This window comes from Astatotilapia calliptera, chromosome 2, assembly GCF_964374335.1.
Source record: "Astatotilapia calliptera chromosome 2, fAstCal68.1, whole genome shotgun sequence".
In the NCBI taxonomy this organism is placed as follows: domain Eukaryota; kingdom Metazoa; phylum Chordata; class Actinopteri; order Cichliformes; family Cichlidae; genus Astatotilapia; species Astatotilapia calliptera.
The window spans coordinates 9,786,042-9,855,547 of NC_137423.1; the positions used below are offsets into that span (position 1 = coordinate 9,786,042).

A 69,506-nucleotide genomic window follows, 5' to 3' on the forward strand; every position below is an offset into this window, starting at 1 on the left:
AACCAGCGCGTTCTGCCGTCGAGGGCGATCATTGGTTAAATGTGATCATGTGACTGATGCAAGCCAGATCCTTTTATTTAGCAAAACTATGATTAATAGTTAAATATTATTGTTGAGGGGCACAGACAGGACTCCGCACGCACACACACATAAAATAAATAAATAAATAAATAAAAAAAATTTAAAAGTTGCCTCAACAAAAGGGCACTTTGGGCACTCATCAGGAAAGGGGCGGGTGCTCAAGCCCCTCTAGCCCCCCCCTCTGCACGTCCCTGGTCTCTATCCATCTAGTATTAAATCTTTCTGGGAAACAAGTATGTATATTATGCACACACACAAACACACATGCAGCTATTACCTATTTCTTGTTTTTATACCTAAGATGAATTATTGTTGAATGAAGACATTTTTCAAACAAATGTAAAATGTGGGCAATTGTGTTTATTGTGTAAAGGAAAAGGCAGAAGGGGGGGAAAGGATAGAAAGAATGAAAGAGAGAGATGAGAGAAAACCCCAACAATCCCCTCTGAGCAAGCAGCAGGCGACAGTGGATAGGAAAAACTCCTTTTAAAGTGAAAGACACCTAAAGGAGAAACCTATGGCAGAACCAGGCTCAGGAGGGGGCAGTCAACTGCCGGGACTGGTCGGGGGGTGAGGGTGAAAAAAGAAAAAGGAGGGAGGGGAAGGGGGGAAATGAAGATGGAATAGAGGTGGAGGAAGACGAGGTTACATCAGGTGAGAAGCAGCAGTGCCCCTCCTCCAGAACCAGTGGAAGCGTTTTTTCTTCTTTTTCAGATACTCTTCCACCAGCACTTTTTTCTCAATGATGAGGGTTTTCAGCTCATCGATTGTTTCTGCGTTTTCTTTCTCAAGTTTGTTGCATCTTTTCACCATGTCTTCTAATTGTTCTTGTTTTTCTTTAAGCTTGTCTTTCAGTTCTTTAACTGTTGCCTCCTCTATTCGCTTTGCCTTGTGCACATCTGTGTGCATGTCTTCCAGCTGCTGGTTTCTCTTCTGGATTTCTTGAAGTCTACACTGCAGGTCTTTATGTGTTTTCTGTTGTTCTTGCTTTTGCGCCTGGATTTCAGTGTTTTTGTACTTCAAGGTCTTAGAAAGTTCCTCAAGTTCGGTATTTTTTCTCAGCATCTCATTGATGCTACTCTGCATCGCTGAGCATTGTTTTTCCAGCTTTTTCTTTTCTTCTTCCAGTACAGTTGATTTGTACTTTGTTTCGTTATACAATTCTTGGAGTGCTTGATTTTTCCTCTGGAGATGAAGTTTTTCTTCTTCCTGTTGTATTTTCTGTTGGTCTTTTTCTTGAAGAAGCTCTTTATTTCCGTGCACTTTTTTATCAAGCCTGATTTGGAGCGATCTGTGTTTTTCCTCCATCTCGTCAAGCTTGGAGTCCATTTCCTTCTGTTTCATTTCCATTTGCTTCTTGTCTTGAAGCAACTGTTGACTTTTGTGCAGAGTTTTGTCATGTTTCACCTGCAGCGCTTTGTATTTTTCCTCCATGGCTTGGAGTTTGCTCTGCAGGTCTCTCTGCTCTACGGGCTCTTGTTTCTTTTCTTGGAGGTTCTCCTTATTTCTCTCCAGAGCTTCATCAAGCATTACTCGCAAGCCTTCATTTTGTTTCTCAATGTTCCTCAGCTTGCAATCCATTTCTTCCTTTTTTATTTTCTGTTGGTCTATCTTGTGAAGAAACTCTTTATTTCTCTCCAGAGCTTCATCAAGCATCACTTGCAAGCCTTCATTCTGTTTCTTGATGTGCCTCAGCTTGCAATCCATTTCTTCCTTTTTTATTTTCTGTTGGTCTTTCTCGTGCAGAAACTCTTTATTTCTCTCCAGAGCTTCATCAAGCATCACTTGCAAGCCTTCATTTTGTTTCTCGATGTTCCTCAGCTTGCAATCCATTTCTTCCTGATGTATTTTCTGTTGGTCTTTTTCTTGAAGCAGCTCTTTATTTTTGAGCAGTGTTTCCTCAAGAGTTAGTTGCAGCATTTTCAGTTTTTCCTCCAAGACTTCAAGCTGGGAGTCTGTTTCTTTCTCCAGCATTTCTTGTTGCTCTCTCTCTTGAATGAACTCTTTATTTCTGTGCACTGTTTTCTCAAGCTTGATTTGGAGCGATCTGTGTTTTTCCTCCATCTCGTCAAGCTTGGAGTCAATTTCCTTCTGTTTCATTTCCATTTGCTTCTTGTCTTGAAGCAACTGTTGACTTTTGTGCAGAGTTTTGTCATGTTTCACCTGCAGCGCTTTGTATTTTTCCTCCATGGCTTGGAGTTTGCTCTGCATGTCTCTCTGCTGTGTGGACTGTTGCTTCTCTTCTTGGTGGATTTCCTTCAGTTTTTCCAGAGCTTCGTCAAGCTTCTCTTGGAGCTCCTGATTCTTCTTGACCATGTTTTCCTGTTTTATGCTCTCTTTTTTCTCCTTTTGGAGCAGATCTTTATTTTTTTCCAGAGCTCCATCAAGCTTTTCTTGGAGCTCGTGATTCTTCTTGAGCATTTTATCCCCTTTAATGCTCTCTTTTTTCTCATTTTGGAGCAGATCTTTAATTTTTTCTAGAGCTTCATCAAGCTTTTCTTGGAGCTCGTGATTCTTCTTATCTTGGAGAGCCCATTGTTTCTCCTCAATAATACCTTCCCTTTCCTGAAGCTGGTAGGATAATTTTTCTAATTCAGCGCTCTTTCTCTCATTTTCTTCTGTCAGGATCTTAATCTTTTCTCTGTTCATGAGATTTTCCTTCTCCATTTCTTCCAATCGCTTTTCCTCTAATTCCACCTGTTCATCCCAAGGAAGAGAGCTGATGTAAGGGTCTAGGGACTCATACCATGGAATAGAGCTGGGGTCAGCTTCTTGTCTTTCTTGCTCTTTCTGAGACATGTTGGAGTCTGTATACCGTGAGTACGAAAAGTATCCAGATGTTTGAAAATGCTTTACTGGTGAACGTTTGAATGCTGCTAACATAAGTGCTGCAAATAACGGACTGAAAGTTGTACCTCCTCACCCCTATTTATGGATTCAGAAGCCTGTGACATCACAATTCCATAAGCCAATGAGGTTGTCACATGACATTCTAGAATGAGGTCATGTTTTTGTATGAATTTTTTAAATAACATCAACATTCCGTAAGCCAATGAGGTTCTTACATGACTTTTGAATGAGGATAATTATTTTGTGTTAATCGACATAGCCTGCTGCAGCTCAGAGCTCGTGAGCTCCAACGATCCTCCAACCTCAGCCTCCCGGTAGCTTGGATTACAGGCACGCGCCACCGCACCCGGCGAGAAGCAGCTACGTTAACAGGGCTTTTAACTATGTCTGAGGTGACATCATGACACTAACCTGCTGCCCATCATTAGCAAAGTTGTAATGATGGGCAGCAAAGATGAGGAATGAATGGTGCACAATTGTTATATGCAAGTTTTTAGAAAGCTCGTGGTTAACCCAAGAGTATTTTGTCACAATATCAAGAAGAGTAAAGCTTCAGTGTCAAGAATAGATAGGAATATAGGGAATTATATATTTTTATTTAAAGACAGAACTCACATGTTTTCATTTCTAGTCTTTAAAACCTGTCTCTATCAGGGACGTGCAGAGAGGTTTAAAGGGGCGGGTGCTCAAAGTTAAAAAGGGGCACATTGAACCATGCTGAATAACAACAACACACATTCATCAAGAATCTAATATGGGAAGGGCAGGGCTGTGTTGATCTGAGACTGTAGACATTAAAAAGTCCACAGGAGAGATGGTAGCTGATTAAACAAGTTTCATGAGATAATAACAAAATGCAAAGATTGGTGACAGCGCTTGGAACCATAAGGCAACGAAAAACTGTGACATAAACTCGGCTCTGCCTGTGAATCACTCTTTGCTTCTCTTCTTCCTTCCTTCCCATCATTTCATATATCACTCTCCACTTGCTGTCTATCTGAGAACAAGGCACAACTTGCTATTGCAATAAACTATAATCTAATTATCCACACCTAACAACTCTTGCACTTAATCTATAATAAAATGATGACAGCAAAATGTTATAGCCCTGCCTTTAGTAGCCTCATACAGCTCCTACTGTTTCCTCCTCATGTCCTTACCAGCCATGTCTGCACAATGTTATATCATGAGTAATATTTTTTTAAATCCAGCTAAATAAAACACACACATGCACACACAGTGACATTTTAGACCTTCTTCAGAATACTGTATATACTATGGGCATCCTTAAATTATTATTTATTACTAGAGCTACAATAATAAAGCAATGAGGAGGGGGAAGTAATAAATATGAAATAATGTATTTATGATGATTCCATTTGTTTCACTATCCACTCTGTGCAGGGCAAAGCTTATTACATTTTTAAACTGTAGAGATACAATCATTTTACTGCTGTAAAATCCAACTTTTGTCTTATTTAAAATATAAATCTAATATAATCTGCTTCTTAATGTATGTTCTTTAAAATACAGCGTGTGTTTTTTAATATATTATAATTATAATAATTATTATGTGGACATGCATATTAGATCGTTTTTTAGTGAAATATAATCCCTCCAGAAAGGCAGGAAATGCCCAGAAACTTACTTTAAAACTAAATATGTTCCCTAAAACGGTGACAGAGCTACAGACCCATGACAGCCTTACACAGGTAGCCAGCAGCTATGACCAGCACTACTTCTGCAGTTAATAAAAGGACAGGTAATGTTTGTCACGCTGTTGCACACACAGCACGCTCGTTTGTTTCAGTTCGTCAGTTGCAACAAGACAGCTTACCAACGTGTATGTAATAAGCTAATACTCCTGTGTGCTACACACTACAGTGTGCGCTGTACACCTACTTACTGGGTTTGTCGCATCAGTCTGTGTCTCTGAGTTAACTTGTGTTTCTCCTACAGCTCCGGACCGCAACAAATGCGCGTGCTCTTTGTGAGCTCGTTCCCGGCTCGTAACCAGCGCGTTCTGCCGTCGAGGGCGATCATTGGTTAAATGTGATCATGTGACTGATGCAAGCCAGATCCTTTTATTTAGCAAAACTATGATTAATAGTTAAATATTATTGTTGAGGGGCACAGACAGGACTCCGCACGCACACACACATAAAATAAATAAATAAATAAAAAAAATTTAAAAGTTGCCTCAACAAAAGGGCACTTTGGGCACTCATCAGGAAAGGGGCGGGTGCTCAAGCCCCTCTAGCCCCCCCCTGATCTCCTGCTATGCACCACAGACCAACTGCCCCGACGAGGAGAAGACAGAATTCTGGCGCGCCCTCGACGACCACCTGCAAACGATTAGCCCTGAGGAACACGTGGCGGTAGGCGGCGACCTAAATGGACATGTAGGCAAGGGGAGAGACGGATATCACCGATTCCATGGCGGCCAAGGATTTGGGACCAGAAACGACGACGGTTGCCGGGTACTGGACTACGCAGAGGCCCACGATCTTGCCGTGACCAACACCTTCTTCAAAAAGAAGGCGGCACACCTCATCACGTACTCCAGCGGCAGCAGAGACACCCAAATCGACTACTGGCTAGTCCGAAGACCCCATCTCAGCCTAGTCACGAACGTAAAAGTCATACCATCAACCAATATTGGCCCTCAACATCGGCTACTTGTGATGGATCTCCGACTCAACCTTGGCCAACGACGATGAAGAACACCAACCACGACGGTGGAGAAGATCAAGTGGTGGCGCCTCCCTGAGGGATCCAATTTTTATCCATTCATGTACCAGCTACTGGCTTTTTGCTGTTATGTTCTCATATCGCGTGAGAGTTTATTTGCCAGGTGTCAGAAGTCTAATAATGAATAAAGTTCAGGATATGCTTAAAAACTCACCTCAGTATAGCCGTCATCAGAAGGAAGTGCGCTTCACTGACTCATCAACTTGTCACAGGCTTTCCACAAAGTTTCACAGTTGACCTTAAAGTAAGATGCTGCAAGCTTACCTTGCAGTGTATTACTTTTTAAGGTCTAAAGACCTTAAAGTGCGCTATAGATTGAAGTGATTTGAACTGACAACAGGGCTAATTCAGCACTTCAAGTTAACATCAATAAAAGTTTTTAAATTTATTCTGATTTCCGTTTGTTTTCATTGCCTGTGCTATCTGTTATTTAGTTCAAATTGTGGGTAGATAATGCTGTGCTGTCATGTGACCTGTTCTCTCATGTGTGCCTTTCTCTTGTTTTGTATGTATTTCTCGTTTGTTATTTATTCCTATTTTATTCCTGCAATTGGTATGGAATTCATTTTTAAAAAAAATTGATCAGTGTTTTGAAATTAGATGTGATGAAGATGTGACCTTAATTTACAAAATCAACATCATGTTGGATTCAATGAGACATGAAACTAGTGCATGAAACAGGTCTCAGTAAATGTTCTCATAGACTGCAATACACTGCCCCCTGCTGGTCATTATAAAGTCTGCAGATGTCATTTGACATGAATGTCATATTTGTGAAACAAAATAAAGGACTCTGTAAAATAAATGAAAATCAAATATTTATATACAGAATATTTATGTACAAATGCTGAAAAAGACATTTGAACAAGATGCACACCCAGTAAAATTAAAAAAAAGAAAAGAAAAGTCAGTTTTATCATGTGACTATCATGCTGTCATTTCTGCACAATGCACTTTACACCAGATCAAAATAAAACACTGTGAGGTCGTTCTAACCGGAAGCCCAGAGAGCTTCGACAATGCAGCACAATGCCCTGAAGCATCAGCATCAAAATATACTTCAAGTACCAAAAAGTACTCATTGTGCAGAATGCCCTATTTTTGAATAGCTGGACATTTAATTACTTTATCACCAGCTGTGACTACAGCTGATAATCAACCATGTTTCATAGGGATGTGACTACATTTAGAAATGTCACGCATTTTTAGGTATAAAGCAAAAGATGCAATGAAATAAATAAGCTATCACATATTAATCCAAATGAATTCACTGAAATACATCTGCACATTTCTGCAGCCTGACTTATTACACACGTGAACACAGTACACATTTGTTTACTGCAAGCTTGTTTCAGAGATGTGATGCAGTTAAATCTGTATGCGTCTGTTTCCTTGTAGTGTTAGTAGAGATGGTGAACCTGACACAATCCTGTGTTTGGTGTGAAGGAAACCAGTTAACAGCCGGTTTAGTAAAATTCTCTTGAACTCATGGAAAACTCATCGTCGTCTCGAAGTGAGCAGCTGAAGCGTCCCGTGTGATCAGAGGTCCTCGTCATCCTCGCTCACCATGACGTCGAGCTCTTTGTCTTTCCGTACGACGCTCTCGGTGATGAACTCCTTGTGCTGCTCCTCCAGCTCACGCAGCTCTGCCTGCAGGCGCTCCAGGTGGAGCACTCGCCGGTTCCTCAGCAGCCGGCTGGGGAATGGGTTCATGTCGTTGAAGGCGATGCTGGTCAGCTTCCTGCATGGACACACGCAGGTGGAAAGGACTCGATCACCAACACAGAGGAACTGGAAACTGATCAGCTTGAGTGTTTCTGTTTTATGCTGCTTGATACTTCAGGTACTGCAGTTTGAGCAGGAAATACTGGACTGACTGGACCACATGTATCCGAGAGCTGCAGATACTTAAAAATCTTTAAATCGTTGTTACTGTGATCAGGGAAATTTAAACTTCTCACAAAATTTCAGTAAAAAGGGTTTGAAGCTCAAAGATTCAACAGCTACATCCGCTACACTTCTGAGAGTGTAACAGCTCGTAGATTAAGGCGGGTGGAGGCGAGTGCGTACCTGGCATTGGAGACGGTCTTTGTGAAGAAGCGTAGGTACTGGTAGATCTCCACGCTGTCGTGAATCTTCAAGATGTCGTCCTCTTTGTATTTGAACAGAGCCAGAGTGTATCTGAAGATCACCTGCAGCACAGACACGCATTTCATAACAGGACACTCACGCCACACAATTAATTGGAAACTTTGAGGAGGTGAGTCATAAAATTACTCTTTCAGTTGTGGTGCAGTTGGGCCCTTTACTCATTACAGCTCTGATCGATTTCCAATAAGCCACTTGGTTCCTCAGTTGCCAGATAATATTAACTTACTTGGTAGTTGAGCTTTAAGTTTAAATTAAACTTTTGGGTTGGATCTACGTGGCTGAAGCTGTTGTCAGCATTTATCCCTGTGTGGTATATATTTCTGTGTCTGAACTGTGATTTTATTTCCTGAGACAAACGATGTAAAAGCTGCGCTGCATTTGTCACATTGCAGAAACAAGCCCAAAGCCATTGTCCCGCTCATCGTCTGGATTTACGCTGCTTGTGGTAGACTGTGAGGTCGTTACTAGAATGATCTGCTTTCCCACTCCTATTTCATGTCACATGACAGTTCCCCATGCTTAGTAAACAATGTCTTATTACTCCTAAAATGTAAATAAAGACATCTAAAGGTGAAAACAAAATCATTTTTGTTTCCATGGACACTACTGTGGTGCATTCAAGTGTTGTCTGCATTTCTGTCATGGTGTGTTCGGGTGTATGGTACCTTGGTACCCTCATACAGGAAGGCGTCCCACAGAGGCATCAGGATGTCGCTGGGCAGACTCTCCACAAAAACCACCAGGAACCAGTTGAAGGTGACCAGAGAGACGTCAATGTTGTGATCCTCAAAGTGAGATGCCAGGCGAGGAAGCTTCTCCGCCATGAAGTCCTTCAGCACGCGCTGGTCCGCCTGAGCACAAAGACTCACAGAGATCAGCCTCACTGATCACTAAAACAGATCACAGCAGGCAAGCAGGTGAGTGTGTCTGCTGACCTGAGAGGCCACCAGATTCTTGGTGTAGTAGTCCTGAGGCATGATGGCTTCCACCACTGCCACCAGACACCAGAAGGCGTCTTCGTCACTTTGGAGGACCAGCAGAGCGAGGGCCGCTAACCTGTGGACATTGATGGAAGGTGAGGTTCTGCCTGGAAGGCGGGTCCACATACGAACTCAGATATAAAATTTATACTTTTGTTCTGACCTGTTGAGTACCTGGCAGTAGCCAATGGCAGGGTTATGCCCGGAGAAGGCCAGAAGGATGCGGCGGAGCTGCTGGAGGGCGGGGCTGGAGGGCGGGGCTGGACGGCGAGGAGAAGTGCTGATTGGTCGTCAGGGTTCGGTGAAGGTCCAGCTGGACCTGCCTGGAGGCAGGATTAGGAGCTGTCCGACTCTTCTCACACAGCTGGAAACAGAACAGGATTACTGAGTGCTCGCCAGCATTCCCAACAGGAAGAAGGAGGAGCCACCTGTGCTCAGGTGCGGATAAAGCACTCTCTCTCTCTACAGCTGTACCTGCTGATAGCGTTGCGTGTGGCACTCTTGGCTTGTCAAAGTTCTGGCTCGGACCAAACAGCGCCACACTCTCTGCCGATACTCCCGAGGGACGCCTTCACGCACCAGAATTTTGAGCTCAGGTGAGATGATGAAGTCATCGTCGGACCTGCCTGCAAGGTACTGAACCCAGCGGCTCAGCAGGGAGTGCTCCAGACCCTCCTACAGAGACAATGATGTATGATATAAAAAGAGGATAACCATTATCTGTTAAGCATTATGTTACAATGTAACATAATGTAAAATTGTAACATTGTAAACATAATGTTACAATTTTACATTATGTTACAGTTTAACATAAAGTAAAATTGTAACATTATGTTTACAATGTTACAATTTACAAATTGTAACATTGTAAACATAATGTTACAATTTTACATTATGTAACAATTTAACATAATGTAAAATTGTAACATCGTAAACATAATGTTACAATTTTACTTTATGTTACAGTTTAACATCATATAAAATTGTAACATTATGTTTACAATGTTACAATTTACAAATTGTAACATGATGTTACAATTTTACATGATGTTAAATTGTAGCTGTTAAGGGTGGTGAGTTAGCGAACCTAGACGCGGACCTCTCGTTTAAGTTGAACAGTGTCTTTATTTACAGTGAAGCCAAAATCAATCCACAGTTATCCACAGTGCAAGTCCCTTCAGTGCTCCTCTCCCCGTCTCCCCTCGTGTGTCCACAAAACTCCCTAGAATCAGTGAAGTGTCCCCTTCCGTCTCTCCGTCTCGATCGCGTCCAGGCTTAGTAGGCAGCTCAGAGCGGCAGCACTTACGGGTCGGAGGTCTCCCGTTGCTACGCGACCGCGTAACAATCGCAGCGGAGAAAAAGCGGAGCGAGAGAGGAGAACAAAAAAACACACACACACACAGGTCGACCGGTCGGGGCACCGTCCGACTCTGACAGTAACATAATGTAAAATTGTATTATGTTTACAATGTTACAATCCCTACCCTCACCTATGGCCACGAGCTGTGGGTAGTGACCGAAAGAACGAGATCGCGTATACAAGCGGCAGAAATGAGCTTCCTCCGAAGGGTGGCTGGCCTCTCCCTTAGAGATAGGGTGAGAAGTTCGGCCGTCCGGGAGGGGCTCAGAGTAGAGCAGCTGCTGCTCCACATCGAAAGGAGCCAGCTGAGGTGGTTCGGGCATCTGACAAGGATGCCCCCTGGGCGCCTCCTGGGTGAGGTGTTCCAGGCATGTCCCACCGGGAGGAGGCCCCGGGGCAGACCCAGGACACGCTGGAGAGATTATATCTCTCGGCTGGCCTGGGAACGCCTCGGTGTTCCCCCGGATAAGCTGGAGGAGGTGGCTGGGGAGAGGGAGGTCTGGGCCTCTTTGCTTAGGCTGCTGCCCCCGCGACCTCGGATAAAGCGGATGAAGATGGATGGATGGATGGATGTTACAATTGTAAAATTGTAACATTATGTTTACAATGTTACAATTTCACATTATGTTAAATTGCAACATAATGTAAAATCGTAACATTAAGTTTACAATGTTACAATTGTAAATATAATTTACCCAATTAATTCTGTCATAACAGAAGTATGACTTCTCTGTGTTATTAATCCGTATTAATATCATAGGGAGATTAATATCCCTACAATATTAAGCATCAGACTTTATCAAATTTTCTAAAAACTTTTTTTGTTGGATAGTGTAGCGCAGCTGGATAGTGTAGTGGTAATACTACACATCTTTGGAGTCGCACGTTCGATTCCCACCCAGTATCCAGTAAGGGTCCTGGCTAGACCCCTCATGCTAACCAAAAATCCCTGGAATGGTGCGGCTATGTCTGCAGTCTCTCCGCTTAAATTTAGAGCTTGCTTGTTTGTTAAATGTATTATTTACTGTTTTTAGTTTACTCCATGATGGGGCTGGATATGGGGCGTCCTGCACCACCCATCCGGTCTGGAGCATAGCGAAACCATTTCTGCACTGTTTGAACGAAGGTAAACTCAGAAACTGCCCCCACCTGCTGAGTCAGGCCATCTAAGACAACAAAAAAACCCAAAAACAAACAAACAAAAAAACAGTAAAAAAAAGAGGGGTTCAATTAGAGTTCAAATATGAATAACCTCTCGCCAAAAGTCTTTAACAGCTAGAAAGCTGGCAAACTACTAAGCTGATCAACATGAAAGGCACAAGGTGGAAATCAGCAAACTGCTGCCTCACTTTGTTCACCTGTGCTCTATATTTCATGGTCCGGTTGGCTGCAGGACCAAACATTTGGCCTTACACCTTATTTCTTTATGTTTTGCTTCCAAGGTGCCAGACTTGTAGGTAACTTTTTACACTGACATGACCTCAGCAATAGTTTCCAGTCTTTCAACTTCCTTGGGCTTTGGCTGCTTTTTTACTCATTTTCAGTCCAGTCCTTCTACCTGACCATTTTCAGAGAACTCTAAGGAGCTTGGGGGAAAAAAGCAACCGGACTTCTTTAACTTTTTTGAAGACGTTTCGCCTCTCATCCCAGAAGCTTTTTCAGTTCACTGAAGCCTCATAAGAAAGTGACACAATGACATTTAGATAATAAAACTCGCCAAAAATGCACCTTAAGAGCACTGTCTCTTTAAATACCCTCTTTTGCTTGGTCTGCTCCTTATTTTTTCCTCATTTTTTCTTACTTTGGAGGACCAGCAGAGCGAGGGCCGCTAACCTGTGGACATTCATGGAAGGTGAGGTTCTGCCTGGAAGGCGGGTCCACATAAGAACTCAGATATAATATTTATATTTTTGTTCTAACCTGTTGAGTCCCTGGCAGCAGCCAATGGCAAGGTTGTGCCAGCCAGCAGGATGCTGCTGAAGGGCGGGGCTGGAGTCTGAAAGTAAGAGCTCGTTTAGACTCTATTCTGTGAACAGGCTTGCTCCCACGAATATGTGAATTCATCTGTAAAAGAGTTTAACTCTAATGCACCTGTTCCTCCTGCTCCCTGCTGCAGGGCGGCCTGTTGGACTACGAATGCCAGTGCGGAGCTAAGAAGATCAAAGAGGAGCTGTTGTTCTTGAACCTGCCAAAGTGAGTAACCTCAAATCGGTCCCCAAAGGCCTCAAACCACCACAGTTCAGTCGGTGTCAGTTTTGTTCATGTCATGTCCTCCTTGCGTCTTCCTTTGAGCCTCTCCTCTTTGTCTCATCTCTTTCAGTGTGCTGATCCTCCAGCTGAAGTGGTTTACGTTCACTCCATCGTTCACCGTGGAGAAGAAGAACAGCCCCATTGTTCTGACACAGCAGCTGGTGATCAGCCAGGACACAGCCTTTACTGAAGAGGTAAGGGAAAAGGCACACCGTTCATTTCAAGTATGGATGGAGCCCATTTCTAAGCTAACGGGTGGTGCCGCTGCCCTCTCCCAGGAAACTGCTCGCTATTTGTTGGTCAGCGTGATCAGTCGTTTGGGCTCCGCAGCTTACAGCAGTGAGTGGGTGCTTTCAGACACATGTGCTGAATGCAGGTCAACTTTGAAAGTTTATGAGACGTTAATAAGTGCGCCTTCTCCTCTCAGGACATTACGTCTGTGACGGCGTTCACCAGATGAGCGGAAGAGACGACGTCACAGACAGCCGGCTCACGTACGATGACGAGTTGGTCTGCCAGACCACGTGTGAGTCTGTGTGTGAGCAGCGGCAGAGAACAGCTTACCTGCTATTCTATAAAAGACAGGTGACGTCTCCCAGCAAACAGTCAGCATGTCTGTGCAAATATTCAGTGTAACTTGTAGAAAAACCCTCACACTCAGTTTATTTGTGTTTTTCTTTTTCTATTTCTTACTTTCTTTGCCGCACTAGAAAGGCAGCAGAGTCGGGACTCAGATCTGCAGCAACACCTTCATTGTTATTGTTATTATTGTTGTTAGTACTGTTGTTGTTATGATTGATATTGTTACTGTTATGATCAGTTTTATTATTATTATTATCATTATTAATTTTTTAATACATTTGTTTATCTTTATTATTATTAGTAGTAATGTTGTTGTTTATGTTGTTATTGTTATTATTATTACTGGTATTTTTGACATTATTATTATTATTATTTTGTTGTTATTGTCATTATTAGTAGAAGTAGTATTAGTTATATCATTTTTATATCAGCCTGGAGTGAACAACATGAAAGCATGGATCCATCCTCCCTCACATTCACAATTCAGGCTGCTGGTGTAATCGTGCGGGGGATATTTTCCTGGTACACTTTGGGACCTTTAAATGCTACAGTCTGAGTATTGTTATGACCACAGTGTACCCTCTTCTGATGGCTGAAAGTAAAAGGGGGTCCAGTACCGGTTCCGGTACCAGGCCTACTGACAATTTAACATAATGTAAAATGGTAACATCGTAAACATAATGTTACCATTTAACACAATGTAAAATGGTAACATTGTAAACAGAATGTTACCATTTAACATAATGTAAATGGTAACATTGTAAACATAATGTTACCATTTAACACAATGTAAAATGGTAACATTGTAAACAGAATGTTACCATTTAACACAATGTGAAATGGTAACATTGTAAACAGAATGTTACCATTTAACACAATGTAAAATGGTAACATTGTAAACAGAATGTTACCATTTAACACAATGTAAAATGGTAACATTGTAAACAGAATGTTACCATTTAACACAATGTAAAATGGTAACATTGTAAACATAATGTTACCATTTAACACAATGTAAAATGGTAACATTGTAAACAGAATGTTACCATTTAACATAATGTAAATGGTAACATTGTAAACATAATGTTACCATTTAACACAATGTAAAATGGTAACATTGTAAACAGAATGTTACCATTTAACACAATGTGAAATGGTAACATTGTAAACAGAATGTTACCATTTAACACAAGGTAAAATGGTAACATTGTAAACAGAATGTTACCATTTAACACAATGTAAAATGGTAACATTGTAAACAGAATGTTACCATTTAACACAATGTAAAATGGTAACATTGTAAACAGAATGTTACCATTTAACATTATGTTAAATATAACTAACGGATTTACTTTACCAAATGGACCATCCCGGCCTTGCCGTATTGGTCTATTTGATTCACCTTTGTTTTTATTGTTTATTTTATTTTCACTTGCTACACATAGGACAGACATGACTGGGGGAAAGAAAGGGGAGAAAGAAAGAGGGAAAGAAAAACAGCAGGGAAGAGGAATGGTGATAAAGGGCAAAAAACAAAAACCAACAAAACAAACAGACAAAAAATATATATATCAGTCACTTCAACTCAAAGAAGTCCAGACGCTTTTCTTTCCAAGCTCCTTTGACTGACTGTTAGGACAACTTATTTATTGCAAGCATGCAGTACAAGAATAACTCGATGTTTCTGACTTTGCATTACGAATTGTTTACCCACTGACAAACATTTCAAATGAAATTAAATTAAAAAACAATTTGTGGTAACCTGATTTTAATTCAAAAAGAATCATTAACAACACTTCTTGTAATGGTGTCAAAATCAGCCCAACTTTTATTTTCAAATGCAAAAAGTAAAAGAAAATGAGCCAACATACTGGACACATATAGTTGTCAATATAATTGTTTATAAACAATTATACTGTCATCATTGTTACAGATATGGAAACTTTATTAACAATTTGTCCAAGTAAAAAATGCCCTGCTAATTGTTGGGGTTTTCTCTCCTCTAGCCCTTTCCTTTAAGCTCTTCTTTACATCCCCCCACCCCCACCTTTTCTTTTTTCTTAATAATATAACAATAAAAACAATTGGCTGCATTTTAAATGTGTCAGATCAATGTCTTTATTCAAGAATACAAGAAATGGTAATAGCTGCATGTGTGTTTGTGTGTGTGCATAATATGCATACTTTACTTGTTGGATCCAAATCCCACAAGGAATCAAATAAAACAAGAAGACAAATTATCCTTTCAAAAAAACAGAGATTGTGGATGCGTCTGGCTTTCATAACTGGATGCAGGATAATACTTAGGCACTGGAAGTCATCCAGCCCCTGTTCTCTCATGGAATGGACTGAACAAATGTCTAAGATGGCATCATATGAACGGGTTATGTACAGAATTAAGGGGAGAGAAGACATTTTTGAGCAGGTCTGGGGTCCTTTTTTGGTGTACATCGACAATGTCTCCTAGATATTATGATAAATGTTCTTTTGGGGGGGGGGGGGGGGGGTTCATGTGTCATTGGTATTTTTGTTGTTGTCTTTTTTTTTTTTTTTTTTTTTTTTACTTTGAAAGTCAGTAGAGGGAAGAAATTGTCTTAATGTCATCAGTGGTCAAGGTTATGTTTTGTTTTTAGGCACCTGGGTGTTTTGCCCCCATTACTTTTGTTTTTGCTGATGTTTCCCAGGAGGCGGTATATCATTTTGTTTCTCCTGGGTTTTTTGTTTTGTTTTGTTTTGTTTTGTTTTGTTTTTTTTTGTTTGTTTGTTTGTTTGTTTGTCTGTTTGTCTTAGTTACTGTTAGTCCTTATTTGTTGGTTGTTGTTAAGAAACGGACAGAGAACTGACAGTATGATTATTCCAGTTGTATATTTGTTAACGTTTCTGTCCATTCAAAATATGAATAAAAAAAAAACAAGAAGACAAACAAAAACAAAACAAAAATATATTTCTCTCCCTTCCCAGGTCAGGTTCACAAAAGCATTGCAGCTCTTTATTCCTCTTGTACAGCTCCAGAGTCTGTCAGCCAAAAAGAAACTACTGAGGTTCCAACACCCAGTGTTTCTGTAAACACAGATGAAAATGAACAGTCATCCACATCTAAAAGATTTGTAGATTCGAGGGACCGGTATATTACATCTAGTACATCTTTGTTTAAACCTCAGAACACAAAAAGGGAACAAACCATTGTATACAGATTTAAAAGTGCGCAAAGCAACGAACAGTCACCCTCTGAAACAGCTGAGGTTATCACAACCATTGTTTCTGTAAATACACAGGAACAGTCACCCACCTCAAAAAGATTAGTATATTCAAGGGACCAGTGTATCTACTCTGGTCAAAAGAATCCATGCTTCGTACTGATGTCCACAATTCTTTTTTATTCCTCTCACAATCATGGAGCACCGTGAAAACTAGAAACGAGTAAAATAATATCAATAGCACATATGACATCCATCTAAGCCACTTATTTCTTTTCACAAGGTGCACAAGTGCTTAACAAATAACAGCATAATGTTTTTACCGTGTACGCCTTGTAAAACCAGTAGTAGAAAAGTTGTAGATTCGTGCTCTTGTGGGGGAGACGTATGTTATCCACCACCTCGATAGCTAGCCGAGAGTTCGAGGGTCACTAGAGCCGCCGAGAACGCATGAACTACTTACGGTAGGACGTTTTGCCAAAGTAAGACGTTTTGTCAGAACACCGAGTCCTCAGGAGGATGCAGCCCATGAATTTGGACACGATCTCAGATGCACTTCTGGTGTTGTCATGGCAACCCAGACAAACATTTCAGCGTCAGCTACAATGAGGCGGAGCCCTTACTGAAACACTGAGCTCAGGTAGAGTGAAAGACAACATTTTTCCGCATCCAAAACAGCAGCGCTGTTCCTGTGACCTCTAGTAAAGCCTCTACTTGGGAAAAGGGAGTCTTTCATCAAAGCATCCTGCAGAAGTTGAATAAAAATATGCAAATGTTTAAATGATGCAACTTAATGAAGGCTGACAGCAGTTGTACTATTTTACATTGCAGCGAACAGGGGTGACCATTATTTTCAACGTTTTTACAGCATTTTTCACATTGAAAGTGAAATAATATAAATAATGTCTCAATTAAATTGCGTTAATATTTAAAAATACAAAAACTACAGCTTTGTTCACAAGCCAATAAAAATGTACTTGGGCCAGTGGTAAATGAAAATAACACTTATTCAGCACCTGGTTGTTGCGGCTGCATCAGGACACCAGATGTTCAGCCTCCATCCTGTAGGCAGACTTATCCCCGTCTGAGAGGAGTCCAATAATGGTGGTGTCATCTGCAAGCTTAATTAATTTGACAGACTGGTGGTTGGAGGTGCGGCAGTTGGTGTACAGGGAGAAGGGCATAGAAGAAAGAACACAGCCCTGAGGGGAGCTCGTGCTGATGGTCCGGGAGTCCAAGACATTCTTCCCCAGCCTCACTGGTTGCTTCCTGTCCGTCAGGAAGTCAGTGATCCACCGGCAGATGGGATCAGGCACATTCATCTGGGAAAGCAATCCTTGAAGAAGGTCTGAAAGGATGGTGTTGAAGGTAGAGCTGAAGTCCACAAACAGGATCCTAGCATAGATTCTGCAGGACAAAGTGTAGGGCCATGTTGATGGCATCGTCTACAGACCTGTTGGCTCTGTATGCAAACTGCAGGGGGTCCAGGAGGGGGGCCGTGAGGGTCTTAAGATAGGAGAGAACCAGGCGCTCAAAAGACTTCCTGACCAGATGTCAGAGCCACAGGTCTGTAGTCTTTTCGTCCAGTGATCTTTGGCTTCTTGAAAGCTATATATGATATAAAAATTATATAAAAACTGTTAATCAGCAAAAGAAATGATATCATAGTTCTTATAAAGAAAGCCTCTATCAATCAAACACCAGCAGTGTAGCAATGTTGTTCACTTACACTGTATATAAAACACTGATTTTGGCTACATCCAGTTTTTACTGTATTATAAACATTTTTTACCATGAAGAGTAAAGTGTTTGGCATTTTTGTCATTGTTATTGAGCTCAGAGATCAGGCCCAGCCCAGTATCTACCTGGTTATGAGCAAGGAGCTGGAGGTGATAACTCAACAATAACCAGGCCATGCATGCATGGATGGATGCATGGATGGATCAGTTTGTAGGCTGTGTGTGGTCAGCAGCAGGCTGCTGGGTGTGGACCAAGAGGGAAAGCCCAGCATGTGAAACCCATCAGCAGAAGGCCAGAACAAAGGTGCACAGACAAACGCAGCCCAGACACTCAGGCAGGACGAGTAAAATAAATGGCAGCAAACACAGTATGATGTGGTAAAATGTGCTTTCTTTCACAAACAGATAGCACAAACAAGAATCACAAGAATCTCCTTTGTGGTTCTTGTTTTTCTTTTGAGTACATTAATAAAAAGTTGAAATAAAGTGGCAATAAAATTCATGCACTGAAGACCACACGAAACCCTAATTCACCCTACTACCTGTTGCCTTCACATTCCATTTGCATCCCTTGTCCACAGAATCAAAAATGACCCTTCTTCGCTAAAGATCGAACATAAAGCAATTGCATTTTAAATGGAAGCCCATTTTGCATTAAGAAACACTATCAGCAATCAGAAATTGTGTATATCAGAGTTCTCTGTTTTTACTGTCCTGAAAACTGCATTAATTCAGTGGATGCGGTTAGGTTCAAAACAACGTAATATAAGAGGGATCCAATTTTTATCCATTCATGTACCAGCTACTGGCTTTTTGCTGTTATGTTCTCATATCGCATTAGAGTTTATTTGCCAGGTGTCAGAAGTCTAATAATGAATAAAGTTCAGGATATGCTTAAAAACTCACCTCAGTATAGCCGTCATCAGAAGGAAGTGCGCTTCACTGACTCATCAACTTGTCTCAGGCTTTCCACAAAGTTTCACAGTTGACCTTAAAGTAAGATGCTGCAAGCTTACCTTGCAGTGTATTCCTTTTTAAGGTCTAAAGACCTTAAAGTGCGCTATAGATTGAAGTGATTTGAACTGACAACAGGGCTAATTCAGCACTTCAAGTTAACATCAATAAAAGTTTTTAAATTTATTCTGATTTCCGTTTGTTTTCATTGCCTGTGCTATCTGTTATTTAGTTCAAATTGTGGGTAGATAATGCTGTGCTGTCATGTGACCTGTTCTCTCATGTGTGCCTTTCTCTTGTTTTGTATGTATTTCTCGTTTGTTATTTATTCCTATTTTATTCCTGCAATTGGTATGGAATTCATTTTTTTTTTAAATTGATCAGTGTTTTGAAATTAGATGTGATGAAGATGTGACCTTAATTTACAAAATCAACATCATGTTGGATTCAATGAGACATGAAACTAGTGCATGAAACAGGTCTCAGTAAATGTTCTCATAGACTGCAATACACTGCCCCCTGCTGGTCATTATAAAGTCTGCAGATGTCATTTGACATGAATGTCATATTTGTGAAACAAAATAAAGGACTCTGTAAAATAAATGAAAATCAAATATTTATATACAGAATATTTATGTACAAATGCTGAAAAAGACATTTGAACAAGATGCACACCCAGTAAAATTTAAAAAAAGAAAAGAAAAGTCAGTTTTATCATGTGACTATCATGCTGTCATTTCTGCACAATGCACTTTACACCAGATCAAAATAAAACACTGTGAGGTCGTTCTAACCGGAAGCCCAGAGAGCTTCGACAATGCAGCACAATGCCCTGAAGCATCAGCATCAAAATATACTTCAAGTACCAAAAAGTACTCATTGTGCAGAATGCCCTATTTTTGAATAGCTGGACATTTAATTACTTTATCACCAGCTGTGACTACAGCTGATAATCAACCATGTTTCATAGGGATGTGACTACATTTAGAAATGTCACGCATTTTTAGGTATAAAGCAAAAGATGCAATGAAATAAATAAGCTATCACATATTAATCCAAATGAATTCACTGAAATACATCTGCACATTTCTGCAGCCTGACTTATTACACACGTGAACACAGTACACATTTGTTTACTGCAAGCTTGTTTCAGAGATGTGATGCAGTTAAATCTGTATGCGTCTGTTTCCTTGTAGTGTTAGTAGAGATGGTGAACCTGACACAATCCTGTGTTTGGTGTGAAGGAAACCAGTTAACAGCCGGTTTAGTAAAATTCTCTTGAACTCATGGAAAACTCATCGTCGTCTCGAAGTGAGCAGCTGAAGCGTCCCGTGTGATCAGAGGTCCTCGTCATCCTCGCTCACCATGACGTCGAGCTCTTTGTCTTTCCGTACGACGCTCTCGGTGATGAACTCCTTGTGCTGCTCCTCCAGCTCACGCAGCTCCGCCTGCAGGCGCTCCAGGTGGAGCACTCGCCGGTTCCTCAGCAGCCGGCTGGGGAATGGGTTCATGTCGTTGAAGGCGATGCTGGTCAGCTTCCTGCATGGACACACGCAGGTGGAAAGGACTCGATCACCAACACAGAGGAACTGGAAACTGATCAGCTTGAGTGTTTCTGTTTTATGCTGCTTGATACTTCAGGTACTGCAGTTTGAGCAGGAAATACTGGACTGACTGGACCACATGTATCCGAGAGCTGCAGATACTTAAAAATCTTTAAATCGTTGTTACTGTGATCAGGGAAATTTAAACTTCTCACAAAATTTCAGTAAAAAGGGTTTGAAGCTCAAAGATTCAACAGCTACATCCGCTACACTTCTGAGAGTGTAACAGCTCGTAGATTAAGGCGGGTGGAGGCGAGTGCGTACCTGGCATTGGAGACGGTCTTTGTGAAGAAGCGTAGGTACTGGTAGATCTCCACGCTGTCGTGAATCTTCAGGATGTCGTCCTCTTTGTATTTGAACAGAGCCAGAGTGTATCTGAAGATCACCTGCAGCACAGACACGCATTTCATAACAGGACACTCACGCCACACAATTAATTGGAAACTTTGAGGAGGTGAGTCATAAAATTACTCTTTCAGTTGTGGTGCAGTTGGGCCCTTTACTCATTACAGCTCTGATCGATTTCCAATAAGCCACTTGGTTCCTCAGTTGCCAGATAATATTAACTTACTTGGTAGTTGAGCTTTAAGTTTAAATTAAACTTTTGGGTTGGATCTACGTGGCTGAAGCTGTTGTCAGCATTTATCCCTGTGTGGTATATATTTCTGTGTCTGAACTGTGATTTTATTTCCTGAGACAAACGATGTAAAAGCTGCGCTGCATTTGTCACATTGCAGAAACAAGCCCAAAGCCATTGTCCCGCTCATCGTCTGGATTTACGCTGCTTGTGGTAGACTGTGAGGTCGTTACTAGAATGATCTGCTTTCCCACTCCTATTTCATGTCACATGACAGTTCCCCATGCTTAGTAAACAATGTCTTATTACTCCTAAAATGTAAATAAAGACATCTAAAGGTGAAAACAAAATCATTTTTGTTTCCATGGACACTACTGTGGTGCATTCAAGTGTTGTCTGCATTTCTGTCATGGTGTGTTCGGGTGTATGGTACCTTGGTACCCTCATACAGGAAGGCGTCCCACAGAGGCATCAGGATGTCGCTGGGCAGACTCTCCACAAAAACCACCAGGAACCAGTTGAAGGTGACCAGAGAGACGTCAATGTTGTGATCCTCAAAGTGAGATGCCAGGCGAGGAAGCTTCTCCGCCATGAAGTCCTTCAGCACGCGCTGGTCCGCCTGAGCACAAAGACTCACAGAGATCAGCCTCACTGATCACTAAAACAGATCACAGCAGGCAAGCAGGTGAGTGTGTCTGCTGACCTGAGAGGCCACCAGATTCTTGGTGTAGTAGTCCTGAGGCATGATGGCTTCCACCACTGCCACCAGACACCAGAAGGCGTCTTCGTCACTTTGGAGGACCAGCAGAGCGAGGGCCGCTAACCTGTGGACATTGATGGAAGGTGAGGTTCTGCCTGGAAGGCGGGTCCACATAAGAACTCAGATATAAAATTTATACTTTTGTTCTGACCTGTTGAGTACCTGGCAGTAGCCAATGGCAGGGTTATGCCCGGAGAAGGCCAGAAGGATGCGGCGGAGCTGCTGGAGGGCGGGGCTGGAGGGCGGGGCTGGACAGCGAGGAGAAGTGCTGATTGGTCGTCAGGGTTCGGTGAAGGTCCAGCTGGACCTGCCTGGAGGCAGGATTAGGAGCTGTCCGACTCTTCTCACACAGCTGGAAACAGAACAGGATTACTGAGTGCTCGCCAGCATTCCCAACAGGAAGAAGGAGGAGCCACCTGTGCTCAGGTGCGGATAAAGCACTCTCTCTCTCTACAGCTGTACCTGCTGATAGCGTTGCGTGTGGCACTCTTGGCTTGTCAAAGTTCTGGCTCGGACCAAACAGCGCCACACTCTCTGCCGATACTCCCGAGGGACGCCTTCACGCACCAGAATTTTGAGCTCAGGTGAGATGATGAAGTCATCGTCGGACCTGCCTGCAAGGTACTGAACCCAGCGGCTCAGCAGGGAGTGCTCCAGACCCTCCTACAGAGACAATGATGTATGATATAAAAAGAGGATAACCATTATCTGTTAAGCATTATGTTACAATGTAACATAATGTAAAATTGTAACATTGTAAACATAATGTTACAATTTTACATTATGTTACAGTTTAACATAAAGTAAAATTGTAACATTATGTTTACAATGTTACAATTTACAAATTGTAACATTGTAAACATAATGTTACAATTTTACATTATGTAACAATTTAACATAATGTAAAATTGTAACATCGTAAACATAATGTTACAATTTTACTTTATGTTACAGTTTAACATCATATAAAATTGTAACATTATGTTTACAATGTTACAATTTACAAATTGTAACATGATGTTACAATTTTACATGATGTTAAATTGTAGCTGTTAAGGGTGGTGAGTTAGCGAACCTAGACGCGGACCTCTCGTTTAAGTTGAACAGTGTCTTTATTTACAGTGAAGCCAAAATCAATCCACAGTTATCCACAGTGCAAGTCCCTTCAGTGCTCCTCTCCCCGTCTCCCCTCGTGTGTCCACAAAACTCCCTAGAATCAGTGAAGTGTCCCCTTCCGTCTCTCCGTCTCGATCGCGTCCAGGCTTAGTAGGCAGCTCAGAGCGGCAGCACTTACGGGTCGGAGGTCTCCCGTTGCTACGCGACCGCGTAACAATCGCAGCGGAGAAAAAGCGGAGCGAGAGAGGAGAACAAAAAAACACACACACACACAGGTCGACCGGTCGGGGCACCGTCCGACTCTGACAGTAACATAATGTAAAATTGTATTATGTTTACAATGTTACAATCCCTACCCTCACCTATGGCCACGAGCTGTGGGTAGTGACCGAAAGAACGAGATCGCGTATACAAGCGGCAGAAATGAGCTTCCTCCGAAGGGTGGCTGGCCTCTCCCTTAGAGATAGGGTGAGAAGTTCGGCCGTCCGGGAGGGGCTCAGAGTAGAGCAGCTGCTGCTCCACATCGAAAGGAGCCAGCTGAGGTGGTTCGGGCATCTGACAAGGATGCCCCCTGGGCGCCTCCTGGGTGAGGTGTTCCAGGCATGTCCCACCGGGAGGAGGCCCCGGGGCAGACCCAGGACACGCTGGAGAGATTATATCTCTCGGCTGGCCTGGGAACGCCTCGGTGTTCCCCCGGATAAGCTGGAGGAGGTGGCTGGGGAGAGGGAGGTCTGGGCCTCTTTGCTTAGGCTGCTGCCCCCGCGACCTCGGATAAAGCGGATGAAGATGGATGGATGGATGGATGTTACAATTGTAAAATTGTAACATTATGTTTACAATGTTACAATTTCACATTATGTTAAATTGCAACATAATGTAAAATCGTAACATTAAGTTTACAATGTTACAATTGTAAATATAATTTACCCAATTAATTCTGTCATAACAGAAGTATGACTTCTCTGTGTTATTAATCCGTATTAATATCATAGGGAGATTAATATCCCTACAATATTAAGCATCAGACTTTATCAAATTTTCTAAAAACTTTTTTTGTTGGATAGTGTAGCGCAGCTGGATAGTGTAGTGGTAATACTACACATCTTTGGAGTCGCACGTTCGATTCCCACCCAGTATCCAGTAAGGGTCCTGGCTAGACCCCTCATGCTAACCAAAAATCCCTGGAATGGTGCGGCTATGTCTGCAGTCTCTCCGCTTAAATTTAGAGCTTGCTTGTTTGTTAAATGTATTATTTACTGTTTTTAGTTTACTCCATGATGGGGCTGGATATCGGGCGTCCTGCACCACCCATCCGGTCTGGAGCATAGCGAAACCATTTCTGCACTGTTTGAACGAAGGTAAACTCAGAAACTGCCCCCACCTGCTGAGTCAGGCCATCTAAGACAACAAAAAAACCCAAAAACAAACAAACAAAAAAACAGTAAAAAAAAGAGGGGTTCAATTAGAGTTCAAATATGAATAACCTCTCGCCAAAAGTCTTTAACAGCTAGAAAGCTGGCAAACTACTAAGCTGATCAACATGAAAGGCACAAGGTGGAAATCAGCAAACTGCTGCCTCACTTTGTTCACCTGTGCTCTATATTTCATGGTCCGGTTGGCTGCAGGACCAAACATTTGGCCTTACACCTTATTTCTTTATGTTTTGCTTCCAAGGTGCCAGACTTGTAGGTAACTTTTTACACTGACATGACCTCAGCAATAGTTTCCAGTCTTTCAACTTCCTTGGGCTTTGGCTGCTTTTTTACTCATTTTCAGTCCAGTCCTTCTACCTGACCATTTTCAGAGAACTCTAAGGAGCTTGGGGGAAAAAAGCAACCGGACTTCTTTAACTTTTTTGAAGACGTTTCGCCTCTCATCCCAGAAGCTTTTTCAGTTCACTGAAGCCTCATAAGAAAGTGACACAATGACATTTAGATAATAAAACTCGCCAAAAATGCACCTTAAGAGCACTGTCTCTTTAAATACCCTCTTTTGCTTGGTCTGCTCCTTATTTTTTCCTCATTTTTTCTTACTTTGGAGGACCAGCAGAGCGAGGGCCGCTAACCTGTGGACATTCATGGAAGGTGAGGTTCTGCCTGGAAGGCGGGTCCACATAAGAACTCAGATATAATATTTATATTTTTGTTCTAACCTGTTGAGTCCCTGGCAGCAGCCAATGGCAAGGTTGTGCCAGCCAGCAGGATGCTGCTGAAGGGCGGGGCTGGAGTCTGAAAGTAAGAGCTCGTTTAGACTCTATTCTGTGAACAGGCTTGCTCCCACGAATATGTGAATTCATCTGTAAAAGAGTTTAACTCTAATGCACCTGTTCCTCCTGCTCCCTGCTGCAGGGCGGCCTGTTGGACTACGAATGCCAGTGCGGAGCTAAGAAGATCAAAGAGGAGCTTTTGTTCTTGAACCTGCCAAAGTGAGTAACCTCAAATCGGTCCCCAAAGGCCTCAAACCACCACAGTTCAGTCGGTGTCAGTTTTGTTCATGTCATGTCCTCCTTGCATCTTCCTTTGAGCCTCTCCTCTTTGTCTCATCTCTTTCAGTGTGCTGATCCTCCAGCTGAAGTGGTTTACGTTCACTCCATCGTTCACCGTGGAGAAGAAGAACAGCCCCATTGTTCTGACACAGCAGCTGGTGATCAGCCAGGACACAGCCTTTACTGAAGAGGTAAGGGAAAAGGCACACCGTTCATTTCAAGTATGGATGGAGCCCATTTCTAAGCTAACGGGTGGTGCCGCTGCCCTCTCCCAGGAAACTGCTCGCTATTTGTTGGTCAGCGTGATCAGTCGTTTGGGCTCCGCAGCTTACAGCAGTGAGTGGGTGCTTTCAGACACATGTGCTGAATGCAGGTCAACTTTGAAAGTTTATGAGACGTTAATAAGTGCGCCTTCTCCTCTCAGGACATTACGTCTGTGACGGCGTTCACCAGATGAGCGGAAGAGACGACGTCACAGACAGCCGGCTCACGTACGATGACGAGTTGGTCTGCCAGACCACGTGTGAGTCTGTGTGTGAGCAGCGGCAGAGAACAGCTTACCTGCTATTCTATAAAAGACAGGTGACGTCTCCCAGCAAACAGTCAGCATGTCTGTGCAAATATTCAGTGTAACTTGTAGAAAAACCCTCACACTCAGTTTATTTGTGTTTTTCTTTTTCTATTTCTTACTTTCTTTGCCGCACTAGAAAGGCAGCAGAGTCGGGACTCAGATCTGCAGCAACACCTTCATTGTTATTGTTATTATTGTTGTTAGTACTGTTGTTGTTATGATTGATATTGTTACTGTTATGATCAGTTTTATTATTATTATTATCATTATTAATTTTTTAATACATTTGTTTATCTTTATTATTATTAGTAGTAATGTTGTTGTTTATGTTGTTATTGTTATTATTATTACTGGTATTTTTGACATTATTATTATTATGTTGTTATTGTCATTATTAGTAGAAGTAGTATTAGTTATATCATTTTTATATCAGCCTGGAGTGAACAACATGAAAGCATGGATCCATCCTCCCTCACATTCACAATTCAGGCTGCTGGTGTAATCGTGCGGGGGATATTTTCCTGGTACACTTTGGGACCTTTAAATGCTACAGTCTGAGTATTGTTATGACCACAGTGTACCCTCTTCTGATGGCTGAAAGTAAAAGGGGGTCCAGTACCGGTTCCGGTACCAGGCCTACTGACAATTTAACATAATGTAAAATGGTAACATCGTAAACATAATGTTACAATTTAACATAATGTAAATGTTAACATTGTAAACAGAATGTTACCATTTAACATAATGTAAAATGGTAACATTGTAAACAGAATGTTACCATTTAACATAATGTAAATGTTAACATTGTAAACAGAATGTTACCATTTAACATAATGTAAATGTTAACATTGTAAACAGAATGTTACCATTTAACATAATGTAAAATGGTAACATTGTAAACAGAATGTTACCATTTAACATAATGTAAAATGGTAACATTGTAAACATAATGTTACCATTTAACACAATGTAAAATGGTAACATTGTAAACAGAATGTTACCATTTAACACAATGTAAAATGGTAACATTGTAAACAGAATGTTACCATTTAACACAATGTAAAATGGTAACATTGTAAACAGAATGTTACCATTTAACACAATGTAAAATGGTAACATTGTAAACAGAATGTTACCATTTAACACAATGTGAAATGGTAACATTGTAAACAGAATGTTACCATTTAACACAATGTAAAATGGTAACATTGTAAACAGAATGTTACCATTTAACACAATGTAAAATGGTAACATTGTAAACAGAATGTTGCCATTTAACATTATGTTAAATATAACTAACGGATTTACTTTACCAAATGGACCATCCCGGCCTTGCCGTATTGGTCTATTTGATTCACCTTTGTTTTTATTTTTTATTTTATTTTCACTTGCTACACATAGGACAGACATGACTGGGGGAAAGAAAGGGGAGAAAGAAAGAGGGAAAGAAAAACAGCAGGGAAGAGGAATGGTGATAAAGGGCAAAAAACAAAAACCAACAAAACAAACAGATAAAAAATATATATATCAGTCACTTCAACTCAAAGAAGTCCAGACGCTTTTCTTTCCAAGCTTCTTTGACTGACTGTTAGGACAACTTATTTATTGCAAGCATGCAGTACAAGAATAACTCGATGTTTCTGACTTTGCATTACGAATTGTTTACCCACTGACAAACATTTCAAATTAAATTAAATTCAAAAACAATTTGTGGTAACCTGATTTTAATTCAAAAAGAATCATTAACAACACTTCTTGTAATGGTGTCAAAATCAGCCCAACTTTTATTTTCAAATGCAAAAAGTAAAAGAAAATGAGCCAACATACTGGACACATATAGTTGTCAATATAATTGTTTATAAACAATTATACTGTCATCATTGTTACAGATATGGAAACTTTATTAACAATTTGTCCAAGTAAAAAAATGCCCTGCTAATTGTTGGGGTTTTCTCTCCTCTAGCCCTTTCCTTTAAGCTCTTCTTTACATCCCCCCAACCCCACCTTTTCTTTTTTCTTAATAATATAACAATAAAAACAATTGGCTGCATTTTAAATGTGTCAGATCAATGTCTTTATTCAAGAATACATGAAATGGTAATAGCTGCATGTGTGTTTGTGTGTGTGCATAATATGCATACTTTACTTGTTGGATCCAAATCCCACAAGGAATCAAATAAAACAAGAAGACAAACAAAAACAAAACAAAAATATATTTCTCTCCCTTCCCAGGTCAGGTTCACAAAAGCATTGCAGCTCTTTATTCCTCTTGTACAGCTCCAGAGTCTGTCAGCCAAAAAGAAACTACTGAGGTTCCAACACCCAGTGTTTCTGTAAACACAGATGAAAATGAACAGTCATCCACATCTAAAAGATTTGTAGATTCGAGGGACCGGTATAATACATCTAGTACATCTTTGTTTAAACCTCAGAACACATAAAGGGAACAAACCATTGTGTACAGATTTAAAAGTGCGCAAAGCAACGAACAGTCACCCTCTGAAACAGCTGAGGTTATCACAACCATTGTTTCTGTAAATACACAGGAACAGTCACCCACCTCAAAAAGATTAGTATATTCAAGGGACCAGTGTATCTACTCTGGTCAAAAGAATCCATGCTTCGTACTGATGTCCACAATTCTTTTTTATTCCTCTCACAATCATGGAGCACCGTGAAAACTAGAAACGAGTAAAATAATATCAATAGCACATATGACATCCATCTCAGCCACTTATTTCTTTTCACAAGATGCACAAGTGCTTAACAAATAACAGCATAATGTTTTTACCGTGTACGCCTTGTAAAACCAGTAGTAGAAAAGTTGTAGATTCGTGCTCTTGTGGGGGAGACGTATGTTATCCACCACCTCGATAGCTAGCCGAGAGTTCGAGGGTCACTAGAGCCGCCGAGAACGCATGAACTACTTACGGTAGGACGTTTTGCCAAAGTAAGACGTTTTGTCAGAACACCGAGTCCTCAGGAGGATGCAGCCCATGAATTTGGACACGATCTCAGATGCACTTCTGGTGTTGTCATGGCAACCCACACAAACATTTCAGCGTCAGCTACAATGAGGCAGAGCCCTTACTGAGACACTGAGCTCAGGTAGAGTGAAAGACAACATTTTTCCGCATCCAAAACAGCAGCGCTGTTCCTGTGACCTCTAGTAAAGCCTCTACTTGGGAAAAGGGAGTCTTTCATCAAAGCATCCTGCAGAAGTTGAATAAAAATATGAAAATGTTTAAATGATGCAACTTAATGAAGGCTGACAGCAGTTGTACTATTTTACATTGCAGCGAACAGGGGTGACCATTATTTTCAACGTTTTTACAGCATTTTTCACATTGAAAGTGAAATAATATAAATAATGTCTCAATTAAATTGCGTTAATATTTAAAAATACAAAAACTACAGCTTTGTTCACAAGCCAATAAAAATGTACTTGGGCCAGTGGTAAATGAAAATAACACTTATTCAGCACCTGGTTGTTGCGGCTGCATCAGGACACCAGATGTTCAGCCTCCATCCTGTAGGCAGACTTATCCCCGTCTGAGAGGAGTCCAATAATGGTGGTGTCATCTGCAAGCTTAATTAATTTGACAGACTGGTGGTTGGAGGTGCGGCAGTTGGTGTACAGGGAGAAGGGCATAGAAGAAAGAACACAGCCCTGAGGGGAGCTGGTGCTGATGGTCCGGGAGTCCAAGACATTCTTCCCCAGCCTCACTGGTTGCTTCCTGTCCGTCAGGAAGTCAGTGATCCACCGGCAGATGGGATCAGGCACATTCATCTGGGAAAGCAATCCTTGAAGAAGGTCTGAAAGGATGGTGTTGAAGGTAGAGCTGAAGTCCACAAACAGGATCCTAGCATAGATTCTGCAGGACAAAGTGTAGGGCCATGTTGATGGCATCGTCTACAGACCTGTTGGCTCTGTATGCAAACTGCAGGGGGTCCAGGAGGGGGGCCGTGAGGGTCTTAAGATAGGAGAGAACCAGGCGCTCAAAAGACTTCCTGACCAGATGTCAGAGCCACAGGTCTGTAGTCTTTTCGTCCAGTGATCTTTGGCTTCTTGAAAGCTATATATGATATAAAAATTATATAAAAACTGTTAATCAGCAAAAGAAATGATATCATAGTTCTTATAAAGAAAGCCTCTATCAATCAAACACCAGCAGTGTAGCAATGTTGTTCACTTACACTGTATATAAAACACTGATTTTGGCTACATCCAGTTTTTACTGTATTATAAACATTTTTTACCATGAAGAGTAAAGTGTTTGGCATTTTTGTCATTGTTATTGAGCTCAGAGATCAGGCCCAGCCCAGTATCTACCTGGTTATGAGCAAGGAGCTGGAGGTGATAACTCAACAATAACCAGGCCATGCATGCATGGATGGATGCATGGATGGATCAGTTTGTAGGCTGTGTGTGGTCAGCAGCAGGCTGCTGGGTGTGGACCAAGAGGGAAAGCCCAGCATGTGAAACCCATCAGCAGAAGGCCAGAACAAAGGTGCACAGACAAACGCAGCCCAGACACTCAGGCAGGACGAGTAAAATAAATGGCAGCAAACACAGTATGATGTGGTAAAATGTGCTTTCTTTCACAAACAGATAGCACAAACAAGAATCACAAGAATCTCCTTTGTGGTTCTTGTTTTTCTTTTGAGTACATTAATAAAAAGTTGAAATAAAGTGGCAATAAAATTCATGCACTGAAGACCACACGAAACCCTAATTCACCCTACTACCTGTTGCCTTCACATTCCATTTGCATCCCTTGTCCACAGAATCAAAAATGACCCTTCTTCGCTAAAGATCGAACATAAAGCAATTGCATTTTAAATGGAAGCCCATTTTGCATTAAGAAACACTATCAGCAATCAGAAATTGTGTATATCAGAGTTCTCTGTTTTTACTGTCCTGAAAACTGCATTAATTCAGTGGATGCGGTTAGGTTCAAAACAACGTAATATAAGAGGGATCCAATTTTTATCCATTCATGTACCAGCTACTGGCTTTTTGCTGTTATGTTCTCATATCGCATTAGAGTTTATTTGCCAGGTGTCAGAAGTCTAATAATGAATAAAGTTCAGGATATGCTTAAAAACTCACCTCAGTATAGCCGTCATCAGAAGGAAGTGCGCTTCACTGACTCATCAACTTGTCTCAGGCTTTCCACAAAGTTTCACAGTTGACCTTAAAGTAAGATGCTGCAAGCTTACCTTGCAGTGTATTCCTTTTTAAGGTCTAAAGACCTTAAAGTGCGCTATAGATTGAAGTGATTTGAACTGACAACAGGGCTAATTCAGCACTTCAAGTTAACATCAATAAAAGTTTTTAAATTTATTCTGATTTCCGTTTGTTTTCATTGCCTGTGCTATCTGTTATTTAGTTCAAATTGTGGGTAGATAATGCTGTGCTGTCATGTGACCTGTTCTCTCATGTGTGCCTTTCTCTTGTTTTGTATGTATTTCTCGTTTGTTATTTATTCCTATTTTATTCCTGCAATTGGTATGGAATTCATTTTTAAAAAAAATTGATCAGTGTTTTGAAATTAGATGTGATGAAGATGTGACCTTAATTTACAAAATCAACATCATGTTGGATTCAATGAGACATGAAACTAGTGCATGAAACAGGTCTCAGTAAATGTTCTCATAGACTGCAATACACTGCCCCCTGCTGGTCATTATAAAGTCTGCAGATGTCATTTGACATGAATGTCATATTTGTGAAACAAAATAAAGGACTCTGTAAAATAAATGAAAATCAAATATTTATATACAGAATATTTATGTACAAATGCTGAAAAAGACATTTGAACAAGATGCACACCCAGTAAAATTTAAAAAAAGAAAAGAAAAGTCAGTTTTATCATGTGACTATCATGCTGTCATTTCTGCACAATGCACTTTACACCAGATCAAAATAAAACACTGTGAGGTCGTTCTAACCGGAAGCCCAGAGAGCTTCGACAATGCAGCACAATGCCCTGAAGCATCAGCATCAAAATATACTTCAAGTACCAAAAAGTACTCATTGTGCAGAATGCCCTATTTTTGAATAGCTGGACATTTAATTACTTTATCACCAGCTGTGACTACAGCTGATAATCAACCATGTTTCATAGGGATGTGACTACATTTAGAAATGTCACGCATTTTTAGGTATAAAGCAAAAGATGCAATGAAATAAATAAGCTATCACATATTAATCCAAATGAATTCACTGAAATACATCTGCACATTTCTGCAGCCTGACTTATTACACACGTGAACACAGTACACATTTGTTTACTGCAAGCTTGTTTCAGAGATGTGATGCAGTTAAATCTGTATGCGTCTGTTTCCTTGTAGTGTTAGTAGAGATGGTGAACCTGACACAATCCTGTGTTTGGTGTGAAGGAAACCAGTTAACAGCCGGTTTAGTAAAATTCTCTTGAACTCATGGAAAACTCATCGTCGTCTCGAAGTGAGCAGCTGAAGCGTCCCGTGTGATCAGAGGTCCTCGTCATCCTCGCTCACCATGACGTCGAGCTCTTTGTCTTTCCGTACGACGCTCTCGGTGATGAACTCCTTGTGCTGCTCCTCCAGCTCACGCAGCTCTGCCTGCAGGCGCTCCAGGTGGAGCACTCGCCGGTTCCTCAGCAGCCGGCTGGGGAATGGGTTCATGTCGTTGAAGGCGATGCTGGTCAGCTTCCTGCATGGACACACGCAGGTGGAAAGGACTCGATCACCAACACAGAGGAACTGGAAACTGATCAGCTTGAGTGTTTCTGTTTTATGCTGCTTGATACTTCAGGTACTGCAGTTTGAGCAGGAAATACTGGACTGACTGGACCACATGTATCCGAGAGCTGCAGATACTTAAAAATCTTTAAATCGTTGTTACTGTGATCAGGGAAATTTAAACTTCTCACAAAATTTCAGTAAAAAGGGTTTGAAGCTCAAAGATTCAACAGCTACATCCGCTACACTTCTGAGAGTGTAACAGCTCGTAGATTAAGGCGGGTGGAGGCGAGTGCGTACCTGGCATTGGAGACGGTCTTTGTGAAGAAGCGTAGGTACTGGTAGATCTCCACGCTGTCGTGAATCTTCAGGATGTCGTCCTCTTTGTATTTGAACAGAGCCAGAGTGTATCTGAAGATCACCTGCAGCACAGACACGCATTTCATAACAGGACACTCACGCCACACAATTAATTGGAAACTTTGAGGAGGTGAGTCATAAAATTACTCTTTCAGTTGTGGTGCAGTTGGGCCCTTTACTCATTACAGCTCTGATCGATTTCCAATAAGCCACTTGGTTCCTCAGTTGCCAGATAATATTAACTTACTTGGTAGTTGAGCTTTAAGTTTAAATTAAACTTTTGGGTTGGATCTACGTGGCTGAAGCTGTTGTCAGCATTTATCCCTGTGTGGTATATATTTCTGTGTCTGAACTGTGATTTTATTTCCTGAGACAAACGATGTAAAAGCTGCGCTGCATTTGTCACATTGCAGAAACAAGCCCAAAGCCATTGTCCCGCTCATCGTCTGGATTTACGCTGCTTGTGGTAGACTGTGAGGTCGTTACTAGAATGATCTGCTTTCCCACTCCTATTTCATGTCACATGACAGTTCCCCATGCTTAGTAAACAATGTCTTATTACTCCTAAAATGTAAATAAAGACATCTAAAGGTGAAAACAAAATCATTTTTGTTTCCATGGACACTACTGTGGTGCATTCAAGTGTTGTCTGCATTTCTGTCATGGTGTGTTCGGGTGTATGGTACCTTGGTACCCTCATACAGGAAGGCGTCCCACAGAGGCATCAGGATGTCGCTGGGCAGACTCTCCACAAAAACCACCAGGAACCAGTTGAAGGTGACCAGAGAGACGTCAATGTTGTGATCCTCAAAGTGAGATGCCAGGCGAGGAAGCTTCTCCGCCATGAAGTCCTTCAGCACGCGCTGGTCCGCCTGAGCACAAAGACTCACAGAGATCAGCCTCACTGATCACTAAAACAGATCACAGCAGGCAAGCAGGTGAGTGTGTCTGCTGACCTGAGAGGCCACCAGATTCTTGGTGTAGTAGTCCTGAGGCATGATGGCTTCCACCACTGCCACCAGACACCAGAAGGCGTCTTCGTCACTTTGGAGGACCAGCAGAGCGAGAGCCGCTAACCTGTGGACATTGATGGAAGGTGAGGTTCTGCCTGGAAGGCGGGTCCACATAAGAACTCAGATATAAAATTTATACTTTTGTTCTGACCTGTTGAGTACCTGGCAGTAGCCAATGGCAGGGTTATGCCCGGAGAAGGCCAGAAGGATGCGGCGGAGCTGCTGGAGGGCAGGGCTGAAGGGTGGGGCTGGAGGGCGGGGCTGGACGGCGAGGAGAAGTGCTGATTGGTCGTCAGGGTTCGGTGAAGGTCCAGCTGGACCTGCCTGGAGGCAGGATTAGGAGCTGTCCGACTCTTCTCACACAGCTGGAAACAGAACAGGATTACTGAGTGCTCGCCAGCATTCCCAACAGGAAGGAGGAGGAGCCACCTGTGCTCAGGTGCGGATAAAGCACTCTGTTGGCAGAGGTATGAAAATGCGCAGTAAAATCTAACGTGCATAGCTAACTTCATCAACGACATTTTGGGAGGAATAATCACACATCAGCCTTCGGCCATTTTTTGATGAACGCATACGCCCCCTAGAGCGCGCTAACTTTATTAACAGCCACACAAATGTAAAGCACACATCAAACATAAATAAACCATTTGACTGTCTCCATAATTGAGAGCATTTTCTCTTCTTATTTCAACACCCCCACTTGCTCTCATATTATGATGCTCTTAAGTAAACAAAAAAAACAACAAACAAAAGGTTTCTTCCTCAGTACTGTATACATGTTCGTATACCATGTTAATGCCCAAACATAAACTTCTCAAACTTGAACAGCTTAACTTTTGTTGCAGGCTTTGTCATTACATCTGCAACCATCTCTTCTGTTGAACAATAATCCAGAGTTATTTTTCCTGCACTCACAGTTGATCTCACAAAGTTGTACTTTATGTCAACATGTTTACATCTCTGTCTCGTCACAGGATTCTTCGCCAACGCAATTGCACCCTGATTATCTTCATGAACTTTTGGCGGTGCATATTTTTGTCCATCAATACCTTGTAACAGTTGCATTAGGTACAAAACTTCTTGTAGGGTCGCAGCTAAAGCCATGTACTCCGCTTCACAGGTAGATAATGCAACAGTAGGTTGTCTTTTGGTTTTCCATGAGATTAAAGGACCATCTACAGACAAGCTTATGCAATAACCAGTTGTACTCCGTCTGTCTGTTACATCAGCTGCCCAATCAGCATCGCTGTATGCCCACAACCTCAGTTCTTTGTTGTCACATTTCCTGTAACACAGTTCTTTCTCGGTTGTCCCTTTCAGATACCTCAGTACTAGAGCAGGGCGATATGGCCAAAAATATTTATCACGATATATATTTGAAAATTTGCGATAACGATATAACTGACGATATAATTGATGCGAGACAAAATACAACTCCACAACATTACTAGCGCAAAAAGAAAACCTTCCATTTATTTTCACTTAAATAAGAAGCTGGTTTTTATGTACATTAAAGCTTTATAAAAATGTAACAGTCCAAATACAAATTCCTTGCTGAAAGTTTAATCAAAAGGCATTTCCAGTAGAAATGGGCTGACATATCCTGAGCATAACCATATATAATATCCACTGAAGTTAAAAAGAGGTGCTTTGCAAAATTAAACTGCAGTATGCAATACGTATTTTTCGGACCATAAGGTGCACGGGATTATAACGCACATCAAGCGAAACAAAGCAGTCAGATAAATCAAACTTTATTAAACTCATTCTTCTTGCTTCCTCCACTTCTGTACCATTGATTCATTAATGTTGAATTCTCTGGCAGCTGCTCTATTCCCATGTTGTTGCAGTATATTAATGACTAACCTCGTATTGTGGATGGATTATCTCAGTTGTTCTCCTGACTGAAGTTTGGTCTGTTTACAGCATCCTGCCATGCGATTGCATTTGTCTCTAACCATGAGGAACCTTAACGTTAACTTTTATAAGTGGAAAAGTGTTAGTGTTCGTCCTCCAGCTTCCCTGTTTATGTTATGCTAACATAGCTGTGTCGCTAGCGATTACGTAGCACATCATTATATACCAGCTAGCCCAACTTCAGTAACCCTACAAACGTCACTGCTGTTTAGTTTCCTGTCTTCATTTATGTTGGAAGTGATAGCAGAGCTGTACGTTTGATTTTTTTCAGAAATCTCTCAGTCAGAACATGCAATATCATGCTTAGGTAACTAGCGAGCTAACTTCCGCTAGCTTCCCGCTAACTTCTAACTCTGTTAAATGTAATAAATTTTGTTTTAATGGATGCCTGGAAGTTAAACTTCATAGTTACACCTGGTAAAGCAGCAATGCTGATCGTTTTATTAAAGATGAAAGAATTTAGACAGTTTTTAACGCTCAGTGATGCTGCAGTGTTCGTTTGAACTGAAGAATTAAGGAGTTTAGGACCCAGATTACTCCCAGATTTAAGAGCATCTTAGTCCGACAAATACGACAATAACGACGGCCGCTTGCATGTTCTGCAAAAAAATGTGCTTTGTCGTGTATCTGACGGACAAACACCAAACCAGTTCCACATCACTGAAGTTGCACCATTTTTACAAACCAATTCTGGTTCATCTGTTTCACTCAACAATCGGCCATGTGCGTATGAAAACAAAGGCACTGCGCATGCGCGTTTTACTCATATTCTATCGCGATATTTCATTTTCCTATTGTTGCCTAACATTATACCGGTATTACCGTGAACGGTATAATATGGCCCAGCCCTACTCAGTACATGTTTTACTGTAGTCCATTTGTCTTCAGTTGGCTCAGTAAAGTACTGTGAAAGTTTACTGACTATAAAACTCAAGTCCGGTCTTGTGCATGTAGCCAAATAGATCAGACTACCAACTGCCTCTCTGTACCTTTTGACATCACTCATCTTTTCTGCATCATCAGCATAGTTCAGTTTTTGCTCACAAGGTGTCTGTCTTTCTTTACAATCCTGCATGTTGAATCTTTCAAGTATTTTTTCCACATATTGTTTTTGTGACATTTTTACACAGTTATCACTCTGGTCAAAATCTATACCAATGAAATGTCTCAGTTTACCCAAATCCTTCATTTTGAATTTTGCTGCAAGCATTTTCTTCACAACAGTTAGTTCACTTTCATCACTAGCAGCAATGATCAGGTCATCTACCCATACAATCAGAATCACCTTCTTATTTTCTGTCATTTTTGTGTAAACACAATGGTCAGCGGGGTTTTGCACAAAGTCGTTCTCACTCAGATATTCATGCAACAACTTGTTCCAATTCCGGCCTGATTGTTTTAGCCCATATAGCGACTTTTTCAACTTGCACACCAGTTTTTCATTTGTGTCGGATTTTACCTCATAACCCTCAGGTTGTTCCATGAATACCTCACAATCTATTGGTGCATGAAGATAGGCAGCTTTAACATCCATCTGGTGTAAAAGCATGTTTTCTTGTGCTGCCTTTTGCATCAACACTCTGATACTAGTCAGGTTAGCAGTAGGGGAAAATGTTTCTTCATAATCCACACCTATCCTCTGACTATATCCTTTAGCAACATAACGTGCCTTGTACTTCTCAGATCCATCAACATTGTTTTTGACTGCGTACACCCATCTACCCCCCACTGTCTTCTTACCCTCAGGCAAAGTGGTTAAGGTAAATGTGTCATTTTCTCTTAGTGATTGCATCTCTTCATCCATTGCACTGACCCATTTCTCTGAGTTAGATGAAGTTATTGCTTCCTTGAATGTTTGGGGAATGTTACACATTGCTCTGTAACAATAATCCATGTTTGTAAGTACTTGATCACAATCCTCCTTATCAGTAACATATTCACTTAAATACCCAGGCCTCTTTCTCACTCTGGAAGGATACCTTGCAGCCTCGCAGTCGAGTTCATTCTCCTGTGACTGGCTGCTCATCTCAGACATGCTTACTGGGATCTGTTCCTGAGTATCTGTGTGTTCTGTACTCACATCAGTCTGTTCTCTGGTCTTGGTGAACCTGTTTGGTGTCTCAAAGTCACCCTCATCATCTGGCACCTTGTCAGTCTGTGTTTGTCTCTCTACTCTTGTTTTAGTCTCAAACTTCACCAGTCTATGCTTCTGTACTTTCCCACTGCCCGGGTAGTAGACCATATAAGCTGGACTGTTCTTGTCATATCCAACAAAAATTCCTTTCTCACACCTTGAGTCTAGTTTTCTCTTGTTCTGCCTGTAGGCATAACACACTGACCCAAATGTCTGCATCCTGGAAAGGTTTGGCCTTCTTCCTGTCAGCATTAAATATAGTGTCTGTTCTGTGCGTCTGTTAAAACATCTATTCCTCACTACAGCTGCTGTTTGCACTGCGTAAGTCCACAACTCTTTAGGTAACTGTTTCTCTATTAACATACACCTGGCCATATCAAAAAGAGTACGCCAATTGCGTTCTGCAGTACCATTTTGGTGTGGTGAGTATGGTGCTGAGGTCTCATGCCTGATTCCATTTTTGCTAAGGAGTGCCTGATACTCATTTCCCATAAACTCTGTTCCATTGTCAGACCTGATACATTTAACTTGCCCATACGGGGCTGTATCAGCCAAAAACTTCTGTGTTGCTTTTGCTGTGTCACTCTTATTTTTCAGAAAATACACAAACACTGCACTGGAATAGTCATCAGTGAATGATAGTGCAAATCTATATCCATCTCTGGACTCTGAGTCTACTGGACCAGCTAGATCTGTGTGTACCAGCTCTAAGGCGGTTTTGGCTCGTGCATCAGGGTCCCTGTTTCTAGTTTGAACAAACTTTCCCTGTGTGCACACTTCACAATGCAAGACAGATTTGTCTGTTTTTCCTTTGATTGCCATACCATCAACAACCCCCTGTAATTTCTGAATGTCATCATAATTACAGTGACCAAGAATTTCATGCCATGTTTGCATGTCATAGCAACCCTTACACTGGTCTTTACCTTCAGTGTTTACTGTTTGTAGGTAGTACAGTCTGTTGTACTCATATATTGGGAACCTTGTACCGTCTTTGTGTCGCAGGGTGTCTTTTCCTTGCTTGAAGATCATAGTTGCTCCATTTGAGGTAGCTGCTTTCACAGAGAAGATGTCTTGTGGATACGATGGGATGTACAGTGCCTGTTTCAAGGTTGTTTTGTGGCACTGCCCCCTGCTGTCCATCAAGCAAAACTCTGCCTCCCCTCTTTGCTCTGCAACTCCAGTGCACTTGGTGCCGTCAGCCAACTCTACGTAGTGTGACTTGGGCTGGAAACTGTCGTCGAATCTCCTGAACTTCGTTATATCTGTAACAATATGCGAAGTTGCCCCTGTGTCCACCATCAGACCCTTTTTGTTGATGCCATGCTCTGACTGGAACGCTGCACCCTCGCTGCTTACCCGGAATGCGTAGTCTTTGCTACCCCACTCCTCGGAAACTTTCCGTGCATTGTCTTGCCGCCGTTTCCGTCTGCATGTTGAGTCCCGATGGGTGGTGCTCGCTACACCACTGCTTGCGCTGACACGTCCTGGCTTTGTGTCCCTTTAGTCCGCATCTGAAACACACTATGTCTGCGTTGCCGGCCCCACGGTCATTCGATTTTTCAAACGTGGGATTGTCGCTCGGTCGTGCACGTGCTTTCATGATGTTGTCATCTGACGCTGCGGCGCGCATTTTCTCTGTGTCTTCAAAGCTTCGCAGTTTAGTTTTAAATTCAGCAAAAGTCACTTCAACTTCACTTTGTGTGACATGGATAGCAAACGGTTTGAACGATTCTGGCAGTCCCTTCAAAACCATTGCTACCAATAGCCCATCACTCAAAGTTTCACCAGCATTCCTCAGGGCTGTGATTATTGTCTCTGCTCGTATCACATACTCAGTCACACTCTCACTTTTGGAGAGAAGTGAGTTCTGTGTACAGGCTAATTATACGAGGCTTTCCTTTACCTGCATAATAGTTTCTTAGAATCCCCAGCGCCTTCCGTCCATCATCCGCTGCTTCTCGCATAACAAGAGACAAACTTTTGTCATCCAGAAACTGGATCAGCTCCGCGTAGGCCTCTGCATTCTTTGCTCTCTCTTCTTCTCCCTCCGCGTCGGTAGGCTGCTTCAAAATACGAAGGTGGCCCAAAAATTTCGTCTCCCATAGTTCGTAATTCTTTTCATCCCCATCAAAAACTAGCCGAGCCCAACGGCTATTTGACTCAGCGGCTCGTCGGCTCATGGCGCTAGCATGGTATGCTAATCCTCACCGAGTGCGCAGTACGTCGCGGCGTTTCTCTCGGTGGCAAAACGACATGGACTCTTTTGGAAAACTTCTTAGCTTCCTGGGCCCATAACCTGTTGGCAGAGGTATGAAAATGCGCAGTAAAATCTAACGTGCATAGCTAACTTCATCAACGACATTTTGGGAGGAATAATCACACATCAGCCTTCGGCCATTTTTTGATGAACGCATACGCCCCCTAGAGTGCGCTAACTTTATTAACAGCCACACAAATGTAAAGCACACATCAAACATAAATAAACCATTTGACTGTCTCCATAATTGAGAGAATTTTCTCTTCTTATTTCAACACACTCTCTCTCTCTACAGCTGTACCTGCTGATAGCGTTGCGTGTGGCACTCTTGGCTTGTCAAAGTTCTGGCTCGGACCAAACAGCGCCACACTCTGCCGATACTCCCGAGGGACGCCTTCACGCACCAGAATTTTGAGCTCAGGTGAGATGATGAAGTCATCGTCGGACCTGCCTGCAAGGTACTGAGCCCAGCGGCTCAGCAGGGGGTGCTCCAGACCCTCCTACAGAGACAATGATGTATGATATAAAAAGAGGATAACCATTATCTGTTAAGCATTATGTTACAATTTAACATAATGTAAAATTGTAACATTGTAAACATAATGTTACAATTTTACATTATGTTACAGTTTAACATAAAGTAAAATTGTAACATTATGTTTACAATGTTACAATTTCACATTATGTTAAATTGCAACATAATGTAAAATTGTAACGTTAAGTTTACAATGTTACGATTTTACATCATGTTACAATTTAATATAATGTAAAATCATAACATTAAGTTTACAATGTTACAATTGTAAATATAATTTACCCAATTAATTCTGTCATAACAGAAGTATGACTTCTCTGTGTTATTAATCCGTATTAATATTGTAGGGATATTAATATCCCTACAATATTAAGCATCAGACTTTATCAAATTTTCTAAAAACTTTTTTTGTTGGATAGTGTAGCGCAGCTGGATAGTGTAGTGGTAATACTACACATCTTTGGAGTCGCACGTTCGATTCCCACCAAGTATCCAGTAAGGGTCCTGGCTAGACCCCTCATGCTAACCAAAAATCCCTGGAATGGTGCGGCTACGTCTGCAGTCTCTCCGCTTGAATTTAGAGCTTGCTTGTTTGTTAAATGTATTATTTACTGTTTTTAGTTTACTCCATGACGGGGCTGGATATCGGGCGTCCTGCACCACCCATCCGGTCTGGAGCATAGCGAAACCATTTCTGCACTGTTTGAACGAAGGTGAACTCAGAAACTGCCCCCACCTGCTGAGTCAGGCCATCTAAGACAACAAAAACCCCCAAAAACAAACAAACAAAAAAACAGTAAAAAAGAGGGGTTCAATTAGAGTTCAAATATGAATAACCTCTCGCCAAAAGTCTTTAACAGCTAGAAAGCTGGCAAACTACTAAGCTGATCAACATGAAAGGCACAAGGTGGAAATCAGCAAACTGCTGCCTCACTTTGTTCACCTGTGCTCTATATTTCATGGTCCGGTTGGCTGCAGGACCAAACATTTGGCCTTACACCTTATTTCTTTATGTTTTGCTTCCAAGGTGCCAGACTTGTAGGTAACTTTTTACACTGACATGACCTCAGCAATAGTTTCCAATCTTTCAACTTCCTTGGGCTTTGGCTGCTTTTTTACTCATTTTCAGTCCAGTCCTTCTACCTGACCATTTTCAGAGAACTCTAAGGAGCTTGGGGGAAAAAAGCAACCGGACTTCTTTAACTTTTTTGAAGACGTTTCGCTTCTCATCCCAGAAGCTTTTTCAGTTCACTGAAGCCTCATAAGAAAGTGACACAATGACATTTAGATAATAAAACTCGCCAAAAATGAACCTTAAGAGCACTGTCTCTTTAAATACCCTCTTTTGCTTGGTCTGCTCCTTATTTTTTCTCATTTTTTCTTACTTTGGAGGACCAGCAGAGCGAGGGCCGCTAACCTGTGGACATTCATGGAAGGTGACGTTGTGTCTGGAAGGCGGGTCCACATAAGAACTCAGATATAATATTTATATTTTTGTTCTAACCTGTTGAGTCCCTGGCAGCAGCCAATGGCAAGGTTGTGCTAGCAAGCAGGATGCTGCTGAAGGGCGGGGCTGGAGTCTGAAAGTAAGAGCTCGTTTAGACTCTATTCTGTGAACAGGCTTGCTCCCACGAATATGTGAATTCATCTGTAAAAGAGTTTAACTCTAATGCACCTGTTCCTCCTGCTCCCTGCTGCAGGGCGGCCTGTTGGACTAAGAATGCCAGTGCGGAGCTAAGAAGATCAAAGAGGAGCTGTTGTTCTTGAACCTGCCAAAGTGAGTAACCTCAAATCGGTCCCCAAAGGCCTCAAACCACCACAGTTCAGTCGGTGTCAGTTTTGTTCATGTCATGTCCTCCTTGCGTCTTCCTTTGAGCCTCTCCTCTTTGTCTCATCTCTTTCAGTGTGCTGATCCTCCAGCTGAAGTGGTTTACGTTCACTCCATCATTCACCGTGGAGAAGAAGAACAGCCCCATTGTTCTGACACAGCAGCTGGTGATCAGCCAGGACACAGCCTTTACTGAAGAGGTAAGGGAAAAGGCACACCGTTCATTTCAAGTATGGATGGAGCCCATTTCTAAGCTAACGGGTGGTGCCGCTGCCCTCTCCCAGTAAACTGCTCGCTATTTGTTGGTCAGCGTGATCAGTCGTTTGGGCTCCTCAGCTTACAGCGGTGAGTGGGTGCTTTCAGACACATGTGCTGAATGCAGGTCAGCTTTGAAAGTTTATGAGACGTTAATAAGTGCGCCTTCTCCTCTCAGGACATTACGTCTGTGACGGCGTTCACCAGATGAGCGGAAGAGACGACGTCACAGACAGCCGGCTCACGTACGATGACGAGTTGGTCTGCCAGACCACGTGTGAGTCTGTGTGTGAGCAGCGGCAGAGAACAGCTTACCTGCTATTCTATAAAAGGCAGGTGACGTCTCCCAGCAAACAGTCAGCATGTCTGTGCAAATATTCAGTGTAACTTGTAGAAAAACCCTCACACTCAGTTTATTTGTGTTTTTCTTTTTCTATTTCTTACTTTCTTTGCCGCACTAGAAAGGCAGCAGAGTCGGGACTCAGATCTGCAGCAACACCTTCATTGTTATTGTTATTATTGTTGTTAGTACTGTTGTTGTTATGATTGATATTGTTACTGTTATGGTCAGTTTTATTATTATTATCATTATTAATTTTTTAATACATTTGTTTATCTTTATTATTATTAGTAGTAATGTTGTTGTTTATGTTGTTATTGTTATTATTATTACTGGTATTTTTGACATTATTATTATTATTTTGTTGTTATTGTCATTATTAGTAGAAGTAGTATTAGTTATATCATTTTTATATCAGCCTGGAGTGAACAACATGAAAGCATGGATCCATCCTCCCTCACATTCACAATTCAGGCTGCTGGTGTAATCGTGCGGGGGATATTTTCCTGGTACACTTTGGGACCTTTAAATGCTACAGTCTGAGTATTGTTATGACCACAGTGTACCCTCTTCTGATGGCTGAAAGTAAAAGGGGGTCCAGTACCGGTTCCGGTACCAGGTCTACTGACAATCTAACATAATGTAAAATGGTAACATCGTAAACAGAATGTTACCATTTAACATAATGTGAAATGGTAACATTGTAAACAGAATGTTACCATTTAACATAATGTGAAATGGTAACATTGTAAACAGAATGTTACCATTTAACATAATGTGAAATGGTAACATTGTAAACAGAATGTTACAATTTAACATAATGTAAATGGTAACATTGTAAACAGAATGTTACCATTTAACATAATGTGAAATGGTAACATTGTAAACAGAATGTTACCATTTAACATAATGTGAAATGGTAACATTGTAAACAGAATGTTACAATTTAACATAATGTAAATGGTAACATTGTAAACAGAATGTTACCATTTAACACAATGTGAAATGGTAACATTGTAAACAGAATGTTACCATTTAACATAATGTAAAATGGTAACATTGTAAACAGAATGTTACCATTTAACATAATGTAAAATGGTAACATTGTAAACAGAATGTTACCATTTAACACAATGTAAAATGGTAACATTGTAAACAGAATGTTACCATTTAACGTAATGTGAAATGGTAACATTGTAAACAGAATGTTGCCATTTAACATTATGTTAAATATAACTAACGGATTTACTTTACCAAATGGACCATCCCGGCCTTGCCGTATTGGTCTATTTGATTCACCTTTGTTTTTATTGTTTATTTTATTTTCACTTGCTACACATAGGACAGACATGACTGGGGGAAAGAAAGGGGAGAAAGAAAGAGGGAAAGAAAAACAGCAGGGAAGAGGAATGGTGATAAAGGGCAAAAAACAAAAACCAACAAAACAAACAGACAAAAAATATATATATCAGTCACTTCAACTCAAAGAAGTCCAGACGCTTTTCTTTCCAAGCTCCTTTGACTGACTGTTAGGACAACTTATTTATTGCAAGCATGCAGTACAAGAATAACTCGATGTTTCTGACTTTGCATTACGAATTGTTTACCCACTGACAAACATTTCAAATTAAATTAAATTCAAAAACAATTTGTGGTTACCTGATTTTAATTCAAAAAGAATCATTAACAACACTTCTTGTAATGGTGTCAAAATCAGCCCAACTTTTATTTTCAAATGCAAAAAGTAAAAGAAAATGAGCCAACATACTGGACACATATAATTGTCAATATAATTGTTTATAAACAATTATACTGTCATCATTGTTACAGATATGGAAACTTTATTAACAATTTGTCCAAGTAAAAAAATGCCCTGCTAATTGTTGGGGGTTTCTCTCCTCTAGCCCTTTCCTTTAAGCTCTTCTTTACATCCCCCCACCCCCACCTTTTCTTTTTTCTTAATAATATAACAATAAAAACAATTGGCTGCATTTTAAATGTGTCAGATCAATGTCTTTATTCAAGAATACAAGAAATGGTAATAGCTGCATGTGTGTTTGTGTGTGTGCATAATATGCATACTTTACTTGTTGGATCCAAATCCCACAAGGAATCAAATAAAACAAGAAGACAAACAAAAACAAAACAAAAATATATTTCTCTCCCTTCCCAGGTCAGGTTCACAAAAGCATTGCAGCTCTTTATTCCTCTTGTACAGCTCCAGAGTCTGTCAGCCAAAAAGAAACTACTGAGGTTCCAACACCCAGTGTTTCTGTAAACACAGATGAAAATGAACAGTCATCCACATCTAAAAGATTTGTAGATTCGAGGGACCGGTATAATACATCTAGTACATCTTTGTTTAAACCTCAGAACACAAAAAGGGAACAAACCATTGTATACAGATTTAAAAGTGCGCAAAGCAACGAACAGTCACCCTCTGAAACAGCTGAGGTTATCACAACCATTGTTTCTGTAAATACACAGGAACAGTCACCCACCTCAAAAAGATTAGTATATTCAAGGGACCAGTGTATCTACTCTGGTCAAAAGAATCCATGCTTCGTACTGATGTCCACAATTCTTTTTTATTCCTCTCACAATCATGGAGCACCGTGAAAACTAGAAACGAGTAAAATAATATCAATAGCACATATGACATCCATCTCAGCCACTTATTTCTTTTCACAAGATGCACAAGTGCTTAACAAATAACAGCATAATGTTTTTACCGTGTACGCCTTGTAAAACCAGTAGTAGAAAAGTTGTAGGTTCGTGCTCTTGTGGGGGAGACGTATGTTATCCACCACCTCGATAGCTAGCCGAGAGTTCGAGGGTCACTAGAGCCGCCGAGAACGCATGAACTACTTACGGTAGGACGTTTTGCCAAAGTAAGACGTTTTGTCAGAACACCGAGTCCTCAGGAGGATGCAGCCCATGAATTTGGACACGATCTCAGATGCACTTCTGGTGTTGTCATGGCAACCCACACAAACATTTCAGCGTCAGCTACAATGAGGCGGAGCCCTTACTGAGACACTGAGCTCAGGTAGAGTGAAAGACAACATTTTTCCGCATCCAAAACAGCAGCGCTGTTCCTGTGACCTCTAGTAAAGCCTCTACTTGGGAAAAGGGAGTCTTTCATCAAAGCATCCTGCAGAAGTTGAATAAAAATATGCAAATGTTTAAATGATGCAACTTAATGAAGGCTGACAGCAGTTGTACTATTTTACATTGCAGCGAACAGGGGTGACCATTGTTTTCAACGTTTTTACAGCATTTTTCACATTGAAAGTGAAATAATATAAATAATGTCTCAATTAAATTGCGTTAATATTTAAAAATACAAAAACTACAGCTTTGTTCACAAGCCAATAAAAATGTACTTGGGCCAGTGGTAAATGAAAATAACACTTATTCAGCACCTGGTTGTTGCGGCTGCATCAGGACACCAGATGTTCAGCCTCCATCCTGTAGGCAGACTTATCCCCGTCTGAGAGGAGTCCAATAATGGTGGTGTCATCTGCAAGCTTAATTAATTTGACAGACTGGTGGTTGGAGGTGCGGCAGTTGGTGTACAGGGAGAAGGGCATAGAAGAAAGAACACAGCCCTGAGGGGAGCTGGTGCTGATGGTCCGGGAGTCCAAGACATTCTTCCCCAGCCTCACTGGTTGCTTCCTGTCCGTCAGGAAGTCAGTGATCCACCGGCAGATGGGATCAGGCACATTCATCTGGGAAAGCAATCCCTGAAGAAGGTCTGAAAGGATGGTGTTGAAGGTAGAGCTGAAGTCCACAAACAGGATCCTAGCATAGATTCTGCAGGACAAAGTGTAGGGCCATGTTGATGGCATCGTCTACAGACCTGTTGGCTCTGTATGCAAACTGCAGGGGGTCCAGGAGGGGGGCCGTGAGGGTCTTAAGATAGGAGAGAACCAGGCGCTCAAAAGACTTCCTGACCAGATGTCAGAGCCACAGGTCTGTAGTCTTTTCGTCCAGTGATCTTTGGCTTCTTGAAAGCTATATATGATATAAAAATTATATAAAAACTGTTAATCAGCAAAAGAAATGATATCATAGTTCTTATAAAGAAAGCCTCTATCAATCAAACACCAGCAGTGTAGCAATGTTGTTCACTTACACTGTATATAAAACACTGATTTTGGCTACATCCAGTTTTTACTGTATTATAAACATTTTTTACCATGAAGAGTAAAGTGTTTGGCATTTTTGTCATTGTTATTGAGCTCAGAGATCAGGCCCAGCCCAGTATCTACCTGGTTATGAGCAAGGAGCTGGAGGTGATAACTCAACAATAACCAGGCCATGCATGCATGGATGGATGCATGGATGGATCAGTTTGTAGGCTGTGTGTGGTCAGCAGCAGGCTGCTGGGTGTGGACCAAGAGGGAAAGCCCAGCATGTGAAACCCATCAGCAGAAGGCCAGAACAAAGGTGCACAGACAAACGCAGCCCAGACACTCAGGCAGGACGAGTAAAATAAATGGCAGCAAACACAGTATGATGTGGTAAAATGTGCTTTCTTTCACAAACAGATAGCACAAACAAGAATCACAAGAATCTCCTTTGTGGTTCTTGTTTTTCTTTTGAGTACATTAATAAAAAGTTGAAATAAAGTGGCAATAAAATTCATGCACTGAAGACCACACGAAACCCTAATTCACCCTACTACCTGTTGCCTTCACATTCCATTTGCATCCCTTGTCCACAGAATCAAAAATGACCCTTCTTCACTAAAGATCGAACATAAAGCAATTGCATTTTAAATGGAATCCCATTTTGCATTAAGAAACACTATCAGCAATCAGAAATTGTGTATATCAGAGTTCTCTGTTTTTACTGTCCTGAAAACTGCATTAATTCAGTGGATGCGGTTAGGTTCAAAACAACGTAATATAAGAGGGCAACCAATTCAATCTAAGAGGGATCCAATTTTTATCCATTCATGTACCAGCTACTGGCTTTTTGCTGTTATGTTCTCATATCGCGTGAGAGTTTATTTGCCAGGTGTCAGAAGTCTAATAATAAAGCTCCGGCACAACGTGGTTGAAGTTACCCGCATATCGGATCGCATCATGTCAGTGAAGATCGACGCCGACCCGACCGTCCTACGGATTATCTCCTGCAGGGACGTGCAGAGAGGTTTAAAGGGGCGGGTGCTCAAAGTTAAAAAGGGGCACATTGAACCATGCTGAATAACAACAACACACATTCATCAAGAATCTAATATGGGAAGGGCAGGGCTGTGTTGATCTGAGACTGTAGACATTAAAAAGTCCACAGGAGAGATGGTAGCTGATTAAACAAGTTTCATGAGATAATAACAAAATGCAAAGATTGGTGACAGCGCTTGGAACCATAAGGCAACGAAAAACTGTGACATAAACTCGGCTCTGCCTGTGAATCACTCTTTGCTTCTCTTCTTCCTTCCTTCCCATCATTTCATATATCACTCTCCACTTGCTGTCTATCTGAGAACAAGGCACAACTTGCTATTGCAATAAACTATAATCTAATTATCCACACCTAACAACTCTTGCACTTAATCTATAATAAAATGATGACAGCAAAATGTTATAGCCCTGCCTTTAGTAGCCTCATACAGCTCCTACTGTTTCCTCCTCATGTCCTTACCAGCCATGTCTGCACAATGTTATATCATGAGTAATATTTTTTTAAATCCAGCTAAATAAAACACACACATGCACACACAGTGACATTTTAGACCTTCTTCAGAATACTGTATATACTATGGGCATCCTTAAATTATTATTTATTACTAGAGCTACAATAATAAAGCAATGAGGAGGGGGGAGTAATAAATATGAAATAATGTATTTATGATGATTCCATTTGTTTCACTATCCACTCTGTGCAGGGCAAAGCTTATTACATTTTTAAACTGTAGAGATACAATCATTTTACTGCTGTAAAATCCAACTTTTGTCTTATTTAAAATATAAATCTAATATAATCTGCTTCTTAATGTATGTTCTTTAAAATACAGCGTGTGTTTTTTAATATATTATAATTATAATAATTATTATGTGGACATGCATATTAGATCGTTTTTTAGTGAAATATAATCCCTCCAGAAAGGCAGGAAATGCCCAGAAACTTACTTTAAAACTAAATATGTTCCCTAAAACGGTGACAGAGCTACAGACCCATGACAGCCTTACACAGGTAGCCAGCAGCTATGACCAGCACTACTTGTGCAGTTAATAAAAGGACAGGTAATGTTTGTCACGCTGTTGCACACACAGCACGCTCGTTTGTTTCAGTTCGTCAGTTGCAACAAGACAGCTTACCAACGTGTATGTAATAAGCTAATACTCCTGGGTGCTATACACTACAGTGTGCGCTGTACACCTACTTACTGGGTTTGTCGCATCAGTCTGTGTCTCTGAGTTAACTTGTGTTTCTCCTGCAGCTCCGGACCGCAACAAATACGCGTGCTCTTTGTGAGCTCGTTCCCGGCTCGTAACCAGCGCGTTCTGCCGTCGAGGGCGATCATTGGTTAAATGTGATCATGTGACTGATGCAAGCCAGATCCTTTTATTTAGCAAAACTATGATTAATAGTTAAATATTATTGTTGAGGGGCACAGACAGGACTCCGCACGCACGCACACACACATAAAATAAATAAATAAATAAATAAATAAAAAAAATTTAAAAGTTGCCTCAACAAAAGGGCACTTTGGGCACTCATCAGGAAAGGGGCGGGTGCTCAAGCCCCTCTAGCCCCCCCCTCTGCACGTCCCTGGTCTCTATCCATCTAGTATTAAATCTTTCTGGGAAACAAGTATGTATATTATGCACACACACAAACACACATGCAGCTATTACCTATTTCTTGTTTTTATACCTAAGATGAATTATTGTTGAATGAAGACATTTTTCAAACAAATGTAAAATGTGGGCAATTGTGTTTATTGGGTAAAGGAAAAGGCAGAAGGGCGGGAAAGGATAGAAAGAATGAAAGAGAGAGATGAGAGAAAACCCCAACAATCCCCTCTGAGCAAGCAGCAGGCGACAGTGGATAGGAAAAACTCCTTTTAAAGTGAAAGACACCTAAAGGAGAAACCTATGGCAGAACCAGGCTCAGGAGGGGGCAGTCAACTGCCGGGACTGGTCGGGGGGTGAGGGTGAAAAAAGAAAAAGGAGGGAGGGGAAGGGGGGAAATGAAGATGGAATAGAGGTGGAGGAAGACGAGGTTACATCAGGTGAGAAGCAGCAGTGCCCCTCCTCCAGAACCAGTGGAAGCGTTTTTTCTTCTTTTTCAGATACTCTTCCACCAGCACTTTTTTCTCAATGATGAGGGTTTTCAGCTCATCCATTGTTTCTGCGTTTTCTTTCTCAAGTTTGTTGCATCTTTTCACCATGTCTTCTAATTGTTCTTGTTTTTCTTTAAGCTTGTCTTTCAGTTCTTTAACTGTTGCCTCCTCTATTCGCTTTGCCTTGTGCACATCTGTGTGCATGTCTTCCAGCTGCTGGTTTCTCTTCTGGATTTCTTGAAGTCTACACTGCAGGTCTTTATGTGTTTTCTGTTGTTCTTGCTTTTGCGCCTGGATTTCAGTGTTTTTGTACTTCAAGGTCTTAGAAAGTTCCTCAAGTTCGGTATTTTTTCTCAGCATCTCATTGATGCTACTCTGCATCGCTGAGCATTGTTTTTCCAGCTTTTTCTTTTCTTCTTCCAGTACAGTTGATTTGTACTTTGTTTCGTTATACAATTCTTGGAGTGCTTGATTTTTCCTCTGGAGATGAAGTTTTTCTTCTTCCTGTTGTATTTTCTGTTGGTCTTTTTCTTGAAGAAGCTCTTTATTTCCGTGCACTTTTTTATCAAGCCTGATTTGGAGCGATCTGTGTTTTTCCTCCATCTCGTCAAGCTTGGAGTCCATTTCCTTCTGTTTCATTTCCATTTGCTTCTTGTCTTGAAGCAACTGTTGACTTTTGTGCAGAGTTTTGTCATGTTTCACCTGCAGCGCTTTGTATTTTTCCTCCATGGCTTGGAGTTTGCTCTGCAGGTCTCTCTGCTCTACGGGCTCTTGTTTCTTTTCTTGGAGGTTCTCCTTATTTCTCTCCAGAGCTTCATCAAGCATTACTCGCAAGCCTTCATTTTGTTTCTCAATGTTCCTCAGCTTGCAATCCATTTCTTCCTTTTTTATTTTCTGTTGGTCTATCTTGTGAAGAAACTCTTTATTTCTCTCCAGAGCTTCATCAAGCATCACTTGCAAGCCTTCATTCTGTTTCTTGATGTGCCTCAGCTTGCAATCCATTTCTTCCTTTTTTATTTTCTGTTGGTCTTTCTCGTGCAGAAACTCTTTATTTCTCTCCAGAGCTTCATCAAGCATCACTTGCAAGCCTTCATTTTGTTTCTCGATGTTCCTCAGCTTGCAATCCATTTCTTCCTGATGTATTTTCTGTTGGTCTTTTTCTTGAAGCAGCTCTTTATTTTTGAGCAGTGTTTCCTCAAGAGTTAGTTGCAGCATTTTCAGTTTTTCCTCCAAGACTTCAAGCTGGGAGTCTGTTTCTTTCTCCAGCATTTCTTGTTGCTCTCTCTCTTGAATGAACTCTTTATTTCTGTGCACTGTTTTCTCAAGCTTGATTTGGAGCGATCTGTGTTTTTCCTCCATCTCGTCAAGCTTGGAGTCAATTTCCTTCTGTTTCATTTCCATTTGCTTCTTGTCTTGAAGCAACTGTTGACTTTTGTGCAGAGTTTTGTCATGTTTCACCTGCAGCACTTTGTATTTTTCCTCCATGGCTTGGAGTTTGCTCTGCATGTCTCTCTGCTGTGTGGACTGTTGCTTCTCTTCTTGGTGGATTTCCTTCAGTTTTTCCAGAGCTCCATCAAGCTTTTCTTGGAGCTCCTGATTCTTCTTGAGCATTTTATCCCCTTTAATGCTCTCTTTTTTCTCATTTTGGAGCAGATCTTTAATTTTTTCTAGAGCTTCATCAAGCTTTTCTTGGAGCTCGTGATTCTTCTTATCTTGGAGAGCCCATTGTTTCTCCTCAATAATACCTTCCCTTTCCTGAAGCTGGTAGGATAATTTTTCTAATTCAGCGCTCTTTCTCTCATTTTCTTCTGTCAGGATCTTAATCTTTTCTCTGTTCATGAGATTTTCCTTCTCCATTTCTTCCAATCGCTTTTCCTCTAATTCCACCTGTTCATCCCAAGGAAGAGAGCTGATGTAAGGGTCTAGGGACTCATACCATGGAATAGAGCTGGGGTCAGCTTCTTGTCTTTCTTGCTCTTTCTGAGACATGTTGGAGTCTGTATACCGTGAGTACGAAAAGTATCCAGATGTTTGAAAATGCTTTACTGGTGAACGTTTGAATGCTGCTAACATAAGTGCTGCAAATAACGGACTGAAAGTTGTACCTCCTCACCCCTATTTATGGATTCAGAAGCCTGTGACATCACAATTCCATAAGCCAATGAGGTTGTCACATGACATTCTAGAATGAGGTCATGTTTTTGTATGAATTTTTTAAATAACATCAACATTCCGTAAGCCAATGAGGTTCTTACATGACTTTTGAATGAGGATAATTATTTTGTGTTAATCGACATAGCCTGCTGCAGCTCAGAGCTCGTGAGCTCCAACGATCCTCCAACCTCAGCCTCCCGGTAGCTTGGATTACAGGCACGCGCCACCGCACCCGGCGAGAAGCAGCTACGTTAACAGGGCTTTTAACTATGTCTGAGGTGACATCATGACACTAACCTGCTGCCCATCATTAGCAAAGTTGTAATGATGGGCAGCAAAGATGAGGAATGAATGGTGCACAATTGTTATATGCAAGTTTTTAGAAAGCTCGTGGTTAACCCAAGAGTATTTTGTCACAATATCAAGAAGAGTAAAGCTTCAATGTCAAGAATAGATAGGAATATAGGGAATTATATATTTTTATTTAAAGACAGGACTCACATGTTTTCATTTCTAGTCTTTAAAACCTGTCTCTATCAGGGACGTGCAGAGAGGTTTAAAGGGGCGGGTGCTCAAAGTTAAAAAGGGGCACATTGAACCATGCTGAATAACAACAACACACATTCATCAAGAATCTAATATGGGAAGGGCAGGGCTGTGTTGATCTGAGACTGTAGACATTAAAAAGTCCACAGGAGAGATGGTAGCTGATTAAACAAGTTTCATGAGATAATAACAAAATGCAAAGATTGGTGACAGCGCTTGGAACCATAAGGCAACGAAAAACTGTGACATAAACTCGGCTCTGCCTGTGAATCACTCTTTGCTTCTCTTCTTCCTTCCTTCCCATCATTTCATATATCACTCTCCACTTGCTGTCTATCTGAGAACAAGGCACAACTTGCTATTGCAATAAACTATAATCTAATTATCCACACCTAACAACTCTTGCACTTAATCTATAATAAAATGATGACAGCAAAATGTTATAGCCCTGCCTTTAGTAGCCTCATACAGCTCCTACTGTTTCCTCCTCATGTCCTTACCAGCCATGTCTGCACAATGTTATATCATGAGTAATATTTTTTTAAATCCAGCTAAATAAAACACACACATGCACACACAGTGACATTTTAGACCTTCTTCAGAATACTGTATATACTATGGGCATCCTTAAATTATTATTTATTACTAGAGCTACAATAATAAAGCAATGAGGAGGGGGAAGTAATAAATATGAAATAATGTATTTATGATGATTCCATTTGTTTCACTATCCACTCTGTGCAGGGCAAAGCTTATTACATTTTTAAACTGTAGAGATACAATCATTTTACTGCTGTAAAATCCAACTTTTGTCTTATTTAAAATATAAATCTAATATAATCTGCTTCTTAATGTATGTTCTTTAAAATACAGCGTGTGTTTTTTAATATATTATAATTATAATAATTATTATGTGGACATGCATATTAGATCGTTTTTTAGTGAAATATAATCCCTCCAGAAAGGCAGGAAATGCCCAGAAACTTACTTTAAAACTAAATATGTTCCCTAAAACGGTGACAGAGCTACAGACCCATGACAGCCTTACACAGGTAGCCAGCAGCTATGACCAGCACTACTTGTGCAGTTAATAAAAGGACAGGTAATGTTTGTCACGCTGTTGCACACACAGCACGCTCGTTTGTTTCAGTTCGTCAGTTGCAACAAGACAGCTTACCAACGTGTATGTAATAAGCTAATACTCCTGTGTGCTACACACTACAGTGTGTGCTGTACACCTACTTACTGGGTTTGTCGCATCAGTCTGTGTCTCTGAGTTAACTTGTGTTTCTCCTACAGCTCCGGACCGCAACAAATGCGCGTGCTCTTTGTGAGCTCGTTCCCGGCTCGTAACCAGCGCGTTCTGCCGTCGAGGGCGATCATTGGTTAAATGTGATCATGTGACTGATGCAAGCCAGATCCTTTTATTTAGCAAAACTATGATTAATAGTTAAATATTATTGTTGAGGGGCACAGACAGGACTCCGCACGCACACACACATAAAATAAATAAATAAATAAAAAAAATTTAAAAGTTGCCTCAACAAAAGGGCACTTTGGGCACTCATCAGGAAAGGGGCGGGTGCTCAAGCCCCTCTAGCCCCCCCCTGATCTCCTGCTATGCACCACAGACCAACTGCCCCGACGAGGAGAAGACAGAATTCTGGCGCGCCCTCGACGACCACCTGCAAACGATTAGCCCTGAGGAACACGTGGCGGTAGGCGGCGACCTAAATGGACATGTAGGCAAGGGGAGAGACGGATATCACCGATTCCATGGCGGCCAAGGATTTGGGACCAGAAACGACGACGGTTGCCGGGTACTGGACTACGCAGAGGCCCACGATCTTGCCGTGACCAACACCTTCTTCAAAAAGAAGGCGGCACACCTCATCACGTACTCCAGCGGCAGCAGAGACACCCAAATCGACTACTGGCTAGTCCGAAGACCCCATCTCAGCCTAGTCACGAACGTAAAAGTCATACCATCAACCAATATTGGCCCTCAACATCGGCTACTTGTGATGGATCTCCGACTCAACCTTGGCCAACGACGACGAAGAACACCAACCACGACGGTGGAGAAGATCAAGTGGTGGCGCCTCCCTGAGGGATCCAATTTTTATCCATTCATGTACCAGCTACTGGCTTTTTGCTGTTATGTTCTCATATCGCGTGAGAGTTTATTTGCCAGGTGTCAGAAGTCTAATAATGAATAAAGTTCAGGATATGCTTAAAAACTCACCTCAGTATAGCCGTCATCAGAAGGAAGTGCGCTTCACTGACTCATCAACTTGTCTCAGGCTTTCCATAAAGTTTCACAGTTGACCTTAAAGTAAGATGCTGCAAGCTTACCTTGCAGTGTATTACTTTTTAAGGTCTAAAGACCTTAAAGTGCGCTATAGATTGAAGTGATTTGAACTGACAACAGGCCTAATTCAGCACTTCAAGTTAACATCAATAAAAGTTTTTAAATTTATTCTGATTTCCGTTTGTTTTCATTGCCTGTGCTATCTGTTATTTAGTTCAAATTGTGGGTAGATAATGCTGTGCTGTCATGTGACCTGTTCTCTCATGTGTGCCTTTCTCTTGTTTTGTATGTATTTCTCGTTTGTTATTTATTCCTATTTTATTCCTGCAATTGGTATGGAATTCATTTTTTTTTAAAATTGATCAGTGTTTTGAAATTAGATGTGATGAACATGTGACCTTAATTTACAAAATCAACATGTTGGATTCAATGAGACATGAAACTAGTGCATGAAACAGGTCTCAGTAAATGTTCTCATAGACTGCAATACACTGCCCCCTGCTGGTCATTATAAAGTCTGCAGATGTCATTTGACATGAATGTCATATTTGTGAAACAAAATAAAGGACTCTGTAAAATAAATGAAAATCAAATCTTTATATACAGAATATTTATGTACAAATGCTGAAAAAGACATTTGAACAAGATGCACACCCAGTAAAATGTAAAAAAAAAAAAAGATGGTGAGATGGTGAACCTGACACAATCCTGTGTTTAGTGTGAAGGAAACCAGTTAACAGCCGGTTTAGTGAAATTCTCTTGAACTCATGGAAAACTCATCGTCGTCTCGAAGTGAGCAGCTGAAGCGTCCCGTGTGATCAGAGGTCCTCGTCGTCCTCGCTCACCATGACGTCGAGCTCTTTGTCTTTCCGTACGACGCTCTCGGTGATGAACTCCTTGTGCTGCTCCTCCAGCTCACGCAGCTCCGCCTGCAGGCGCTCCAGGTGGAGCACTCGCCGGTTCCTCAGCAGCCGGCTGGGGAATGGGTTCATGTCGTTGAAGGCGATGCTGGTCAGCTTCCTGCATGGACACACGCAGGTGGAAAGGACTCGATCACCAACACAGAGGAACTGGAAACTGATCAGCTTGAGTGTTTCTGTTTTATGCTGCTTGATACTTCAGGTACTGCAGTTTGAGCAGGAAATACTGGACTGACTGGACCACATGTATCCGAGAGCTGCAGATACTTAAAAATCTTTAAATCGTTGTTACTGTGATCAGGGAAATTTAAACTTCTCACAAAATTTCAGTAAAAAGGGTTTGAAGCTCAAAGATTCAACAGCTACATCCGCTACACTTCTGAGAGTGTAACAGCTCGTAGATTAAGGCGGGTGGAGGCGAGTGCGTACCTGGCATTGGAGACGGTCTTTGTGAAGAAGCGTAGGTACTGGTAGATCTCCACGCTGTCGTGAATCTTCAAGATGTCGTCCTCTTTGTATTTGAACAGAGCCAGAGTGTATCTGAAGATCACCTGCAGCACAGACACTCATTTCATAACAGGACACTCACGCCACACAATTAATTGGAAACTTTGAGGAGGTGAGTCATAAAATTACTCTTTCAGTTGTGGTGCAGTTGGGCCCTTTACTCATTACAGCTCTGATCGATTTCCAATAAGCCACTTGGTTCCTCAGTTGCCAGATAATATTAACTTACTTGGTAGTTGAGCTTTAAGTTTAAATTAAACTTTTGGGTTAGATCTACGTGGCTGAAGCTGTTGTCAGCATTTATCCCTGTGTGGTATATATTTCTGTGTCTGAACTGTGATTTTATTTCCTGAGACAAACGATGTAAAAGCTGTGCTGCATTTGTCACATTGCAGAAACAAGCCCAAAGCCATTGTCCCGCTCATCGTCTGGATTTACGCTGCTTGTGGTAGACTGTGAGGTCGTTACTAGAATTATCTGCTTTCCCACTCCTATTTCATGTCACATGACAGTTCCCCATGCTTAGTAAACAATGTCTTATTACTCCTAAAATGTAAATAAAGACATCTAAAGGTGAAAACAAAATCATTTTTGTTTCCATGGACACTACTGTGGTGCATTCAAGTGTTGTCTGCATTTCTGTCATGGTGTGTTCGGGTGTATGGTACCTTGGTACCCTCATACAGGAAGGCGTCCCACAGAGGCATCAGGATGTCGCTGGGCAGACTCTCCACAAAAACCACCAGGAACCAGTTGAAGGTGACCAGAGAGACGTCAATGTTGTGATCCTCAAAGTGAGATGCCAGGCGAGGAAGCTTCTCCGCCATGAAGTCCTTCAGCACGCGCTGGTCCGCCTGAGCACAAAGACTCACAGAGATCAGCCTCACTGATCACTAAAACAGATCACAGCAGGCAAGCAGGTGAGTGTGTCTGCTGACCTGAGAGGCCAACCAGATTCTTGGTGTAGTAGTCCTGAGGCATGATGGCTTCCACCACTGCCACCAGACACCAGAAGGCGTCTTCGTCACTTTGGAGGACCAGCAGAGCGAGGGCCGCTAACCTGTGGACATTGATGGAAGGTGAGGTTCTGCCTGGAAGGCGGGTCCACATAAGAACTCAGATATAATATTTATATTTTTGTTCTAACCTGTTGAGTCCCTGGCAGCAGCCAATGGCAAGGTTGTGCCAGCCAGCAGGATGCTGCGGAGCTGCTGAAGGGCGGGGCTGGAGTCTGAAAGTAAGAGCTCGTTTAGACTCTATTCTGTGAACAGGCTTGCTCCCACGAATATGTGAATTCATCTGTAAAAGAGTTTAACTCTAATGCACCTGTTCCTCCTGCTCCCTGCTGCAGGGCGGCCTGTTGGACTACGAATGCCAGTGCGGAGCTAAGAAGATCAAAGAGGAGCTGTTGTTCTTGAACCTGCCAAAGTGAGTAACCTCAAATCGGTCCCCAAAGGCCTCAAACCACCACAGTTCAGTCGGTGTCAGTTTTGTTCATGTCATGTCCTCCTTGCGTCTTCCTTTGAGCCTCTCCTCTTTGTCTCATCTCTTTCAGTGTGCTGATCCTCCAGCTGAAGTGGTTTACGTTCACTCCATCATTCACCGTGGAGAAGAAGAACAGCCCCATTGTTCTGACACAGCAGCTGGTGATCAGCCAGGACACAGCCTTTACTGAAGAGGTAAGGGAAAAGGCACACCGTTCATTTCAAGTATGGATGGAGCCCATTTCTAAGCTAACGGGTGGTGCCGCTGCCCTCTCCCAGTAAACTGCTCGCTATTTGTTGGTCAGCGTGATCAGTCGTTTGGGCTCCTCAGCTTACAGCGGTGAGTGGGTGCTTTCAGACACATGTGCTGAATGCAGGTCAGCTTTGAAAGTTTATGAGACGTTAATAAGTGCGCCTTCTCCTCTCAGGACATTACGTCTGTGACGGCGTTCACCAGATGAGCGGAAGAGACGACGTCACAGACAGCCGGCTCACGTACGATGACGAGTTGGTCTGCCAGACCACGTGTGAGTCTGTGTGTGAGCAGCGGCAGAGAACAGCTTACCTGCTATTCTATAAAAGACAGGTGACGTCTCCCAGCAAACAGTCAGCATGTCTGTGCAAATATTCAGTGTAACTTGTAGAAAAACCCTCACACTCAGTTTATTTGTGTTTTTCTTTTTCTATTTCTTACTTTCTTTGCCGCACTAGAAAGGCAGCAGAGTCGGGACTCAGATCTGCAGCAACACCTTCATTGTTATTGTTATTATTGTTGTTAGTACTGTTGTTGTTATGATTGATATTGTTACTGTTATGATCAGTTTTATTATTATTATTATCATTATTAATTTTTTAATACATTTGTTTATCTTTATTATTAGTAGTAGTAATGTTGTTGTTTATGTTGTTATTGTTATTATTATTACTGGTATTTTTGACATTATTATTATTATTTTGTTGTTATTGGCATTATTAGTAGAAGTAGTATTAGTTATATCATTTTTATATCAGCCTGGAGTGAACAACATGAAAGCATGGATCCATCCTCCCTCACATTCACAATTCAGGCTGCTGGTGTAATCGTGCGGGGGATATTTTCCTGGTACACTTTGGGACCTTTAAATGCTACAGTCTGAGTATTGTTATGACCACAGTGTACCCTCTTCTGATGGCTGAAAGTAAAAGGGGGTCCAGTACCGGTTCCGGTACCAGGCCTACTGACAATTTAACATAATGTAAAATGGTAACATTGTAAACAGAATGTTACCATTTAACATAATGTAAATGGTAACCTCGTAAACATAATGTTACCATTTAACATAATGTAAATGGTAACATCGTAAACAGAATGTTACCATTTAACACAATGTAAAATGGTAACATTGTAAACAGAATGTTGCCATTTAACATAATGTGAAATTGTAACATTGTAAACAGAATGTTACCATTTAACATAATGTAAAATGGTAACATTGTAAACAGAATGTTACCATTTAACATAATGTTAAATGGTAACATTGTAAACAGAATGTTACCATTTAACATAATGTGAAATGGTAACATTGTAAACAGAATGTTACCATTTAACATAATGTTAAATGGTAACATTGTAAACAGAATGTTACCATTTAACATAATGTGAAATGGTAACATTGTAAACAGAATGTTACCATTTAACATTATGTTAAATATAACTAACGGATTTACTTTACCAAATGGACCATCCCGGCCTTGCCGTATTGGTCTATTTGATTCACCTTTGTTTTTCTTGTTTATTTTATTTTCACTTGCTACACATAGGACAGACATGACTGGGGGAAAGAAAGGGGAGAAAGAAAGAGGGAAAGAAAAACAGCAGGGAAGAGGAATGGTGATAAAGGGCAAAAAACAAAAACCAACAAAACAAACAGACAAAAAATATATATATCAGTCACTTCAACTCAAAGAAGTCCAGACGCTTTTCTTTCCAAGCTCCTTTGACTGACTGTTAGGACAACTTATTTATTGCAAGCATGCAGTACAAGAATAACTCGATGTTTCTGACTTTGCATTACGAATTGTTTACCCACTGACAAACATTTCAAATGAAATGAAATTAAAAAACAATTTGTGGTAACCTGATTTTAATTCAAAAAGAATCATTAACAACACTTCTTGTAATGGTGTCAAAATCAGCCCAACTTTTATTTTCAAATGCAAAAAGTAAAAGAAAATGAGCCAACATACTGGACACATATAATTGTCAATATAATTGTTTATAAACAATTATACTGTCATCATTGTTACAGATATGGAAACTTTATTAACAATTTGTCCAAGTAAAAAAATGCCCTGCTAATTGTTGGGGTTTTCTCTCCTCTAGCCCTTTCCTTTAAGCTCTTCTTTACATCCCCCCACCCCCACCTTTTCTTTTTTCTTAATAATATAACAATAAAAACAATTGGCTGCATTTTAAATGTGTCAGATCAATGTCTTTATTCAAGAATACAAGAAATGGTAATAGCTGCATGTGTGTTTGTGTGTGTGCATAATATGCATACTTTACTTGTTGGATCCAAATCCCACAAGGAATCAAATAAAACAAGAAGACAAACAAAAACAAAACAAAAATATATTTCTCTCCCTTCCCAGGTCAGGTTCACAAAAGCATTGCAGCTCTTTATTCCTCTTGTACAGCTCCAGAGTCTGTCAGCCAAAAAGAAACTACTGAGGTTCCAACACCCAGTGTTTCTGTAAACACAGATGAAAATGAACAGTCATCCACATCTAAAAGATTTGTAGATTCGAGGGACCGGTATAATACATCTAGTACACCTCAGAACACAAAAAGGGAACAAACCATTGTATACAGATTTAAAAGTGCGCAAAGCAACGAACAGTCACCCTCTGAAACAGCTGAGGTTATCACAACCATTGTTTCTGTAAATACACAGGAACAGTCACCCACCTCAAAAAGATTAGTATATTCAAGGGACCAGTGTATCTACTCTGGTCAAAAGAATCCATGCTTCGTACTGATGTCCACAATTCTTTTTTATTCCTCTCACAATCATGGAGCACCGTGAAAACTAGAAACGAGTAAAATAATATCAATAGCACATATGACATCCATCTCAGCCACTTATTTCTTTTCACAAGATGCACAAGTGCTTAACAAATAACAGCATAATGTTTTTACCGTGTACGCCTTGTAAAACCAGTAGTAGAAAAGTTGTAGATTCGTGCTCTTGTGGGGGAGACGTATGTTATCCACCACCTCGATAGCTAGCCGAGAGTTCGAGGGTCACTAGAGCCGCCGAGAACGCATGAACTACTTACGGTAGGACGCTTTGCCAAAGTAAGACGTTTTGTCAGAACACCGAGTCCTCAGGAGGATGCAGCCCATGAATTTGGACACGATCTCAGATGCACTTCTGGTGTTGTCATGGCAACCCACACAAACATTTCAGCGTCAGCTACAATGAGGCGGAGCCCTTACTGAAACACTGAGCTCAGGTAGAGTGAAAGACAACATTTTTCCGCATCCAAAACAGCAGCGCTGTTCCTGTGACCTCTAGTAAAGCCTCTACTTGGGAAAAGGGAGTCTTTCATCAAAGCATCCTGCAGAAGTTGAATAAAAATATGCAAATGTTTAAATGATGCAACTTAATGAAGGCTGACAGCAGTTGTACTATTTTACATTGCAGCGAACAGGGGTGACCATTAGTTTCAACATTTTTACAGCATTTTTCACATTGAAAGTGAAATAATATAAATAATGTCTCAATTAAATTGCGTTAATATTTAAAAATACAAAAACTACAGCTTTGTTCACAAGCCAATAAAAATGTACTTGGGCCAGTGATAAATGAAAATAACACTTATTCAGCACCTGGTTGTTGCGGCTGCATCAGGACACCAGATGTTCAGCCTCCATCCTGTAGGCAGACTTATCCCCGTCTGAGAGGAGTCCAATAATGGTGGTGTCATCTGCAAGCTTAATTAATTTGACAGACTGGTGGTTGGAGGTGCGGCAGTTGGTGTACAGGGAGAAGGGCATAGAAGAAAGAACACAGCCCTGAGGGGAGCTCGTGCTGATGGTCCGGGAGTCCAAGACATTCTTCCCCAGCCTCACTGGTTGCTTCCTGTCCGTCAGGAAGTCAGTGATCCACCGGCAGATGGGATCAGGCACATTCATCTGGGAAAGCAATCCTTGAAGAAGATCTGAAAGGATGGTGTTGAAGGTAGAGCTGAAGTCCACAAACAGGATCCTAGCATAGATTCTGCAGGACAAAGTGTAGGGCCATGTTGATGGCATCGTCTACAGACCTGTTGGCTCTGTATGCAAACTGCAGGGGGTCCAGGAGGGGGGCCGTGAGGGTCTTAAGATAGGAGAGAACCAGGCGCTCAAAAGACTTCCTGACCAGATGTCAGAGCCACAGGTCTGTAGTCTTTTCGTCCAGTGATCTTTGGCTTCTTGAAAGCTATATATGATATAAAAATGATATAAAAACTGTTAATCAGCAAAAGAAATGATATCATAGTTCTTATAAAGAAAGCCTCTATCAATCAAACACCAGCAGTGTAGCAATGTTGTTCACTTACACTGTATATAAAACACTGATTTTGGCTACATCCAGTTTTTACTGTATTATAAACATTTTTTACCATGAAGAGTAAAGTGTTTGGCATTTTTGTCATTGTTATTGAGCTCAGAGATCAGGCCCAGCCCAGTATCTACCTGGTTATGAGCAAGGAGCTGGAGGTGATAACTCAACAATAACCAGGCCATGCATGCATGGATGGATGCATGGATGGATCAGTTTGTAGGCTGTGTGTGGTCAGCAGCAGGCTGCTGGGTGTGGACCAAGAGGGAAAGCCCAGCATGTGAAACCCATCAGCAGAAGGCCAGAACAAAGGTGCACAGACAAACGCAGCCCAGACACTCAGGCAGGACGAGTAAAATAAATGGCAGCAAACACAGTATGATGTGGTAAAATGTGCTTTCTTTCACAAACAGATAGCACAAACAAGAATCACAAGAATCTCCTTTGTGGTTCTTGTTTTTCTTTTGAGTACATTAATAAAAAGTTGAAATAAAGTGGCAATAAAATTCATGCACTGAAGACCACACGAAACCCTAATTCACCCTACTACCTGTTGCCTTCACATTCCATTTGCATCCCTTGTCCACAGAATCAAAAATGACCCTTCTTCGCTAAAGATCGAACATAAAGCAATTGCATTTTAAATGGAAGCCCATTTTGCATTAAGAAACACTATCAGCAATCAGAAATTGTGTATATCAGAGTTCTCTGTTTTTACTGTCCTGAAAACTGCATTAATTCAGTGGATGCGGTTAGGTTCAAAACAACGTAATATAAGAGGGCAACCAATTCAATCTAAGAGGGATCCAATTTTTATCCATTCATGTACCAGCTACTGGCTTTTTGCTGTTATGTTCTCATATCGCGTGAGAGTTTATTTGCCAGGTGTCAGAAGTCTAATAATAAAGCTCCGGCACAACGTGGTCGAAGTTACCCGCATATCGGATCGCATCATGTCAGTGAAGATCGACGCCGACCCGACCGTCCTACGGATTATCTCCTGCAGGGACGTGCAGAGAGGTTTAAAGGGGCGGGTGCTCAAAGTTAAAAAGGGGCACATTGAACCATGCTGAATAACAACAACACACATTCATCAAGAATCTAATATGGGAAGGGCAGGGCTGTGTTGATCTGAGACTGTAGACATTAAAAAGTCCACAGGAGAGATGGTAGCTGATTAAACAAGTTTCATGAGATAATAACAAAATGCAAAGATTGGTGACAGCGCTTGGAACCATAAGGCAACGAAAAACTGTGACATAAACTCGGCTCTGCCTGTGAATCACTCTTTGCTTCTCTTCTTCCTTCCTTCCCATCATTTCATATATCACTCTCCACTTGCTGTCTATCTGAGAACAAGGCACAACTTGCTATTGCAATAAACTATAATCTAATTATCCACACCTAACAACTCTTGCACTTAATCTATAATAAAATGATGACAGCAAAATGTTATAGCCCTGCCTTTAGTAGCCTCATACAGCTCCTACTGTTTCCTCCTCATGTCCTTACCAGCCATGTCTGCACAATGTTATATCATGAGTAATATTTTTTTAAATCCAGCTAAATAAAACACACACATGCACACACAGTGACATTTTAGACCTTCTTCAGAATACTGTATATACTATGGGCATCCTTAAATTATTATTTATTACTAGAGCTACAATAATAAAGCAATGAGGAGGGGGAAGTAATAAATATGAAATAATGTATTTATGATGATTCCATTTGTTTCACTATCCACTCTGTGCAGGGGCAAAGCTTATTACATTTTTAAACTGTAGAGATACAATCATTTTACTGCTGTAAAATCCAACTTTTGTCTTATTTAAAATATAAATCTAATATAATCTGCTTCTTAATGTATGTTCTTTAAATTACAGCTTGTGTTTTTTAATATATTATAATTATAATAATTATTATGTGGACATGCATATTAGATCGTTTTTTAGTGAAATATAATCCCTCCAGAAAGGCAGGAAATGCCCAGAAACTTACTTTAAAACTAAATATGTTCCCTAAAACGGTGACAGAGCTACAGACCCATGACAGCCTTACACAGGTAGCCAGCAGCTATGACCAGCACTACTTGTGCAGTTAATAAAAGGACAGGTAATGTTTGTCACGCTGTTGCACACACAGCACGCTCGTTTGTTTCAGTTCGTCAGTTGCAACAAGACAGCTTACCAACGTGTATGTAATAAGCTAATACTCCTGTGTGCTACACACTACAGTGTGCGCTGTACACCTACTTACTGGGTTTGTCGCATCAGTCTGTGTCTCTGAGTTAACTTGTGTTTCTCCTACAGCTCCGGACCGCAACAAATGCGCGTGCTCTTTGTGAGCTCGTTCCCGGCTCGTAACCAGCGCGTTCTGCCGTCGAGGGCGATCATTGGTTAAATGTGATCATGTGACTGATGCAAGCCAGATCCTTTTATTTAGCAAAACTATGATTAATAGTTAAATATTATTGTTGAGGGGCACAGACAGGACTCCGCACGCACACACACATAAAATAAATAAATAAATAAATAAAAAAAATTTAAAAGTTGCCTCAACAAAAGGGCACTTTGGGCACTCATCAGGAAAGGGGCGGGTGCTCAAGCCCCTCTAGCCCCCCCCTCTGCACGTCCCTGGTCTCTATCCATCTAGTATTAAATCTTTCTGGGAAACAAGTATGTATATTATGCACACACACAAACACACATGCAGCTATTACCTATTTCTTGTTTTTATACCTAAGATGAATTATTGTTGAATGAAGACATTTTTCAAACAAATGTAAAATGTGGGCAATTGTGTTTATTGGGTAAAGGAAAAGGCAGAAGGGGGGGAAAGGATAGAAAGAATGAAAGAGAGAGATGAGAGAAAACCCCAACAATCCCCTCTGAGCAAGCAGCAGGCGACAGTGGATAGGAAAAACTCCTTTTAAAGTGAAAGACACCTAAAGGAGAAACCTATGGCAGAACCAGGCTCAGGAGGGGGCAGTCAACTGCCGGGACTGGTCGGGGGGTGAGGGTGAAAAAAGAAAAAGGAGGGAGGGGAAGGGGGGAAATGAAGATGGAATAGAGGTGGAGGAAGACGAGGTTACATCAGGTGAGAAGCAGCAGTGCCCCTCCTCCAGAACCAGTGGAAGCGTTTTTTCTTCTTTTTCAGATACTCTTCCACCAGCACTTTTTTCTCAATGATGAGGGTTTTCAGCTCATCCATTGTTTCTGCGTTTTCTTTCTCAAGTTTGTTGCATCTTTTCACCATGTCTTCTAATTGTTCTTGTTTTTCTTTAAGCTTGTCTTTCAGTTCTTTAACTGTTGCCTCCTCTATTCGCTTTGCCTTGTGCACATCTGTGTGCATGTCTTCCAGCTGCTGGTTTCTCTTCTGGATTTCTTGAAGTCTACACTGCAGGTCTTTATGTGTTTTCTGTTGTTCTTGCTTTTGCGCCTGGATTTCAGTGTTTTTGTACTTCAAGGTCTTAGAAAGTTCCTCAAGTTCGGTATTTTTTCTCAGCATCTCATTGATGCTACTCTGCATCGCTGAGCATTGTTTTTCCAGCTTTTTCTTTTCTTCTTCCAGTACAGTTGATTTGTACTTTGTTTCGTTATACAATTCTTGGAGTGCTTGATTTTTCCTCTGGAGATGAAGTTTTTCTTCTTCCTGTTGTATTTTCTGTTGGTCTTTTTCTTGAAGAAGCTCTTTATTTCCGTGCACTTTTTTATCAAGCCTGATTTGGAGCGATCTGTGTTTTTCCTCCATCTCGTCAAGCTTGGAGTCCATTTCCTTCTGTTTCATTTCCATTTGCTTCTTGTCTTGAAGCAACTGTTGACTTTTGTGCAGAGTTTTGTCATGTTTCACCTGCAGCGCTTTGTATTTTTCCTCCATGGCTTGGAGTTTGCTCTGCAGGTCTCTCTGCTCTACGGGCTCTTGTTTCTTTTCTTGGAGGTTCTCCTTATTTCTCTCCAGAGCTTCATCAAGCATTACTCGCAAGCCTTCATTTTGTTTCTCAATGTTCCTCAGCTTGCAATCCATTTCTTCCTTTTTTATTTTCTGTTGGTCTATCTTGTGAAGAAACTCTTTATTTCTCTCCAGAGCTTCATCAAGCATCACTTGCAAGCCTTCATTCTGTTTCTTGATGTGCCTCAGCTTGCAATCCATTTCTTCCTTTTTTATTTTCTGTTGGTCTTTCTCGTGCAGAAACTCTTTATTTCTCTCCAGAGCTTCATCAAGCATCACTTGCAAGCCTTCATTTTGTTTCTCGATGTTCCTCAGCTTGCAATCCATTTCTTCCTGATGTATTTTCTGTTGGTCTTTTTCTTGAAGCAGCTCTTTATTTTTGAGCAGTGTTTCCTCAAGAGTTAGTTGCAGCATTTTCAGTTTTTCCTCCAAGACTTCAAGCTGGGAGTCTGTTTCTTTCTCCAGCATTTCTTGTTGCTCTCTCTCTTGAATGAACTCTTTATTTCTGTGCACTGTTTTCTCAAGCTTGATTTGGAGCGATCTGTGTTTTTCCTCCATCTCGTCAAGCTTGGAGTCAATTTCCTTCTGTTTCATTTCCATTTGCTTCTTGTCTTGAAGCAACTGTTGACTTTTGTGCAGAGTTTTGTCATGTTTCACCTGCAGCGCTTTGTATTTTTCCTCCATGGCTTGGAGTTTGCTCTGCATGTCTCTCTGCTGTGTGGACTGTTGCTTCTCTTCTTGGTGGATTTCCTTCAGTTTTTCCAGAGCTCCATCAAGCTTTTCTTGGAGCTCCTGATTCTTCTTGAGCATTTTATCCCCTTTAATGCTCTCTTTTTTCTCATTTTGGAGCAGATCTTTAATTTTTTCTAGAGCTTCATCAAGCTTTTCTTGGAGCTCGTGATTCTTCTTATCTTGGAGAGCCCATTGTTTCTCCTCAATAATACCTTCCCTTTCCTGAAGCTGGTAGGATAATTTTTCTAATTCAGCGCTCTTTCTCTCATTTTCTTCTGTCAGGATCTTAATCTTTTCTCTGTTCATGAGATTTTCCTTCTCCATTTCTTCCAATCGCTTTTCCTCTAATTCCACCTGTTCATCCCAAGGAAGAGAGCTGATGTAAGGGTCTAGGGACTCATACCATGGAATAGAGCTGGGGTCAGCTTCTTGTCTTTCTTGCTCTTTCTGAGACATGTTGGAGTCTGTATACCGTGAGTACGAAAAGTATCCAGATGTTTGAAAATGCTTTACTGGTGAACGTTTGAATGCTGCTAACATAAGTGCTGCAAATAACGGACTGAAAGTTGTACCTCCTCACCCCTATTTATGGATTCAGAAGCCTGTGACATCACAATTCCATAAGCCAATGAGGTTGTCACATGACATTCTAGAATGAGGTCATGTTTTTGTATGAATTTTTTAAATAACATCAACATTCCGTAAGCCAATGAGGTTCTTACATGACTTTTGAATGAGGATAATTATTTTGTGTTAATCGACATAGCCTGCTGCAGCTCAGAGCTCGTGAGCTCCAACGATCCTCCAACCTCAGCCTCCCGGTAGCTTGGATTACAGGCACGCGCCACCGCACCCGGCGAGAAGCAGCTACGTTAACAGGGCTTTTAACTATGTCTGAGGTGACATCATGACACTAACCTGCTGCCCATCATTAGCAAAGTTGTAATGATGGGCAGCAAAGATGAGGAATGAATGGTGCACAATTGTTATATGCAAGTTTTTAGAAAGCTCGTGGTTAACCCAAGAGTATTTTGTCACAATATCAAGAAGAGTAAAGCTTCAATGTCAAGAATAGATAGGAATATAGGGAATTATATATTTTTATTTAAAGACAGGACTCACATGTTTTCATTTCTAGTCTTTAAAACCTGTCTCTATCAGGGACGTGCAGAGAGGTTTAAAGGGGCGGGTGCTCAAAGTTAAAAAGGGGCACATTGAACCATGCTGAATAACAACAACACACATTCATCAAGAATCTAATATGGGAAGGGCAGGGCTGTGTTGATCTGAGACTGTAGACATTAAAAAGTCCACAGGAGAGATGGTAGCTGATTAAACAAGTTTCATGAGATAATAACAAAATGCAAAGATTGGTGACAGCGCTTGGAACCATAAGGCAACGAAAAACTGTGACATAAACTCGGCTCTGCCTGTGAATCACTCTTTGCTTCTCTTCTTCCTTCCTTCCCATCATTTCATATATCACTCTCCACTTGCTGTCTATCTGAGAACAAGGCACAACTTGCTATTGCAATAAACTATAATCTAATTATCCACACCTAACAACTCTTGCACTTAATCTATAATAAAATGATGACAGCAAAATGTTATAGCCCTGCCTTTAGTAGCCTCATACAGT

At 41.2% G+C, this 69,506-nt stretch overlaps 2 pseudogenes; both read right to left on the bottom strand.

Annotated features, from left to right (window-relative positions):
* Positions 1 to 7,221: 7,221 nt before the first annotated feature.
* On the bottom strand, positions 7,222 to 11,107 carry LOC113009556 (TBC1 domain family member 2A-like; annotated as a pseudogene).
* Positions 11,108 to 20,232: 9,125 nt separating this feature from the next.
* Positions 20,233 to 24,118, bottom strand: LOC113009587 (TBC1 domain family member 2A-like; annotated as a pseudogene).
* Between the last annotated feature and the right edge of the window lie 45,388 nt (positions 24,119 to 69,506).